The 72,089-nt window shown below is 39.3% G+C and overlaps 5 protein-coding genes across 5 annotated transcripts; 3 read left to right on the top strand and 2 right to left on the bottom strand.

Moving 5' to 3' along the window:
- Nucleotides 1-5,093: 5,093 nt before the first annotated feature.
- Nucleotides 5,094-10,704, top strand: LOC105041026 (uncharacterized). The gene is made up of 7 exons (XM_010917816.4): nucleotides 5,094-5,233; nucleotides 7,979-8,044; nucleotides 8,139-8,188; nucleotides 8,309-8,373; nucleotides 9,876-9,967; nucleotides 10,090-10,161; nucleotides 10,337-10,704. Exons 1-7 carry the CDS (start codon nucleotides 5,231-5,233, stop codon nucleotides 10,373-10,375), a joined length of 387 nt encoding a protein of 128 aa, XP_010916118.1. The 5' UTR covers nucleotides 5,094-5,230; the 3' UTR covers nucleotides 10,376-10,704.
- A 6,617-nt stretch (nucleotides 10,705-17,321) lies between these two features.
- LOC105041542 (mitogen-activated protein kinase kinase kinase 18) lies at nucleotides 17,322-18,948 on the bottom strand. Its single transcript, XM_010918493.4, has one exon. It carries the CDS (start codon nucleotides 18,861-18,863, stop codon nucleotides 17,337-17,339), a length of 1,527 nt encoding a protein of 508 aa, XP_010916795.3. The 5' UTR covers nucleotides 18,864-18,948; the 3' UTR covers nucleotides 17,322-17,336.
- Nucleotides 18,949-29,146: 10,198 nt separating this feature from the next.
- On the bottom strand, nucleotides 29,147-35,630 carry LOC105041025 (uncharacterized). The gene is made up of 2 exons (XM_019848923.3): nucleotides 35,110-35,630; nucleotides 29,147-29,814 (listed from the first exon to the last, which is right to left on the bottom strand). The coding sequence occupies exons 1-2, from the start codon at nucleotides 35,390-35,392 to the stop codon at nucleotides 29,432-29,434; spliced, it is 666 nt and encodes a 221-aa protein (XP_019704482.1). The 5' UTR covers nucleotides 35,393-35,630; the 3' UTR covers nucleotides 29,147-29,431.
- Nucleotides 35,631-38,453: 2,823 nt separating this feature from the next.
- On the top strand, nucleotides 38,454-39,616 carry LOC105041024 (membrane protein PM19L-like). The gene is made up of 4 exons (XM_010917814.3): nucleotides 38,454-38,636; nucleotides 38,756-38,975; nucleotides 39,064-39,109; nucleotides 39,247-39,616. Exons 1-4 carry the CDS (start codon nucleotides 38,510-38,512, stop codon nucleotides 39,349-39,351), a joined length of 498 nt encoding a protein of 165 aa, XP_010916116.1. The 5' UTR covers nucleotides 38,454-38,509; the 3' UTR covers nucleotides 39,352-39,616.
- An 18,382-nt stretch (nucleotides 39,617-57,998) lies between these two features.
- LOC105041023 (uncharacterized) lies at nucleotides 57,999-68,204 on the top strand. The gene is made up of 4 exons (XM_010917812.4): nucleotides 57,999-58,224; nucleotides 58,317-58,864; nucleotides 58,994-59,085; nucleotides 67,789-68,204. Exons 1-4 carry the CDS (start codon nucleotides 58,134-58,136, stop codon nucleotides 67,793-67,795), a joined length of 738 nt encoding a protein of 245 aa, XP_010916114.1. The 5' UTR covers nucleotides 57,999-58,133; the 3' UTR covers nucleotides 67,796-68,204.
- The last annotated feature ends 3,885 nt before the right edge of the window (nucleotides 68,205-72,089 follow it).

Here is a 72,089-nt window from a genome sequence, read left to right on the forward strand (position 1 = left end):
ATCAGATTGGCGGATCGGATCATATTTTGCCAGTCTTAAGCAGCAGACTGACTTGCTAGATGGAGTGAGCATAAATACATATCTCATGACAGCAATATTATAAATGATATGCTCAGATTGATTTTTTTGCATATTTTAAAAGGTCCTTATAAAATGTAATGGAATGCAACCTGAAGGCTAAGTTTTATACTTTCAAAAGAAAAAAGAAGAGACCAAAAATGAAACGAACCTCAAGGCCTCATTTTTATTTATTAGTGAAAAATCTGAAATTTTTTAGAAATTGCAACATGCATATTTTTCTTCATGTGGTTGACAACATCATCTGTTATAGATAACAGAACTTCATGCGCCCATTCAGTAAAACTGAGGATAAATCATGAAGATTGTAGAGTAAGCCTGTGCTTAAACACAAAGCAGCCATATACCTCAAATTGACATATAATTAAATTTCTATGCATAAAAATGCAAAAATTCTGTTCATGAAGTTTTTAAGAAAAAAAAATGGAGGATCTCACTTAACTGACATATATATTAGCATCACTATGTATATTCATAAACATAAGGGCCTCGCTTAACTGATAGAGGCAGCAAGGGATGCAGCAACACATATTGAAGGAGCCAGTAGGAAGGTTGCTAACTGTACATAGGAGGTAGAAAGAGACCTACTTGTAGAGAGATCGAGAGAGTATGAGGTGAGTGCAGTAGTGATCGACGGTTGTGGAATCAAATCGAATGAAGGACGACACTGGAGCAGCAGAGGGGATAGAGAGGAGGAGGGCTACGGATGATTTCGATCCACTAAGAAGACGAAAGGGTGCGAGCAGCAGCCACGACGTAAAGATGGAGTAAAAATAGTCGGGTTGGTAGGGTTTTACCCCCCTCCACCTTCTCCCTCTTTATTTTTCATAAATGACATGGCTATCTTGAGAACAAAAGACCATAGAATACCCAATTCCATCATCCACCATGGAATTCATATACGAGGGTTAAGGACTTATGATAAAACAGGGTGGCCCACCATCGGATTTTATAGTGTTTAGGGGAATAAGGTGGAATAAGTCCTTATTCCATCCAAAATTACATAACCAAACACCGCCTTAATCTCCGTGGAGTCTGGCTTACCAGTGGCTGCATGATTCGTGCTGCCCCTCTACCATCTAGCATACTTCGGGGTTATGATTCACCTTCATTAGTTCTTCGCTGGTGGGACCCCAGTTTGGCTGACTTTCAAATCACTAAGTCTATATGATTCATGTTACTGCAAGGCTCTGGAGGATAGATGTTGAGATCGATAATGAACCGAGTTAGAAAGTTGAGGGTTGAGCTAAGTTAATATAGACTACGAATAAACTTGCAAAAGAAATCCTAAAACTATGGGGTATCCTCCTATTTAGGATTCTCCAATGTTTAAGTCAGCTGGGGCCTTGAGAACAGGTAATAAAAATAGAGAAGTAGAAAGCAAAAAATATAAAGTTGAAAGTAGAAAGAACTCTAATTTTTTTCTATAGAAAATTTAGCAGAGTTTTGTCTCTGTGAGTTCTGACTTACCTCCAGGAGAGTACTCTATCCCCCTTTATATAGAGGGAGCTCACTTAGATCTTAAAAAAAAATTGTTAGACCGTTAAAGATCTACTAGATCGTTAGAGATCTATTAAGTTGTTAAACCGTTAGAGATCTGTTAGGTCGTTAGATTGTTATAACATAATAGCCAACTATGTAGAGATCGTGGGATGGGGTGATGATGTACCGTAATATAGCTGGAAGACAGTTACTGCTGAGCTGGTTGACAGCTGTCAGATAATTGTATGTATGACTGAAGGCACATTGGCAACAAATCGACATGGAACAATGATGTCGGTGACCATCTGGACATCGTGCCTTTAGTATTGATAACTATGTCGGTTGCACACCGAAGTAAGGCACTGCAGATCGGAAGCAAATCGAGATGATCGTTCTAACTGCTAGCAGTTCTGGATTGAGCCGACTAATGATAGTATTGAAGAGGCAGATCGATCATAAGCCGATGTAATTATGAGAGAGCTATCAACTCAGACAATAATTAGCTACCATGTGTCTAGGTGGCGATGAGGTTGGATAATATACACCAACAATTCACAATGTATGAGACCACTCAGTAAGCTATATTGTTAGCTCCATGTGGACATGAGCTAACCCTAAACAACTATCCTAAATGAACATGATATAAAAATAAACTTCCTTAAATTTTCCAAGATAGGAATTGAATCAATATCTACAGCATTAATTGACAACTAACTTCAAGCTTCTTTGGAGATTCATCATTTAAGTGCTAATTCATTCTAGTTGATTACATGCATTAGAGATGTTTGGATACCCTCCATTATTTTTTTGGTTGTAAAAGATGCAATGAAAAGTAGTAGAGAATAGCACATACATTATGACTCGATGTTCTATGGAAATGACCATGGATGGACCAATGGGTCATCCTTATCTCTTTTGAGGAAACAATATGCCATACACTCTTTAAGATAAAAAATGAAAATTTCTGCACGTTTAAGCGATTGGGTTATATAGCAATTCAACATTTCCACAATCTAAATTATCCTAAGTCCTATGCCCAATCGGACCGCTCATATGCTTCGTCTCTGCCACCAACACCGCCCCTCATCTCCCTTGACAGCCACGACCTCTTCGCAAGTCAAAGAAGACACCATCACTATCGTGGACACCGTGCGCTCCATGGAAGACGGCAACAGCTTGACAGGTGCCACATTCGATGTCGGGGTGACCATCGTCTGTGCCGACCCCGACACTGAATGTGGTGCCGGCGGCCTCTCCCTTGGGCTCTCCTTACTGTTCTCGATCGCAAAGGGTATGCCACAAACGTAGCCCATGGCTTCTACAAGGGGAGAGAGTGAGGGGATAACACCAACCCCCCAGCTTATTCATAGAAGAGGATGCAAATCCTCTACAGTACTCAAAAAATACCGCAGGATGCCATGCATGGTTGGGTGTCATCCATTTTAAGATGGATGGCCGCACGTGCTCACACGTGCATGTTAAAACAAACACTAAAAAGAAAGGAATGTATAAATCTTAGGGGTATTTGAATAGTTTGGACTATCTATTTTATGATGGACGGCATCTAACAATGTACAATACTCTACGGTACTTTTTAAGTACTGCAGAGAATCTCATTCTCATAGAAAAATGCCTCCATCCATCCCCTGCTCAGTGCCTATGTCACTACCTCCTCCTTCGTCGTGTCCATCCAACTTGCGGTGGAAACGGCACCAATAAGGACATGTCTTCGCCTCCTCCCCATAATCACCACCCGAGATAGGGGGATGGACGGCGGCTATGGAGGCGATATCAATGGTGAGGGTTAGGTCGTTGGTGGGCATGTTGACAAGGAGGAACCCGAGGATAGGCCCCCAGAGGATGTTGGTGGCGGCGTCGAGGGCGACGTGGTGAACGTTGGCAGGTAGCCGATGATGAGGAGAATGAGTGGGCAGCAGTCCTGATCGAGCAAACTCAGGTGGTGGTCGGGATTATAGGCCGATCCGAGGAGACGGTCGACGTCAGGGAGAACGGGTGGACGGTGAGGCGGTGGTGAAGGAGATAGAGGTAGTGGGACCAACACAGGAGGGATGAGAGGCGAGAGAGCATCGAAAAAATTAAAAAAAAAAAGAAGAGAGGAAGAAGAAGGAAGAAAGAAAAAGAAGGGAAAAAAAGAGAAAAGAGAAAGGAGAAAAAAAAAAGAAAAAAGATTTAAAGTTTATATTTTTTATTTTACTTAATTTAGATCTCTAAAATTTTAGTACCGTAAAAAAGAAAGAGAGATTTTTTCTCGATTTCTAAAGTTTAAATTTCTCACAAGCCATCAGTTGGAGGCACACTCGCATATATTTTCATCTCATCCCAAGTTCGAACACACTGTTGCCATTGATGGTAGTGATGGCTGATAGATACTATTGAAAGACTTGAGGGGTATGTGAGAAAATGATCAAAAGACGTTGGTAACATTGTCGGTTCTACTATTGAAAGAGTTGGGGATGTGTGAGGAGATAATCAAAGGAGAAGGAGATGGAGAGATGAAAATATTTAAAATGATTAAAGATAAAAATAATAAAAAATGATGGGTTCATGAAAGAATTTTGTGGAATCAAGATCGTCGATCTTCATAAGATTTATCTAATAATTCTTACTATGCATAAAATAAATTTTTTTATTATTTTAATTATTTTTTAAATATATATAGCATGAATATAATAGAATAGATAAATAAAATAAACAACAAAGCATGGGGTGAGCGAGAGTCTCCTCTTATTTGATGATCAGAAAAAATCAACTTGGAAGATGGCTTGGATTTTGTGTTGGGTATTTATCATGTATTTTTTTTAAATTTTTTTATTTTTTTTATTCTCAACACTTTCTATCGAATGGGAGGTTTAAATTTAAATTGCATCCTGTGCATCGTGCAGGTTATATACTAGTTCTTATTATGTTCCACACAAACAACAAGCACTCGAGGGGAATTCCTTTGCTATCATCCAGCGGCTTGAGTCTCTTTCCTACTGCAGGCCTACAGCTCACCCCTCATCTTTTGTTATTGGACCTGCTTTAATGGAAAAGGACGGTCAATCTTCAGACAGCAGACTGGGCTGCTGGTCAAGCACTACATCAATCTTTTCTGCTCCTCCGGCTTTGGGCCGCATTTTGTTATTATATAAAGAGCAATTCTTTGTGCACCGCATGCGGTGCAGAAAATTGCATATCGTGCGCGATGATTTGGTCACGCACGGATCTGAAGACATATGTTGGAAAGAATTTTTTTTTTTTATCAACTCCCTGCGAGAGCGAACCACCGCGTACGGTGTGTGATTTTCTGCACCGTATATTGGTACGCAAAGAATTTTGCTTATATAAAATATTAACTGTCTTGGGCCCAGCCCCTTATTGAGAGAAAAATTAAGCAAGTAAAATTTTGTGTGCACCGGGGACGGTGCAGAACGGATGCACCGTCCATGATTATTGGCTCATGCATGGGATTAGAGCGCAGCATGCACTATCCGCGGTGATTGGCTCGCGCGCGGGGCCGAAAGAAAAACCATGCGGTTAGGTATAAGAATGGGCCAGACAACGGTGATTTGTCGTTGTTTTGATCTGTGAAGCGGTGAAGGCAAATAAGGTCCGGAGGAGCACCGAAACCCTCTGGCGTCCGAAGAAGTCGAATCAGCGGCGGCAAGCCATGGTACTCTCTCTCTCTCTCTCGTCTCAACCCTTTCCACTCTTATCTCTTTCCTCTTCCTGCTGCTCTGCTACTCTACAGATGTCTATTTTCCCATTGTTGACTCTCGATGCCTCACAAGCTTACTTCTTTCGATCGATTAGGGTTTTTTTCAGGATAATTTTGTTATTTCTTGCTTAATAGGCGATCGAATTTGATTGGGTTAAAACCAAGAAGAACTCCTTTACCCTTTTGATTATCGTTGAATCTGTCTACTATATGCCAATCGTGGATTTGTTGGGCTTCCTGCTAATAAGCTATAAGGTCTATATTCTCCAGAATAATGGATCTGAGTGGTTGGAACGGACAATGGATTAAGAAAGAAAAGTAATAGAGACAATGTGCATAATTGGGACAAGGGTTAGCGCTTGTGGTTAGTACAAGATGAGGAATTTCGTGGTGCTTGAGTCTACTGAGGAACTGCATAGCATGGAGATGTTTCAGAATTTATGATACCAGATGCTTTTGGTGCCTCATTATGTTTGGTTTGTGAAATTGCAGCTTTATGCAAATAATTTGGTGGCAGTGTCTCCTGATGGTACTTTTGGACCACAATGCATAATTAGGCTAGAAAAGGATCTAGAGGAAGGGGTGAAACCCTGGCAAAGTTCTCATCATGTGAGACCTTGCAACATTTTATTATTTTTGGAAGTTATCTATCATTCTACCAGCTATATTTGTATCTGAGCGCTGGAAAGTGTAAAAAGGAATATGGTATCACTATGCTCATCTGAGAGAGATAAGGAAGATGCTATCCTCTCACATTTTAAGCTCAAAGCTCTAGAAAAAAATTCGATGATGCAATAGAAGAATATATTCTCTTGAAGCTTCTGGGCAACTGGAGAGCTGGTTGGCGGATGAGGGTTCGCATGAATTTGGTGTCCCCGGTTGGTAATTTTTGTAGCGGGATGGATTATAGGTAATTAAATTGTTAGCACTAGCCATCTATGTATAAAAGATTTTAATTTCAAAACCCCACACTCATAGATTTAATTAACAGAACCCAGTCCAGCTCTCTCAATATAAATAAATGTATCTTTGCATATGAAATGTTTAGGCAAAATTGATAAACAATATTCTTGCTTCTTTTGATAAGATGAGAAACTATGTATTGACGTAAGTCATGGTAATGAAATCACCATATAACTTTACAACATCTTGAAGGGTTTGAAAGATGGAAATACTTTTTATCATTTCTATTTTAATAAGCATCTCCATAGAACATGTTTAGCTAGCTAGCATTCGTGCAAGAAACACTAAGGTGAAATGCTCTGGGCATTCTTTATCTCATCCAAATTATATCATGTATGCTGTCCAGAAGTAGGCACTTTTAGCAACTTGTTTTTGGTAGGAAAATTCCATTCTTTATTCATGTACAATTATTTGTGAGCTCATTACCTGAGTCTTTGTGCCCATCATATTTTACATACCCATAGCAATTGAATATGCTTAAGCCAATAGTCCACCTAAGTTTTAGCTTCTCTCTTTTGGATAGTCATCTATTTGTGCATGTTGTCTTGCCCGCTTATGCATATTACTTTGTTTGATTTAGTCACTGCATGAAGCTTTAGCCAAGTGCCTTGATTTAACCTATTATTCCACATTGGATCTTAAGGAACACGTTTAAGGACAGGAAGATGGAGAGATGACAAGCAAAATATTAGTAAAGCTAAAGGACCTTTGAAGCTTTTCTAGTGATATTGCCCAATTCAAATCCATTTGCATGGAACACAGCATAGATGCTTTTAAAATCCTAGTTTAGTTTTTTTTCCCTACTCCTAAAAATTTTCTTTAGGTTTGTCATGCATACTCAATGGGAGGAATGTCATCATATAACTTATTTTTTTAAGGATTCATGTAAAATAAGGAAAGAGTGGTTCTGTAATGGAATGATGATTACCTTTTGCTAAGTGTGAAAACTATTGCAACATTCTTCAAAGCTGAGATCCATGAATAATTGAAAGGGGAGTTAAATTATCTGTGACCTGGGGATTACTGATTTGAAAATTAATTAGAAAGTTTCAAAAGAACTGACCAATTTAGGTCTTCTTGCATACATTGAACAATGCTCTTATTGACAAAATGTGGCATGCTGTTATTAAGGCAGACAATGTAAGGTTTCTTTACTCTGCCTGTGGCCTGGGAGGGGACTGATAACGACAGTGCTCCTATTGACTGAAGGCCCTGTGCTGCTTTCTGTGCTTGCCTCCAATGACAGTGTTGCTTAATGGAACAATACTTTGTTCTTACTGCTAAATCAATATTGAGTGGCCATTTTTCTGGTAGAGTGAAGGTTCAGTCTCCTGGTTAGGTATCAGGTATGCTTGAATACTTGTCCTGCACTCAGATGTTCCACTCATACTTCTAGTGATTAATGGTTCTTTTATTGTCATATTATCATTTTCAACTCTTTCCTTGTGTTTTAGATATGATTTTGGATAGGATTGCATGAGATATTGAAGGAAGCTCAACACATAATAATATAGTCAATGCAACAAGAAGTCAAAAAAATGGGTCAATGTAGTTATATTTGTTGAACTCTTTGCATTTGTTACTATCACTAGAATAGGATTTTATTATTGCTTTCTGAAGTTTTATCTGGATTTCAAACTTGTATTTACTGGGTGCAATGCTTAGAACATTTGTATGCATAGAATGTTTAGTTTGGAGTTCCTTCTAATTTTTAAATTGTATTGGGTATCTTTTTAGGATGACCCAGAGCTAGCAGCCATTCGGCAAAGAAGAATGCAGGAGTTAATGGCACAACATGGCATTGTAAGTCAGGCCATTGTCAGTGACTAAAATCTATTAGAACATTTCTTGTCCTCAAACTTTTGCTAATTTATGAGGTGTCCTATTTTTGAATCAGGGCAATCAACAGAATGCAGATCAGCAGAAAGCACAGGACGATGCCAAGAGGTAGCTTTGTGTCCTTAATTCTGTATGCTAATGGTCTCCAATGTAAAAGCTTTGCAACAGTTTGTTATCACTGTCAATGATTTCATTTTTAGAACTAAATGTGATAAATTGCTTATTTAGGGAAGCAGAGGAACGAAGGCAACTTATGCTTAGTCAGATTTTGTCTGCCCAAGCAAGAGAAAGACGTAAGTTCTTGAACCAGAAACGTATTCTCTTTGGGTATGGCCATTTACTATTCACAAAGAATTGCAATGTAGTCAGTAATTTTACTTTACATGTTCACTGAGCTCTACTTCTGTCATTATGGCATGATTTTTATTATTCTACTGGGTGATATATTCTCATGCATTCACTGTGCTGTTGGTGTGAAAAGCAGTTGGTTCAGAAAATAATTCTAACTTCTGGTAAGAAAAATGGATTATGAATAATGCTATGTGACAGCCCTAGTGACAGACGGCCCTTACAAGTCATAATTTATCCCTTTTGGGACACATTCCCGGTGGTCTTCCCCTATCAAAACACAATTCATGTACCCACTGAACTTTAGTTAGGATGGTACTATCCTTGTGGGCAAGGGGCAAGGTTCGATTCAGAAGGTCGTCGACCTTCCTTTTGGGATCCTGTTTCTCGGTACTCCGGTTTCACAAGCATTAGGCTTATTTTCCTGGGGACCTAGGGGACCTGGGTTTTGGCCTAGATGGAGGGAGAGTATGGGTATAGGGTAGGGTTTGGGGTTAGAGCCCCTCTCCGTTCTTACAAAACCTCAAAAGAAAGAAAGAAAGCAACAAAATTCATGTAATCTTTTGTCCCTGGATGGGGCCTTGTGAGAATAGTCTGTAACAGTTGCTGGTCTTCACAGCATTGCACATTAAGTAACATCATGCGTGCAGGGATGCATATTTAGCAGTGCAATGAAGGTGTTGAGTATTAAACAATCAAATAAAGCCGCATATATTACGCTATTATGCTTTTATGTAATCTTTCAGTTATGTATGAGAACATCAGTTTGGAGGAGCTTAACCGCAGGATGATGATAAACACTATCTAGGAGGAATAGAAAACAAATCCACCAGCAATGGGTTTTAGGGGAGAGAATGGACAGGATTAGGAAGATGATCCAAATTAACCTGTAATCCCAAAATTTTTGAATACCATCATCTCTTTATGAGGTGACTTCAGGTATTCTGAAAATCTCAGGACTGTGGGACTAGATTGCCCAAATTCCTGGCCAAGTTTTCCTTAGTAAGCTCAACTCTTCTCAGCCCTAGGCACCATGTAAGGAAAATAATACCAATGGGAAATTCAAGCTTCTAAATAGCTCATAACCGCTATCATGTATTTTGCTACATTGCCATTGTGATGGTGTTGCATGTCAGCAAGCTAAAATCAAGCTATTACTGTTATGGATTGAGGTGTCTGGGGCAATGAAACCAAATGCAAATGGTCCAATATGTACATACATGGTAATAAAAGAAGTCTCCTCCTAAAAGAGATCCCTTCCCTTTTTTTTTTTTTTGGGTATGTCTTTTTTGGCCCTATAACTCATTGTGGTAGATGTTGAACCATCCCATGAATTCTTTAGATGTTTCAATATATGCTCGCAATATATTTGACAGCTTGATCTTCAGCTAACTATATTGTTTAAGCTTTAAGGATGATGGTGATTGTGGTGATTTCATGTTAACAGTTGCTCGAATTGCTTTGGTTAAACCTGAGAAGGCAAGAGGTGTAGAGGATGTTCTTCTACGATCTGCTCAAATGGGACAGATAACTGAAAAGGTAAAGAAAAAACATAGGTACCATATCTAAGGGACTTGGAATGATACGGTTCAAACTAAGCCTGCAGTTTTAATATTTATTGGTTTGATATTGGAAAGACTCTTGGTTTATGTCATCCGCAGGTATCTGAGGAGAGGTTCATATCACTTCTTGAGCAGATCAACATCCAAACTAGCAAACAGACCAAAGTGACAGTACGTATCTTGCCTTTCTTTTAACATACACATCTTACTTCTCAAGCCTTTTATCTGACCGTTCAGTGTTAATATGAAATTCTCAGTTTAGATCTATAGCAAGCATTGACAGCAAAATTCATCCATGGGGTACGAGTCACATTTGTTGATTCTTAACTTTTATTTGGTTCTTCAGATTCAGAGGCGTCGCAGTGTTCTTGAAGATGATGACTAACGGGCATGGATGGTTTTTGTGCATCACAATAAACATATGTTTCTAAATCCTTGGATTGTTTATACTATATTTGATAGCTTAAGGAGTGATTGAATTATTTCATATAGGCAAACATTAAGAGTGTAAAATTATGTGGAGGATGGGATTTTTCTTCGGGTGTTATTAATGTGCTCTCCGTTTACTTGTCGTAGCACTACTTTCTGCTTGATCAGGGATGTACATTGGATTAGCTGTGAACTTGGATATCAGACTGCCATTGGTTACCAGCCTTCTCCACTCCATGAGTGGAGCTTTGGTCAACAAAGAATTCCTTTTAGCCATGTTGTTAATTGATTGCCTCATTATACAGCTTTGTAATTCAAGCTCTGCATTCCAACTCATATGATCTAATTGTTGATGTTGGACTTGCTGCAAATCAAGGTTGAACGATAATGTCAAGTCCGGTTCTACATGTTTCACTTTTCCTACTTTTTACCGTTCTAATTTGGTTAGCATGATTCTAGAAACAGTGTTCTTTTCCTATTTCACTTAATTTTCTTTCTTTCATTAAATGACGAGATCAACTGGAGCTACTAGAGTTCGTAAACACTGTTTAGGATGCTGATGATGTAAATGTTTGGCTTGCAAAGAATTTATCACTCACAATGTGGGAGCCGCGACTATCCACCGAGTTTTTCATGATATGAATAGTTTCATTCTATCCAACAGGTTAAGTCCGATGCTAAATGTTCACGGTCCGCAAATATCTGATGGGTGCAAATTCACTAATTTTTTATCACTCACAGATTCGCTACTAAAAACGCTCGTAACGGTTAGAAGTTGTGAAATGGATGGTTGGCAATGGGTTTTTGTGACAATGAAGCTCGGTGGAGTAAGGGTTTATGGGGGAGTTGTCCTTTGGTTGTGATGAGCTTGGCCACGGTCGCTTGGAGTGCACCTTCTCAGAGGGACGGACAGGAAAGGTCGTCACTAAGGACAACATGCTCACCAAAGCGCAGGCTCCGGGGACGGCTGGACAGAGCCAGCCATTCCTGATTGCAAACGGATGGTTGCGGTGCGCGGCAGCTTCCAAGTCAGAGACCGTGTCAACTTGGCTTAAGACCAAATCCTTTATTTGGGAGGAATTATTAGGTGGATCAGGTCCAACGTGAACTATGGATGCAGCCAAGTTGAGCCAAGTAGTTAGAGGCTCAAGATTCTATTCAGAATACTCACAATCGAAACTCAACTTGGGATTGATAAAGTCTCTTAATGTTCAAGTTCGAGCTCAACTTTGATAAAAAAAAAAAAAAAAGTAATACTCAAATTTAAAAAAAAAAAAAAGAGAACAATACTCGAGTTTTATTTGACTCGGCTTGAATATTAATTGAATTATACTCAAACTCAAGTTCGAGTTCAAATTCGAGCTTTGATTATAATTAAAACATAAAATAAAAATAAATTATAATATAATATCATAAATAAAAATATTAATATAATAATATATATTATAATTAAAATATATTATTATTATTATTATTATTATTATTATTATTATTATTATTATTATTATTATTATTATTATTATTATGTGTGTGTATGCGTACATTTGAGTAGGTTCATGAATTTTGGAGCGGAGTATTTTGCTATTTTAACCGATGTGAGCTTACACTCAAGTTGAGCTCGGGCAGTTTATGAGTTGCTCGGGTCATTTACATCTCTACCATAGATCTTGGGTGAAATTATTATTGATAAATTCATTTCACCTTAGGACAATATTATTGGGTTCGGATTGTATCTTTCGCATAAATGAATAATTGATCATTTAACATAATATTAACCACTGGATCATGTCTCATACAACTTTCAAACCACTCCAAACACTCTTTTTTATCTGTCTGCATAGATATTGTAATAGCTATTGCACGGTCCAAGAAAAAAAGATGAATCATTCTTTCATGGGAAAGATACAACCCAAACCCGACATTATTAGGTGGATTAATTTCAATTTAAGTCCATGGTGGACTTGGTCCCCCTAATAATTTCATGATCATCAAGTGTTTCTCGATTATCTAGCCATGGTTTTGTTATCATCAATAAATCTTCTATGCTTGCCTATATTATCTACAGAGAATGTATTTGGGTCATTCTTTTTTGCTGATTTTGTCCATGAGGGCACCTATGTATTAGCCAAGGCTATAAATTGGTTGAGTTGACCCATAACCCTATCTAACCTATTTTAAAGGATACATGGGACTAGATCGGATTTTAAAATCAGATCCATTCCATTTTCCAAATCAGGTTTGGAATTATTGAATTTAGACTTGACCCCATCTGATCTGAACTCATATACTATTAGGACCGAACCTATTTGAGCTTGTAAGTTGTAATTTAAAACTTATATTATCAATATTTTAACATAAAAATAGATTTAAAATTATTTTTATATCTTAATTTATTTTGAGAGTAATATTATTTATTATTTACTTTGTGTGGTTAATAATAATTAGTTATATGGTAAGTAAAATGTAGTTGGCTATATTTGATCTGGATTCAATCGAAATCCAAATTTTTCGAATTTGGGCCGAATTGTGCATGGATCTTAACCGAGCCAAGTGATCTACTAGGTTGAAAATTTTAACCGATTTCGATCTGACCCAATTTTCTATTGGGCTGGGTCTAGATCCAATATTAGGATCTAATCTAGAAACCAGATTAGATTGAGATCACTCATTTCCGATCCAACCCATTTACACCTCTTGTATTAACCTTAGCTATCTACTCCATCGGTTGTCGGTGTACCTATGGCTTTATGCTAAATAAATAAATATGGCCTTACATACCCCAAAAAAAAAAAAGTTGGGGTGGGGGGGGGGGGAGGGGGTGTGGGGAAATATCACCTGCAAGCCTTGTTTTGTAATCCATCTGATCGAATCTCACCCAACTAGCTTGTAGCTTACTTTTCATGACTTGATCTTGATCTGGCCTGACCCTACAATATGATTACCATACTGCAGGTTAGGTGGAATAAAAAAGAAAGAAATCTATGCTACTGATCTATTTTGTTTTCACTGAATCTGACCTATTCAGCCCTACATGACCTCTAGATACTTTACCCTCAAAAGTTTGGTTTGGGTCAAACCTCTCACTCATTCAAGAATGTTATAAGTCTAGATCAAAATATCTAATCCCAATCACTATGAACCCTGCACCCGAACTTCCCCTTGATCAGAGCCAGGTCATCCAGTTTTTGCCGCCTCTACAATCCCTTCTTCACATAGTAGTCTATGGCAGAATGTTTTAACCAGACATTAACGAACCTCATGGGAGAACCACTAACTAACCACAGTAGTAGATCCAGACTTCTTGTTTCGATTCTTCTAGAGCGATTTTTCTGAAAAGACTTTTAGAGAACATAAAAGATGAATCGTCGCAATTCCGGGTTCGTACATGAATTCAGACCACGTTTATTCTGATTGGGTTCATGTGGACTGAGATGTGCTACTTAGGATTCTCCCACGTGCTTTGCCTTGCCACTAGGATCCAACATGTTGCTGTCTCTGCCAACCAGAACCTCCGGGACGGGAAAGTTGAGACACATGTTATTCAATAAAAGAACACGCCACATTTATGAACTTCATGTGCGCCTAATCGTCGGCCATAGCAAATCGCATGGTTGATTGGAATGAGTTGGATTCTAGAATGGAAACAAAAATAGTAACTATCATTCCAATAATTGTTGGATGGAGTTATCCTATTTTCAAGACATAAAAATATTTAAATCCTCAAAAATCTAATTTTTATTTTGTTTACAATTTCAATTTTATTTTGATTTCGATGTTGGTTTCAGTCACGAACCAAACATGTTGAAAGATATGGCCATTCAGATTTCCATTCCATTCCGATCGTGATGCAAACCAAATGTATCCTCAAAGTACTGGACAAGCAAAGAAGTTATGGTAAATCTTCCAATAGAAAACTTCATCACCAAATGTATCCTCAAAGAACTAGACAAGCAAAGAAGTTGTGGTAAAACTTCCCATACAAAACTTGGGTGTCAACCAGCTAACTTATAAAAGTTCAGACTTCCACATCTATCCGTCCTGGCAGGCAGGCTATCTAGCGGACAGCCCATATGATGAACGTGCATGGCTTTCCTCATGGGGGAAGGAGAGATTGTTCATGAGGAAGCACCGACTTGTTGAGCTCGGAATAAACTTGAGGCTCATACTGTTTTGAAACACGTTGCCACCTCTACAACCAAGAAATCTTGCCCCGTCTATTCACACCCAACATTAAATTCCATGCTACCAGTTGGAAGCTTCTAATATTGTGAGACAGGTTGAGGCATGCATCGTTGGTGTGAACATCATCGATCGAACTTCACATTGAAAGTTTTTTTAACGGCCAGACTATTGACTTGAAGGCTTAGTCGCATTTCAAAAAGACTTGAAGCTTTTGTCCACATCGATTATTTAATTAAGAAATGCTTCCAAATCTCAAGTTGCACACACCTAAATGATATAATCTAAGAAAGATTCTAGGTCAAAGGGTTAGTGCATTAGTTGCTTGCTCTTAGTTGAGCTGGTGAGCCTATTTGCCTATGCCCAAATTAGGTGGTGCTTTTTGAACTGCTAGATCCGTATTTCAAGATACATGTGACGCCTCGCTTCGAATGATTCAAATATTATGCTATTTCCATTTGATTTGGCGAAAATTTACAAAGAAACTATAAGAATGGAATTTCTGGATTAGCTCAATTACTGAAGAGAAACTGAGATATCTAGTGATCACAGTCCTTTGTTTGGCAACTAAAATTTTGAGTCAAATTCAGACATAATGTTAGGCCAATACTAAAATATTACCTAACGTGGTCCCACATGGTGTTCCTGGAAATAAAAGAATCCAATGGAAATCTAGCCAATTTTCCATTAAATCTTCCATCCAAATCAGTGTTCTCTGAGTAGATTTATGAGCATAGACTCTTATATCCAGACCGTCTTCCTAAAAGGCGGCTTATCTGTTGGACCGTTCAAAGGAACGAACATGCCTTTCCTTCGAGTGGAGGAATGGATACAAGCAAAGGAAGGAACCATGTATCTTCCACGAACATGCAATTAGCTCATGTTTTAAGAATCTTTTTGACAGCTAAAACAACCAAGAGAAGTCCATGCCATTTGTTTCACACCAACATTGAAGTACTCTACAGTAGATGACCCAAATTCTTGATCTTACGTCTAATAGGAAGTCCTTGGGGACGTGCGAACTGACGTCACCATGCGAGATGGGACCTCGTTTTCTTCGTGCCACGAGGAAAGTCTTATAAGGGCCTTATAGTTGACTCGACGGCTTCGTCAGCTTTCATACGTTGGGAAGACTAACAAAAGTCAAATTGGTGGCATCTGGCTGGCTTGAGGAAAAATCAACTTCAAAGGCACGTGTAGTGGGCTGCTCAGCTGGTCTAGATGAGTTGGTGAACTCATGTCCTACATTTTAGGTGGCAAGGAATTAAGCACTATACATGGTTCAAGTAGGGTTTGACATTTAAGCATTATACTTGATCTCTCCTTCATTTGGTAACGTAGGCAAGGAAGCACTGGACTGGTAAAACCTCGTGCCAATTAGAAGGAAGACGAGTCTCACAGGACGGGGACATGGAATTCTGAATTCTGGGTTTGAATGCTATATTTGGACAAGCTTAAAACAAGGACATTTGAGATAATAGAAGTTCCATGAAGTCCATCTGTAAATAGGAATTAGGTAAATTTTGTTTACATACTAGTAAGTTCTAGGATCAACATTTGAATTGGCACTAATCCTATGAGTTGGTAGCAACTTGGGCTAGAGAGTAAAAGGGAGCCTGCATAAAATCCAGATGACCATTTAACGATTTACATACGGTACAGAATCGTGCAGCTGAACTTTATAACCCTTCAAAAATATAGGAAATCTCGTTCGCTGTTTGAATGATAAAAAGCTGGACCTGCAAAACGTTATGCTTTCATGCAAAGTCATGCTCTCTGAATGCTGTCGCTTTTGTCCATTACATGCCGTGCGGCAACAACCTAATGATCACTCCTTAAAAGTAATTTATGAGCCATGGAAGCAACCTTGCCTTTAGTAAACCAAATCCCTTATATTTGTCTAGGATACATAGGCCAAGGAAATAACATTCATATTCACGGATATTTAACTTTTCTTAGTCGCAAGATGACCACATATCTTCTAGGATTAACCTTACATTGTCATGATAAGTCGCTGAAAATAGTTTCTTTAGAACTCCAATGTCAACCCACATAATAGTGTTAAAACGAACTAGGGAATAGTCTCCAACCAAACCTTCTTTTGGCGGAAATAGTTAGGCTAAACCTAACCCATCCTTCAACCACCACTTCAATCTTATCAAGATTAACACAGCCAAGTCAATGCCACTAATTATGTGATGAGCTTTTAAAGAGATAATTAATTCCTCTTCCCTCATGAGTCACTCCCAAACGAGAGAAATTTAATCAATCCATGGAGCATGCACCAATTATTAAAGAGGAACTGAACTTGTACCCACTGAAGATAAGCCAACTAGCCAACCTGCCGCTTTGTAATACACCTCAATTGTCCAATGGTGTGAGCTCATCCAGGGATCTCCCAAGTCCCAACACTGGGGAAGTTCGGTACCACCTTGGCCAGACGTGCGATTTTTTTTTTTCCCTTTGGATCTAATGGGAGGGCTTGGCTGGAAAGGTAGGCGAAGGCCCACCTCCAGGGGCATTAAAAACCCCAACCAAAATTTTCCCCTCATCCAAGTATCTAACTCTTTTCCCTTCACATGATTAGCGTTCTAGCCCTGTGCCACCCTACCCCTATATTACTTTATTCCCCATCCCCAAGCCCCGATGCCTTATTACGGACAAGGCTGGCATTACGGTGGCAAAGCTTTTAAAAAATTTACCCTACCACTCCGGACTCTGCAGTCTGGATTAGATCATTAGATCCACCCCATCCTCGCGACTTCCGTCCATCTCCCAATCCTTCTACCAAAACTTCTCTTAAAGTGGAACAAAAAGTAAAAGACAAAAGCAAAGAGCCAACTGGATACAAAGGAAAGCACCAATTTAAAAACGCAAGCAGAATGTCCTGTTTCTGATTCACAATTACCATTACAGAAGATAGTAACATCTCTCGTACAGCCACGGAACAGCCTCTCATGTCCCTGCTCTGGCTCTACTATACTTGGACTATTACAATTATAATCGTTATAATAATTATGCGAATCGGAGAGGTAATCCTCCTCTCCACCCATGTGATTAGTGCTAAACATGAATTCTTCACTGCCGCTTCCACCGCTGCTGCTAGTCATGAGAACTTCGCTGATCCTGCCGACCGACAAATTCGTTGGTGAGCCACCACCGCCGATCATGAGCTCGTCCGCCGGAATCTGAACCTTATCTTCCTCTATCTGGGTAATGATCTCGTATTCCCTGCCGTCTGCTCTGATGGTCATCCAGCTGTCATCCCATGTCCAGTCGGGAACATCGACGCCGGCGGCGGCGGCGAGAAGCTGAATTCTCTGTGATGGATCGTTTGATGGGTTTTCAAGTTTGTCGAGCTCCTCTTCATCTTCTTCTTCTTCGTCTGATATTGATTCCCAGAAGGCCTGATCGAGAGTGCTCTTGGGAGAAATCCATTTCTCAGTCGAATTCGAGTTCGAGAGGCAATTCGCCGACGACGCCACGAATGGATGCTTGAGAAGCTGCTCCGCCGACCACCGCTCGTCGGGATCTCTTCTGAAGCATTTGTCCAAGAAGTCCTTCCCCTCGTCGGAGATCCAGCTGGGTAGCTCCGGCACGTCGGTGGAGAAGGCAATCCGGTGGAGAGCGGCGATCGGATCGGAGACTTCCGGCCATGGGGCGCGCCCGGTGGCCATCTCCACGACGGTGCACCCCAAAGCCCACACGTCGGCCGGCGTCCCCTGTTCCTCCCCTCTTGCTGCCTCTGGCGCCATGTACATCGGCGTCCCCCTCAATTGGAGGCAGTCTCTGCTATGATCATCAGCCATCCACCGTGCGCAGCCCAAGTCGGCGATCATCGCGCGGCCGTCGGACCCGATCAGGACGTTCTGGCCCTTGACGTCGCAATGGGCGATGCTGTTGGAGTGTAGGTAGGCCAGCCCGTGGAGAATTTGGCAGCTGTAGGACCGAATCGCCAGCTCGTCGAGCCGGCCGCCCTCCTTCTTGATCTCGTCGGAGAGCGAGCCCCTGGCGGCGTACTCCATGAAGAGATTGTAGTAGACACCGTTTGTTTCAGAGGTGATGTCGAAGCCAAGGTAGGAGACCACGTGAGGAGAACTCAGATTCGCCAGGATCCTCTGCTCCCTCTGAAGCAGCCCGGCGCGAGAAAGCTCAGCCGACTTGACCGCGAAGACCTCGCCGGAGGCGGAGGTGGTGGCGAGGGAGACGGTGGCGGAGGAGCCGCGGCCGATTGTCCGGCCTCTGTACCACTCGCCCATGTCCATTGGTAGGAGTAGAAAGGAAGGAAGAGAGGGGAAGAGGAGTCTTGAGTTCGTTGTGGTTTGTTTGGGATAATTGGACTTGGGGAGTCTCGGTATATATATATATATAAGGGGGTAGGGGGAAGGGAAGCTTGGAAGGGAGCTTTGGGCTTTGTTGATGTGAGTTTCTCTTGAGAATTTTGGCTGTCCGAATAAAATAAAAAATAAAGATGGGAAGAGTCCACGCTGAAGCAGGGCGGCGTCCACACCACGTCTCTCCACGTGTCAAATAAGAAGAGAATAGACTTCCCAATGCCCTGCGGAACCTTGGCCGCCTGGCCGAGCAAAGGATTACCTAACAACCTAATTCAACGTATTATAACGTCATGAGTTTTTTTTTTTTTTTGAAAAAAATAACACCATAGTCTCTTGAGACGGCATACAAAGTTCGGTTCAGCGCAGGCTTGTTGGATTTTTTTTTTCTTCCAATAAACATTTTAAATTGATAAACCTATGATGGGATAGAAGTATAATTTAATTTTTATTTATTATTTAGTAGAGGATATCGTATTATTGGATATTCCGGTATCGCCAGCAAATCCGTTGCCACAATGCATGGTACATAATTTTTTGCTGCTCTAGGCATGCGAGCTGTTTGCAGTCTAGATCTTCATCATTCGTGCTTGTAAATTTGTATCATAATTAATAATTTTTTTTATTTTCTCTCACTATCTTTTATCGTTATTGAGCTTTATCGGTAGTTTTCTCTCATACCGACGGACTTTGGTTACAAGTTGGCAGGAGAGGTTGGAACGGAACGGGATATACTTTATAGAAATAGATTCTACTTTAGCGTGGGGATTCTGCAAGGTGACACCGTAACGGTGAGAGCATTCCAGCCAAAAGGGATGATTTCTAAGCGAGGTGAAAGTGTTGCTTGGCTCTCCAGAGAGTCCAAGGGACTGGATTCCTGTCTACGTGGCCGCCCACAGACCTGGGAAAGTTTGGGAGTCGCATGGATACGAAAGAGAACAGAATATGGTAATTGATGGCAGTGCCAACGACCGGTCGTAGGCCACGTATTAAATTCACTAATGGTTGGGGAGGAGGAGAAGAGTTGGCGTTGCCGTTATACCAAATTAGCACCGTTGGGTTTGGTGGTACCTTGCTAGTACTGTTTATGACCACTCTAACCCCCTCCTCTATTGGTGAGCTAACAGAAACACACCTTTATTGCTTCACAATCTCTATTTTGAGATCGATCCAACTGTTAGCAAGTTTTAAAGCTTTTTAATTTGATGCATACGGGTTATATTGTTTCCACTAGAGATAAAGGCAAAAAGGGTCATGAGAGATCTACACACGGGGGGATGCAATGATGGGTGCGGTTGGCTGGAAGGTGGAGTTGGAAGATTGGAATTAGTTAGAGCGAAGCAAAGTTGAGGAGGGACGGGAAGGACAGTGGACAAGGACGTTATAACCAACCATCTATCGGGCTACAGATATTTTTTTGTGTGTTGTGAAATGGTATATTGAGTGCTTTAATTGATTACGAAAAGTGAGGGAGAAGAGGACAGGTGGAAATCGTGGAGAGAGAGAGAGAGAATGAGGGTTGCCAACTGGTAGCGGTCCATCGGGTTAAATGAGTCGTTGCAAGGTCTGCTTGTGTTTCCACCAAATCCAACTCACAACTCACAACTCACGTGCATTTCGCGCAAAAAACACGTGCTCGCAGCTCTCCACTATTTCAGCTGTCACTCCCTGGTACCGGTTCTAATTAATCTCTGTTGCATACATATAATACAAGAGATCCACATAGTGGCTTTGCAATTAGTCACTTTCACTCTAAATAGTAAACAAATTGTGAATTACAAAACGAAAAAAATGGAGGAATAAATGTGAAATATACTAATTGGGATGAAAAATGAATTTTTTTTTTCCCATAAAAAATACACATAAACCTAAGTTGAAAATGATATCCTTACTTTTTGATCTCTAGTCCAACTTTATAAGGTCACATGATAAAATTAATAAATAATTCAGCATGAATGATTTGTCGACAGGATCCCATGCAAGAGTATACTTTTTTTTTCTTGAATAAAACATGTTGCATTGCACGTGTCCAATTCTAGCGATTCAAAACATAATAAGACTAATTATGATTGACTTTGCAGCAACATGCCACCATATTGCTAAATTTATAACATATGGAATTAAGCACGTGCACGTGCATAATATGTGCACTAGAAAGGCTACATTATAACGAAAAAACAAACAAATGTATGTTGATATCAATAAACATAATGTACTCAACTGCAAGAAACATAGCATTGTATCATGATCCCAATCAAATACTTGTAAATCTTATCACATAAAAATGTCATCTTAGCTTGTTAATGAAACCTTCCAGTGGTTATATCTATATCTATATATATATAAAAGTGTGACAACCTATTTTTAGTATGAGGAATTCTTAAAACAATGATTTTAGAGTTCCCTTGTTTTCCAATGCGGGGGGCCAACCAGCTATTCAGACAGCAGGCCACATGGAGCAGCCGTCCCTTGCAAGCTAATCATCATCTCCTACCTTTGCCTTCTCTCTAGTCCCAAGTTACTCCCAACCAACTAAATAAGCCAGAAGAAAAAGAAAAATCCGATGCCCTAGATCACGGCTTCATTCTCACGCTACCACGGGGCCCTTTCTCCCACTTGTAGCCTCTAATTTCGTCGCCATCGCTCCTACAGTAATCGTCGGTGGCGTAACGTAGGACGGGGGCCTGCATCCGGCTTGGGCCCCAAATTGGTACCGGAATTGGCCGCGTTTAAATGAGCGAAACACGTTTTGGGCGTGTGGTGGTGGGAAGGATGGTAGGGCCCAACGCTTCCAACCCCGTGCGGTGGACGTTCGAAGTCATTCCTTTCAGGTTCGAAGCATCTGGCACTGATGGAGATGAGAGCAAGACGAAGAGATGTGGAAAAGTTACGATTTCTACACTAGACTACTGGAAGTGTAGACCTCGTAAGAGGAATTGGATTCGGAGTATTTTGGCTGGATCCTAGGTTGGGTTTCAGGCGGCTTCGACTTTGACCTCCTGCAAGCTAACAATTCTGGGTTCCATGAGGCTCTGGAATTTGACCCAAATAGACTTCAATTTTTCCAAATTAATACTTGGCATGGAAAAGAACCCTTTGATAGAGAATTTTTAACCAACATATGTTATTTATGTAATTTCCTAAGGGTCGCTGGCGCATTTATGAAGCTCCGAAATTCTGGTAGTCTCCACTGGGATGGGATTGGGGCCACCGAATGCGGAAGCCATCAGCGAGCAGCGCATGCTCGGCTTCATTAAGGCTTGCAGTGCTAGTTTTAAGTGCCGGGTGTGAGCTTTTCCTGGCTTTTTTGTCTTTAGCTGGACTAATCAAAAAATTCGAAGGAAAAAAAATAGCCTATATTATACAATTTATTTATAAATAAATAAATTTAAGTTTACAATATATATATATAAGTGAATAAAATTAAAATTTAATCATGAAAATTAGCTTCAAAAATATATGTGAAGGTCCCATAAATCTCAGATTCTCACAAACTCTTAGGACTTGTTTGGTTGACAAAAAATGAAAAGAAGAAGATGTATTTTCTGAGAAGTGGAGAGGAAGTCTTTTATTTCATTGGAGTTTTAAGAGGAGAGAGAGTGAAAATTTTTTTTTGAGATGATAAGTCATTTCTCATATTTCATGAGAAGTGAAAATCTATGGGGGAGATGAATTTTGGTACTTTCTATAGGATGGAAAGTAGCACTATTTTTTTTGTTTTCTAAATATCTTTTTAAATCAATAATTAAGATTTTGTAAAATATCAATGGATACTTAGAATAAAATATTGAATAGTGATATAATATTATATCAATATTATCTTAATATTTATATAAATATAAAATTAAATATTATAATATTATAATATTATAATATTATTTTAATATTTATAATAATATAATATTTTTATTAATATTAATATAATATTTATATTAGTATAATATTATATTTAATATTATACTTATATTTATATTAATAAATTTATTATATTAAAATATTAATATTATATTAATATATATTAGTATTCTATTAGCACAATAAATTATTAAAGACTAATATTATACTATAATATATTAATATTATATTAATATTAATATAAATATAATATTAATATTTATATAAAGTGTAGAAGCAACAAAAAAAGATATGATCTTATATCTACTAAAGATATAATAGATATTTTATATAATTTTTTTAAAAAATTAGTGTTCAACCAAATATAAGCTCACTGTGATAAATCATTTTTCAATGTTTAATTAAATATATCAAAATTTTATTTTACAAAAATAATTTTTAAAAAATAATTTTTTGAATTTTTTTTTTTCATGAATCAAACGAGTTCTTAGGAAAAATAGTTCGTGAACAATATGAAAGTCATCTAAAAAAAAAATGACTCACTTACGCTAGATTTCAATTACTAAGCCTCTACTTGTCGATATCATTAGATGAAAGTTTTTACAATGCAAAATTTTTTGTACACGACGAGTGGTGCAGAAATGTGCATGCCATTTATGGTGGTCGATTTTTGCATAAGGTCAATAATTTTTTTTTCATATATTATATTTTGATCTCATATTGTTGCGGCAAATCGTCTCGTCGTCCGATCGTCGGGAAGCGTGCACCTGCAAAATGAAGTCCTCACTGACCGGAGGCGGCTCCGGCGGGGACCCTCCGACGGTCAAGTCAGAGAGGTGACTGGGCAACAGTGAAATGTAGACAGAGAGCTCTTATCCAGAGAGAGAGAGGGAGAGGAGCGAGCCTGCGTTTTTGGGAGTCGAGAAGTGGGAGAGACGGAGCGGATCGATCCTTTGCACTGTTGCCTTCCCCGGTTTATATAGTGGAGCACGGTATGGCGCCGTCATTAATGGCGCGGACAAGTGAGGAGCTGTCAACTCACTGTGGACTGTCAGGGTCGCCGTAAAAATGTCATGTCGCCGTGTGGCTGTCAAATCACCAGGGTTGACAATGCCCTCGGCGGGATAATGCCCCTAGGTAACCGTGTCGCATGTCTGTGTCAGAGCTGACAAGGTCTGGCGGCTGTACGGCGGTTGGAGGAGCCGACCGACCCAAAGTCGGTGGCCAGCTGAATGGTGTCGGGCCCCTCCGTTGGTCGGCGAGCCTTTCGTGAGTCGGCCATCGGACCTCTGGGTTCAGTCGGTCGGGGAAAGGTGCGTCCGACGTATCCTCAGTCGGTCGTGAGCCGATAATTAGCCGGTGATGGCATCCGTCAGTCGGTCGCCCCGACCGACGATCGGTCGGTCCGGCCGTCGGTCGGTCGGTCGGAGTCGTCCGTCGGAGTCGTCAGTCGGTCGGTCGGACCGCCAGTCGGTCGGTCGGACCGTTAGTCGGTCGGTCGATGGATATCCCCCAACATATATATATATAAATTAATTATTATAAATAATATATACGATTTTGCACCATTCGTGGTGCACAAAAAATTCCTCTGCTATAATTGTCTACAGATTTCTTGGTTTCATGGCTGGGAATAATCAGTTTTGGGTCGCTCGTATAGTTTGCTGCCAAAATATTTGGCATAATCCTGGAGCCGTGCCGCAGTAGTTTGTCGTAGTGGATTGCCAGGAGCTGTATAAAAGTAGCATTGGCAAGAGCATTGTATCACGTGATTAATATCTGCCTCCAGGCCTATCAAAACAATCCTTCATGGGTCCATTGATGTTGGCTGCCACAAGCGAACCTGGACGTTTATCGAGAAAATGCGATGTCTCCGAGAAGCCATTTGGATTTGTGGCTACATGAGGATCCCTTTTCTGAAGTGTCCAAGGGTCGTAACAAAAGAATGTTTATCCACCGTATCAAAGAAAAGTGCGTTCCGTTTGAGTCGAGATATCTTGAATCGCTGAGGTCATACCTACCTCTCATGCTTCAAAGTAGAGAATCTCAGGTGGGATAAAATAAACAACTATAAATGATGCCGATATAAGATTGACAAAATATGTTTTGATCCACTGATTCATATTCGATTCTCATAAAAAAATTTAAATTTAAACTAAATAAATTTAAATTATAAATAAATCAATCTATTTAATTTATTTAATAATTAAATTGAATTTAAATTTTAGATATATGATTCATTTAATTTATTTAATATTCAAATCGAATTGAATCAGATAATCCAACCTGTTTAACCTATTTCTGACTCATTTAACCTGATCTGTTTAATCTATTTAATCCATTTAAGATTCATTTAATTTATTTGAAACCTGTTTAATTTGTTTCTGATCCATTTAATCTGATTGATTTAATCTGTTTAACTTATTTAACTTAACTTAATCTATTTAATAAATGAATTAAATGGATCGGATCTAATTATCTGTTTAATAAACATGTTGGGTTTAGATTTGAATTTTTGATCTGTTTAATAAACAGATCGGATTTGGATTGACGATTTTTTGATCCGATCTGTATTGATCTGATTCGTTTATGATCCGATCCGATCCGATTCGATTGCTACCCCTATGTCGATACCAATCTTTGCTTTGATAACTAACAAGTAGTACTTGTTAACATAATTGCACACCTTTTTGCCCTTTTTATCCAAAATTAAAAAAAAAAAAATAGCATCCAGTTATCAACATTTGCATCAATACCAAACACTACAATATTAAAAAAGTTTCATGAGCAATGACATTATTTTTTAATTTGTAAACTGATGATTAAATCAAATTATTGAAAAATGATCAGAGCATCAATTAGATAATTCATGTTCGATGTTACTGAATTTCCAAAGGGGAAAACAATTGGTTTACTAAGCACCATGGACTGAACTTTACTGTATGGACCATCAATCAAGCCGCTTACTAAGGTCAACCAATGTGTAAACTGAGGTCAACCGATGTGTACTGACTGAACTATGCAGCATCATTTTCTTCTCTTGAATAGTTATCATTTAGAAATCAAAATTTTTAAAATAGTTGGAAAAGATATGATGATTGTGTCGGTGGGCTGCATTAATTAGAGCGTCCAGCCTTTGGGTTTGTACAGATGTGGAGAGGAAGACCTAAACATGGACATTTTATAGCAATGCCAATTAACGTGGCCTATGGCACCTTTATCACATGGATAAGTTAGGAACTGCAATGTGACTAGTCATTCAGAGACCCAAATTTTTATTAGAGTCAGTTTTGCTAGTATAGTAGTATGTAATGATATAAGAACCACAATAACATAGTATACCCACATTCATATATATATATATATATATATATATATATGCACATATATAAAATATTAATTATTTAATATTTATTTCATCACTACGGCCATCATTCACAATTTTCACTTTCATTTGATCAAAATGTTTTTCCATCATTAATGATTTGGTATAATGCGAATAGTAATATGGTCAAGTAATATTGTTATTTTATACTATTTCTTGCTATAATGGCTCATAATAACCATTATAACTGTACGTGTGATTGTTGTTACTTGTTAATAAGGACAAAACATTTAGAATATATATATATATATATATATATATATATATATATATATATATATATATATATATATATATATATATATATATATATATATATATATATATATATATATATATATAGTTGTTTATTTGAATCCACACCTTTTGATTGATAGGCGAAGGGGCGTGATTGTTGGGGCAAGCCCTGGTACACAACAAATCCTCTACAAATTAAGTCACTGAAATTTAACAAGCGTGTCACATAGCCAATGTTAAAAGTCCAAAAGAATTCAGGGATGTTCGGTCTGCCAGTTCAATCCAACCAGTCGAAATGAATTGGCATAGTCAATGAAATCCCCAATGCAAGTGGCTGCAAGCTGTCTTTTTTTTTTTTGCTCTTTCTTCAAATAAGGCTTAACAGGTTCATGCTCGCCTAGACTTCAGGCATTTTGTTCTTTCTTTTTTAGTTTGTTTCTTTTTCATTTTTTACTTTTCTTTTTTCACTGGAAAGGGCATATTGTAGTTGACTCTAGTAGGTAACCATCTCTCACAGTCGACTCTAGATTCTAGAGCTGGCCTCTGGGGTCCTTGGCTTTCCGGAATGTGGTTTAAACGGTCGGACTTCCAAGCGTAGTCGTCTCCCGCTGGCGCCCGTCTTCCATGCCAGAAGCTAACCTCATCTCGATGGTCATACCTTGCCAACTTGCACGAGATTAAAGTAAACTAAAATAAATGCGATTGTTCATTTCCTGCACCAATTCCTGATTCCAAGCCAATCCCAATGGGCAGAGCATACTTGCCACCATTGGAAAGGGATTCGGGAAATAATACAACACAGGAAAGAATTTCTCAAAGCATGATTACGGGAAATAGGAAAAGTTATTAAAAACATATCAAAAAAGTTTATAGATATAGATGAATAATTAAGACCAATCATTAAAAGGTTAGTTTGTGAGTAAGTAATTTAGTGGAAGGACTCTGTCTCACACTTTCCTGCACCCTCCGCTTCCTTTCCATCCCACTCCATTTTTCTATTCTATCTGACCAATTTCATACATTAAAAAGCTCCTTCCTTATCTTCTTCCCATCTGATTTGATTTGGTTCCAATGAAAAGGAAATCTGATTAGGTTTGAAATCTATCTCCTTTTCTTTCCAATCTTATCTGATTTAGTTCTAATCAAAAGAAGTCGTTTACTGGAAAGTCCATTACCGGAAGGAGTCTCGAATTGCTGACGAAAATCTAACCACGTTGGCAAAAATAGCGAGTATGGTATTACTTTATCCAGAACGCGAGTCGTGTGCTCTCCTTAAATTGCTTCTCACTTGGTTTTCAATTCGCTTTCCCGAGGAAACCCCGTTGCGGTGGGATACGCATTTGTAATTTTTTTTTGTTGTTGGAAAGCGAAGCAAGAAGCTTCCCCCACGTATCTCCTCGTATCTCTTGTAACATAGAGATAAAAAGGTTCAGTGGTCGCTCGATCTACAAGCACTCATTAATTAATATTGGTACAGTCTGAAGATCCATGCGATTGTATAAATAGAGATAGGAGAAAAAAATTTAAAAGAAATAAGGATAAAAGCCTCTTCCCCCATCGCTTGCCAAGACGCACCATCATTTGTCGCGCACTATGCCCCCCTCACTCTTCGTTCCAATTCGTTGCCCATTTATGCGCTCCCAAGGCCTTCTTCCCATGTTCTACCACAATTTTTTTTTAGAAAAAAATATTTTTCATAGAACTAAATCAAAGGATGCAAAATTCTATACACCATCTATCAGAGGTACAAATGAATAACTCGCAAATTACTCAAGCTCTACTCAAATTTAAATTTAACTCAATTTAATTATTAGTTAATTTGAATCGAGATTAAATAGCTTGAACAATTTTTTAAATTAAGTTTGAGCAGCAAAATATTTTGCTTAAAAGCTCATGTATTTATTTCAATATATATATATATTTAATAATCTTATAGTTATCTATGATATAAATTATTTATTAAGATTTGAATTCGATTTTAAATATGACTTGATTAATATTCAAATTGAATTGATCTTGAATATATATATATTATCAAATCAAGTTTGAGGTAGGATGGTAAGATTTAATTCATCTTGGATCAAATTTGAAACTTGAATATCTTAAATTGAGTTGAGCATGGGCTTCTAACTACTAGGCTTGGCTCAATTGCACCGCCACTGTCCGCTCATAAGATGCAGAAAGATATGCATGCTTGTGTCATTGTGACATCTCTTCCATGCAGCTAAGAAATCTACTGATCACCACGACCAAAGAAATCTTTACATGACAGGGGAAAAAAAAAAGAAAAAAGAAGAAAAAGGGAAATAGTCAAGTCCATTAAATAATAGGATAAAGAGAACCTGAAACACAAATAATTGTGAATCACGTTTAAGAAATTTTGAAAATTATCTAGTAAGCTCCAGTAGGTACCACAAATCGCCAGCTATATACCAAGTGAACCTGCCAAGTAAGCAAATGAATATTTGTGCTTCTTAAACACAGCTATTGCAGCAGTTGAAAAAGCAGAGTCTGATAAGAGGAGCAACATAATATAGCAGATATTTTTCATAATTAGGACTCAATTTCGAAATAAATTTTGGCCCACATAAAAATTCTGATAGGTACTCAGAAATATAGAACAACACAAATTAGAATGCTCTCACCAAAAAAAAAAAAAAAAAAAAGGAAAACCACACACACACACACCGAATGCACTCTAAAGGAGGGCAGACTACTGTTTCCACACATTAGAACCTAGAAAACAGCACATCAATAGGTAATCCATTGAAAGCTAGTTCATAACTAGTTTTGAATAGAACCTTGCTGGACCCATTTTTGACATCCTACCCATACAGTTTGACTGCTTGATCATAACTACTGTGATGTTTATCTAAGAACAAACCGGACCATGGATTATTTTTCAGTGACTTCTTTTATGGCTCATCAAAGGACCAAAACATATCCAATCGAAAATGTAAATGGATGATTCTCTTGGACAAATCAAGTTTTTGACTCAACAGTGAAGCATTTCGCAATGGTCTCAAAGGTTCTTCTTGCTATCAGACTGTGATAGCCTCAGGTCAATAGACTGCAATTGGTTTCGAAGATTTTGGTTGTCCTCCAACAGGCGGTCATATTCAAGAAGAAACCCTTCGGATTGTTTTCTGAGTGCTGTTGCATTGGCTTCTGCTGCCTTAGCCTCCTTTGTACTTGACTCTAACTTCAGGTTCAGCTGTTTAATCTGTTCATTCAAATAGGTGATCTCTTTGTCTCGCAATTTTAGCTCATCTGAACCCCCACTTTTTGTTTCTTCTAAGGCCCTGTTTTGTTTCATCACAGCCTCCATGTTCTTTCTTAAGCCACGAAGCTCTCTGATATAATGGTGCAGTCGGTCAATTATCAGTGCAAGGAAAAGAGAATATCCTGCAAAATTTCAATTAAAGAATATTCAGATCAAGCAGACAAAGAAAAGAGCAGACACACAGAACGGAGAAACCTGTTGATTTTAAAAGTTGTGAATCGTCCCATAAAGTAGCACTAAATCATTATTCCCAAATTCACCTTTCTCTAGCTCAAAGGCCTATGTGTGACATAACCCTCTTTTACTGTCTCTGACCGTGCGTACGAGAGATACCTATGAAATATCTGAAGGTATTCAATTTTCAAATGGCTTTCAAGGCATATCGCATTTCCAACAGATTTACCTTTTTCATAAAATCCATGTCAACCTTTTGTGCTTTAGATTAAACAATTATAGGACACTTAATTCAACTTTAGCTTACAAAAGGTAAGAGATTGTCAAAAGTTATGATCACATTACTGAAGAATGATATGTGACTGCTCCAAATATTAGATTGTAGAAATCGGTGAATATCTGCATTCCATGCCCATGAAACTGCAAAGAACAAGCCATCGATACTGTAACAGCTTGAATTCTTGGCAAAGGAATAGTAGTAATCAATAAAAGGAGCGTTCATATTAGTTGGACTACATATTGAATGTTCATTGTTTAGTAAAGATTTTTAATGATTCATTTTGGAGATTCACACCATTGTCCATGTACCAAAATTGCCTAGGAATGCAAAATCAAATGCTTTGAGGTCCAAACACATAGGTCAGGTGGCTTTAATGACACGATCGGCATGATCTAACACCAAAACCTATTGAATTCCCATCCATACATGTCTTAAGATGCACAGATAATGATCAACAAAGATGATCTCAAATTTAAATTGCTCAAAAGGACCATGGCATCACACATACCAGCCCTATAAAGCTACTATGCTTATTACATGATAGCTTATCATGTATAGTTTACTCCGTGAGATGGATTCCCATCAGAATGTTTAATGTGAACAAGTAGACACCACAAATATAAGATACCGCAAAAGTCCTACCTACATTCATACATTTAATAGATTACATGCTAAAACATAGAGGTCTCAATTACTAACATCGGACATCCTTAAAACAATGGAAATAAGGGAATCAAAATACAAAAATCAATTTTTGGAGAATAAAGTCTGTCACACATGCACTGCACCTGTGTGTGTGTGTGTGTGACATCAGCCATTCTTGCTTCCATCATTCATCCTGCTCAGGAGTTCTGAAGACACGGCTCGATTAAAGGACTACCATTCCCCCCCAGGGGGAATGAATAGGACTGAAATGGAGGTTTCATCCATTGTTACACTTACCAAGTGGGTGTCAAAGTCATAGTTCCACAACAGCACCACACAAGCATGTGGTTCAGTTGAGGGATTTTATACATTGTCTAGAATTATTGATAAGTAATGGGACTTATTACTAGTAATAAATCAATTAATGACAACTGACAAAATCCCAATAAAATATGACATGAGTAGGCCCCAACTTGAGTGGCATTAAGTTTTCCAAAAGCCCCTAGAAAAATAACAAACAAAAAAAACACGAATTAAAACAAAATAGAAATAAATCCAATCATTTGAATGCTTATATTTCAACTTCATTAGCAAACCACAGTAAAGCTACACATAGCCCTCTGAAAAGTTCTAAGCAATAAAACAAACTCCAAAAAAGTTATGTTATACATTTTGACATGGCTAAAATCAAAATAAATAAACAAACATTTGAAGCTTCACCCTCCCTTTTAACAAATTTATTTACTTTTGCAGGCTTCTAGATCTACAGAGGATACTTTAAACATTAGATGTATAAGTTCCAAGCCTTGAAGGTTGATAATGAGAATATGAGCAATAATTATTTATGTAGTCTTTGTATTTCTTAACAAGTGTTACTTATTTTTCTCAAAAAACAAACTGATTTAAAAGAACATGTAGAAATTTCAGAACAAAACAAAACAAATATTTTTAAAAAAATTCCAATTCACCCTTTTTTTCTTATGCAATAATTGTAGACAACAAAGATATATGAATAAGAATCAATTTTTGGTGACTGATGCGGACCCAATCTATATATAAATACACAAAATGTAAACTAGTCACCTTACATGTCTATGAGGCTGTTTTATGAGATTTCATGAATAGAAGGATCAACTGTTCAAGGTTCCCAAGAGTTTGTGGAAGGTGTGTTATATTGCTTATTCAGGATACCAATTTTAAGCACCTATTCCACTTTATGATAACATGATTGTTAGAAAAATTAGGTTCTTACAGCCTCTGCAAAACAGTACCCAAACAATTCCTGCATTGGTGGCCATTAATCCTTCTCTAAGTAGCCAATTCTAACCTCACAATATACATAGGCAACGGGCCGGGCCGCCCATTACACGGTCCAGCACAAATTGGGCCGAGCCTGGCACGGCATTAAAAGGGGCTGGGCTGAGGGTTTGTGGCCCGCGGCCTAGGCCCGGCATGGCCCATAAGGGCCTGTGCTGGCACGGCCCATGCCAGGCCCGGCCCGACATGATCCTGGCCCGATTTAGGCATGGCACGGTCCAAGCATGGCTCCATCATCTCCCTATTCATTTCCTGTTACTAATCGTACCGAGACTCAAAATAAGAAAGAATCTACTTATTTCAATCTTCTAGTGATTGCATGCATCTATGCACTTGCAATTCTACACAAATCTGTCTGTATATTTTAGTTTTGAATGTTTTAATCATATTAACTGACCTATAGCTGTCGAAAACCAGGTTGATGGTTTGATATCACTGCTATTGATAAAAGTAGGTAACCCTTTGTGACCTCGTTATATGCCCTAATTGCATTATTGATATGTATGTTTCTCTGATGGTTGATATTATCAAATCGAGAGCAGGTCAAACAATATAATTAAACTTTATTGAGCATGTATCTAATTTTTTTACTTTAACAAGAGGATAAAGCATTTAGATAGTTTGTTGATAATTTAGCGCATCGTTATTGTGATCGGATCGATTTCACCAGCACACAAAGCTTTGTGTTTAATGCTTTTATCCAGCCTAGTTTTGGCTTTTGCGAAATGAAAAGAAAGCTCCGAAGCATACTTTAATCCAATTACGAGGATGCCCCTCCTTGCCCAACCCTACAAGGGATTTGTTTGCACAGTTCATTGAGCCTCAATCAACCAATACCTATGCACAATCCTAGGATTTTAACAACTTTAATTAGTACTAACCCCGATGATTTTTTGCCAGCCCATAAACCTTTTAAATTCATCTATTTGGTTATAGAAAATTTTGATGGTCTCAAGAAAATTAGCTACGATAAGTTAATCACACATTGAACTCAACTCAATTCATCTGTAACTATACTCGGCCTCTTTCAAGATGTTAGGCAGATCTAATAACATATAATTTTCTTTCCTTAACATACAATTTAAGCAATAAAAGAATTCATCAAACTCATAGGATAATTTATAAATGACACATGGGTAGATCTGCTCATTATTAGCCGTTGGAGCCGTTGCCGAATGTTTTAAGAATGCCTAACGGCTAGTTAGAATATAACAGCTGGTATGGAGTCCACACAATGATTTATATGCGCACGCTGGCGCACCTAAGAATAGAGGCTGACGCCAGTTTGAAGAGGCATTTCCATTTTTTTCTTTTAATATAAAAATAATGCTTGCTCTAAATTCATACAGCTCATTTACCAATGATACCTTACTATCTATCCATCTATCTGTCTATATATATATATATAAAGAGAGAGAGAGAGAAAGAGAAGAAATTAAGGACTTCTGGACCAAGAAAAACAAATAATGTAGAACTGTGGAATTCTAACATTTTTATTTTCTCAAATTATCCCTAAAACTAGCCATTTTATGGCTGTTAAGGGAGTTAAAATGATAAAAAACTAAAAACTAGCCGTTATCCAACGCAAAAAAATAAAAAAAAATTGAATAAGCCATTACAGGCCTAGGCACGGCTTGTTTGGGCTGCTTTTTTTAAAAAAGAAAAAAAAAGGACCACCCATCAGGCCCGCATGCCGCCCATCAGACCTGTGGGCCGTCAGGGCCACGGGTCGTGCCTGGCACGGCTCGCCAGACTCCGGGCCTAGGGCCGTGCCAAGTCGGGGTTCGGGGTAAATGGGCCATGCCTGGCATGGCCCGTTTGGACCCTGACCTGATGGGCTTGGGCCGGACGGTGCCAGGCACGGCCCAGTGCCCACCCCTACCTCACAGGTCTCTTAGATGGCCAATTAAACTAGAGCACTCCTAGTTTAACTCTTAAGACCTGGCCAAAATGATAGTTCTCATGCACAATACAAACATCTATATAAAGAATCTAATAAGAAATTGGATTGCATTTGTCTTATTTGTAATCATAAGTGACAATAACCATCCTGGAGATCCAAATCTTCAAAATTCCACCAGGAACCATTATTGATCCCCTTCATCATCATAAAGCATTGCATTAATAAAGAATCATGAAAGCTAAATTTCTTCTCCGTGGGTAACATGTGCTTGATTTGGAACAATGTTGGAAAGAGAAAAGAAATAAAGGTAAAAGAAATTTCTCTAATGCCTTCAGGGTCCAACTGCATATAACTCTATTCCTCAAAATAAAATAACCGTCACGAATATATTGAAGGGTTACATGATACCAAACATTGTGAAAAGCCTTAATTGGACAACCCAATCATTTGCCCATCGATGGGAAACACAGACGTTCACATCGTCCACCATGCATAAAAAATTTATTAAGAATGAGTTGCACAAATTAAAGATTTTCATACTATCATATAGTCAACGTTGGGTAATCCATAATGACTCAATCAACCAGCATCCGTGTATGAGGGGTTAATTCATAAATTCAGGTAGGGTCAGGGGAAAAAATGAAAGTAGAATTATGCTACTCGTCTACTCCTGACAGCTAGATTGCCAGTCAGATCAGGTTGATATAGCAGATTGATTCTAATAAATTGCTTTAGAATCAGAAACCAACAATACCTATGAATCCACAAGCTACCAGAAACCAAAAGGAATTAAAGATAAGGAGAGAAGATCAACTCGCATCGCCGTTTCCCTTTCTTTTCTCTTCTTTCTTTGAGAAAAGCATCAGTTTTTAAAGCAGTTTCACTAATCAAGCAACATTTCTCCAAACAATGCACGGGCAATTAAGTATATTGGAGAGTTTCAGCAACAAAAATGAAATGAATCAGCAACTATGATAGCACAAAAAGAATTTTTTCGATCAGATGAAAGCGAGATTATAGGAGAAGAAGAACAAGTTGCCAGATTTTAAAGGTAGCAAGAGGGAGATTAGATTAGATTAGATCGGATAGGGTGGGTACCCATGAGGGAAGCCTCGAGAAGGTGGCGGCTCATGAGGACCTGATCGGTGGGCGTAAGAGAGCCGATCTCGGTAGAGTGGCTGCGGATCTTGGCCATGCTGTAGACGCTGGAGGCGAGGACGATGAGGACGGTGCCGGCGACGGTCTTGACCATGACGGGGCCGCGCCCGCGCTTGAGGCGGTCCAGGCCCAGGATGGCCAGCTTCCGCAGCGGCGTCTTGAACAGCAGCACCACCACCACCCCCACCTCCGCTAACAGCAGCGTAAACAACAGCTGGATCATCTTTCTCTCCTCGAGAATATTAGATGGGAAGAAGGAGGGAGTCCTTCCTTGGGAAGAGCGTTGTTGATGAGAAACTAGGGGAGGGGAAGTCGGACAGCTACAGCGACGAATTTATATATGGGAGCCAGAGAGAAGGGCAGATGGAAGGCAGCAGATGAGGAAGAAAGTTGGAATAGGGATGGGAGAAGAGAAGATTAGCCGGAGACTCGTGGAGGAAAAAAACCAAGCAGAAATAACAGGGCAGGGATTGGGGGCGTGGATCGCCAAGCGTCCCCTTTTTTTTCCGCCCCTTTCTGCCGCTACTTTCGGGCTCCGCGGCCTACACCGGCAATTAATTAAGACAAAGAAAATGCTTCAACGAGGATTACAAAACCCAGGTCATCGGCACGTGTCACGAGGAACCCTCCGGTATAAGCTAACAGCTCCATTGTCCTGGTGACATATGGCATTGAGCGTGGTTTGTTCCATTTGTTGGGTCCCATTATATAAATGATTATTTTTTGGTAAAATATAATTCATTAATTAACGGTCGCCGGTAGGAGCGGGTATGAAATTTTTGACCAGAAAATCGGACACGATGCGTGCCTCGCGGTCGCGGGGCCCCAAGCTGCAGGCCTTTTGTGATGCCCATGCAGTGCCACAAGGATCGGTGATGCAAGTAGATATATTAAATTATTAATGGGGACTGTTTGGATGAGGTCGTCCTGTGGGTGCATAGGTCCCTACTGGGATTTTTTTTTTTTTTTTGATAAGATCAATTTATTGCCAAATCTTTTTATATGTCGATGGTTTTAAAAATATGTTAATATTTTCTCTTAAATAGGTGCACGTGCTTTGTGATTATCAGGTTAAAATTGACAAAGTAGATTTAGAAAGAAAAAAAAAACACACAAAGATGAAAATGAAAAAGGAAAAGGTCTAAGGGTTGGAAAGTAACGTGACATAATAGTGATTTGTCTGTCACGAAGAGGCACATGGCAAGAAATTTCACATGAATTTGAATTCCAAATGGTTAATAGAGACCTAGATAAAAAAGGTAAATTATAACAAATTTAGAAGCTTTTGCTAAGCAAAAAGAGTAGACAATCTCATAGAATCAAATCCGATTGTTCTCTATGAGGGCTAAAGACATCTAGCCTTCTCCCATTTCAAAAGAGTCTTTCTCTTTCCATTCAAGAACCCAAGAGCCATCGTCTCCTCTTGTCCCCTCTCTCGATTAATGTCTCTCCTTATGGGACTTCACTATATTTCTCACATCCTTTCTATTATTTAATGCATGCATGGACATCCATATCTTCAAAAGCTCTCCAAGGATCAATCATGAATGAGAAAATAAAGAGAGATATAGGTAAGTCTTCACGGAATTCAAAAGAGGAGCTTGTCCTCTTACCCCTCTTTACAATCCCTCATCAAATTTATCTTTCCTCCTTTTTACCAATACCATCATGCATGACCTCAAATTGCTATAGATCTATAATTTTAATGATCTAAATCCTCCAGATCTTTTCTTCTCTTCTCGTCCCCATCCAGAATCTTAGTCGCCTCTCGAGATTGATCCATTGAGGCTGCAGTCATCTATAATGCCCTTGCCACCATTAGGACATGATCGAAGTCGGATCAAGGTCTAGGTGAAAATTAGGTCAAGGCATAAGTGGAGGCTACGATCAAGGTGAGGAATCTGAGGTCCAACTCTCAAAGATCGAACTCCTAAAGGCTAAGCTCCCAAATGATGAGGTCTTAACATCGATCTAAGAAGATTGAGGAAAAAGTTAATCTGATCAGGCAGAGGTAAAGACAGATCAAAGCCAGATTGATCAAAACAAAGTAACATTCCTCGCTACTTTTATCTTCTATTATATTTTCTTTTTACTATCGTTGTTTCAAAATCCAACCTAACTTAGAGATTAGAGTATCCGATCGTAGCCAATCTGATGAGTTTTTCTTTTTTTCTTTTTTTTTTTTTGTGCGCAGATCTACAACTCTCCGTCCCTAGATCTTCAACAAGACCTACTATCATCAGGTCGGGCTTTGGCATCAATAGAGAGTTATGCAACAATTTGGTCAAAAATCTAATATAGATAAACTGTGTAGAACACATGTTAATGAATATTGAGTACATTTAAGAATTTGGTACCTACTTACTGATTTTGGATCCATCAGCTCACGGCAAAGCTCTTGACAGCTAGAAAGGGTCATGTTAAACAACGCAAATGAAATGAAAATAAAAAGCTAAAGATCATGGAAAATAGCCAGGCAGGGAGTGGATGGCTTATCTACTCATTTTCACATAGCATGAAACAGTGATAGGCACCATTTTCTTTTTCCAGGAACAAGTGCCTTGCACTGCAAAATTCTCATCAGCCTCGTTTAGACAAACAGGAGGAATGGAGCAGTGCACCACATTGTCAATGGTTTCCTAAGACTGCTGTTCTGTGTTTCAGATTTGATATCAAGAATTCTTGGCCTAGTTGGAAGTAAAAAATAAAATATTGATGAATTCAACTATTATTTCTCACATGCATGGCAAACTATGTTTCGCATCCCAATGTAAACATGGTTGCTTTTCCCCTAATGTTTGTAGATGATGTCCTTTGCAATTTCATCAAAAAAAAAAAAAAAAAAAAGACGTGCTTTGCGGTTAAAGATCCTGATCGTTTCAACTGCCTAAAAGCGCTCTTCTGCTTAACAGACACGCTTTAAAACATTGTCTGCCCAAGTCTTAAAGACAACCTAGCTACTCTTGATTTTTTACTAGGGGGCCTTTTATCTTTCCACAAACCATGGCCTAGAGAGGAATGCTGCTTGCCTCTAACGAAAGAAAACATACGAATAAAGTGTAGGTACCCGGTCTTTGGCAACCAGATACATGTACATAATGTGTTCAAACTGCAATGTCTCACAATTAAGGTCTTAGCTACTTTCCTTGAATTGGAAGGTTTGTACCCCTTTGCAGCCCCTACAAACAATGCTCCCGAATTTCAGCAAGAAAAGAACAAAACCATGGTCACAACTGCATGTATATAAGAAAGAAGTCTGTATTACCTTCTATCCACCTCATCTTCATTCCGGTTCAGCTGCCTCATTCTCAGAACCAGAACACAAATCTTAGCACTATCAATGGCTAATGAGATGTTAAGGCCCTTTGTTTCCCTTCTTGTATTCCTCAACTTCTGCATGTATGCCATTGTGGCATCGATAGGAGGCTGGGCCATCCACATAGCCATCGATCGAGGATTCATCATAGGTATGATACCAGTGTTATTTTGATCTGCATTTGGGTTATAACTTGCAAAGACCCTTAATAGAGATGGCTGTCCGGATGTTTGGTGTGTGCCGTGGAATAATATTGCTCATGTGTGGCAGGTCCAGAGCTAGTACTCCCAGCTCATTTCGCACCAATATTCTTTCCAATAGGAAATGCAGCCACTGGGTTCTTTGTAATGTTTGCATTGATAGCTGGGGTCGTGGGCGCTGCTTCTGCTCTTGCTGGCTTAAACCACATTCGCTTTTGGAATTATGACAGCTTGCAGCCTGCTGCATCATCTGGCATCATTGCATGGGCACTCACTCTCATTCCAATGGGGTAAGCCTATTACTGTTCCAAAGTTAATTATTTCAGTCGTAAATTTTTAAGTGCAAACCTTAACTATTTTATTCATTTGTAATGGTAGCTTGGCTTGCAAGGAGATTAATTTAGGGGGAAGGAATGCGCGCCTGGTAAGACAGAATATGTTCCTAGTTTAGCTTTACAGATCTACAGGAACTTTTATTTTCTTGTGGTTTATGTTCTTGAGAGAGGAGTATCGATCTCTTCTGGTCATAAACTCAAGACTTGGAACTCTGGGATTTTGCAGAGAACAATGGAGGCTTTCTTGATTATTCTCTCAGCTACGCAGCTTGTCTACGTTCTTGCCATTCGAGCGGCATCACCTGCGCATCCAGCAATGCCAAGGAGATGAGCTTGGAGGGCTGAAGAGTTTTCGAGGGGGAAAAAAAGGAAAAAGAAAGAAAAACTGAACTGGAGAATGAAGTGCAGTTTCAGTTGTTTGTTTGATGTTTCTTCTACCATGTTTATATTCCTGGAGTGAGATTGCGAGAATCAGGAGGGTTCATTGATGCGGTTTTATTGATGCAGTGTATTTAGTAAATCCAGAGATCTGAGATTGATTGAGATAAATGGATGTTAAACATCATCTCCTTTGAACAACTTAGATTAAATGTGTCAAAAAATTATTAAAAAATTGTAAATGCCAAAGCAAAAGTATTGTGAATATTCCTGTATCGAAACTGACCTTAGCTCAACCGGTTGGCGCTTCTCTCCACGTGGAAGAGGTCCAAGTTCCAAATAGAGGTGGAAGCATCTCAATGCGCTAGCTGCTTATTTCTATATAAAATAATGAACAAAACCCCTGCTGCAATAATATGACACTATAATCAAAGATCCTACCAACCCCAGAAAGAACCTTCAAAATGGCTGGCATAGAGGAGTTTGGATTCTCTTAAGTTTGGGGCACGAACTTGAGAATGAAGTTCTGCAATATTGGCCGTCCATGTTTCGAACGATGGCCGTGATGTAGTGGAGCCCATAATGAGGATGAAAGGACCGACCATGGGGTAATCGAGCACATCTCGATCTACACAACACACAAGCACACAAACACATCGAAAACAAGATCGTTTTGTAGAGAAAAGATAACTAGAACAAACGTAGAATGCAAAATAGGAGAGATAATCAAGCAATAAAAATAAGAGAAAAGAAAGCACATCAGATTTATGTGGTTCGGCCTGATTGTTGGCCTACATCCACGGACAAAATCTTCTCAATGTTCCTCTATTAATAATCCGCAGCACAATGAAATACAAAATTGGAGAAGAAAATAAAAAAGATTCACACGGACTCTTTTTACAAAAAAAAAAGAAAATTCTTATTTTCTCTTAAAAGAATCTCACGTCTCTCTTATTTTTTCTCTTCTTTTGGACATTCTTTTGTTTATTTTTACTACTTTCAGACTACAGAATCTCACCCAAGGTCTTCCCTTTAAAAAGAGCTCGTCACTAGGTGAAACCAGATCCAAACCGTATCAAAAATGGACTCCGATTCACTGTGGAATTGAAAAATCAAAATCCACTGTTGGATCTGCATCACATGGCTCAAAAAACATCATCTGAAACAGCCCAAAACAATCAAGAAAAACCCTTAGCTGTTGGATCAAAACTGGGAGAGATGGGAACCGTTCGATCCCACCTCGATCCATCAGAACTCATGTAGATCGCGAGAAACACTGAAAAAATGGGTGTCAGTCCACCGTAGACCGCGAGAAATGTCTTGAAAACAAGTGCTCAGTCCACGCACCCATCGTGGACCGCGAGATCGTGGTAGACCGCAATACACCGTGCCTGAGAGAAATCTAGGCCGGCTCGCACGTGCGCCCGTGCTGGGCCGTGCTCGCATGTGAGTCTGGGCCGGGCCTGGCCTGTCTGCTGGGTCCGAGTCAGGCTTCTCACATGGATTTCATCCTAACAGAGGATTCAAGCTTAGTGTGCAAATATCAACATCATGGACTACCATACATCTATGACCAAGTTATGAACAACATGGAATGGTTGTGTTACTTAAGCCGCACATGCCAAGCTCTGCATCAAGTAAGGATCGCAAGGCACCTGTTGCTGCTAGAAATTGATCGAGATCGAAGAGAGAGCGGCAGGGCCTCGCACAGGATTGTTGGTGCTAGAGTGATATGTAAAATAAGTTCAAACCAGATGTTGTAGCTCCGGTGAGGACCCTCTGACACTCAAGTCAGATTCAAAGAACAAAAAAGTAGTAACGAATCCTCTGAGAGAGATTGATTGGCTTACCTGATACCCGGGGCTCCGGTGGTTTATATAGAAGACTGTCAAATAGCTAATCGTACAGCTGTGAGATTGTGTGATCTCGAGATTACAAGATCGTTGGACATGCCATTGTGGGTGAGATAATCCAACCTTCAATTGCTCCCGCGAGCTTGGGAGAGTTAGTTACGCCTGAGTTGATCCACTCGGGGTGGACAGCTCAGCTTTGCATAACGATTGGTGGCTGTGGCGGCAGCTTGGCAACTTGAAGTAGCCTTCGATACCATGTCGATTCGAGCACTCATGGCAACCATCGATCCAAGGCTCTCACGGTAACCATGTAATACTATTCCTCTACTACTGAGTCTGAGGGTCAAACAAAAAGAGTATCCCAAAAGTACTTCAAATCGAGGGGCGTACGTGCCTTCGAATTGACACTTGTCTGCAGCATTTAAAACAAGTGACGTTAGCTTAGCGCAATTGATGCGGACGGCTATGAGTGATGGGACCATTCAAGTGATAATCTTTTTTTAGAGAATTTAATTATCCAGCAGCGGCTTTTCGTTTCCTTCCCCCTCTTTAAATTTGTGCTTCAAGAGCGTCGAAAGGTGATAGCAACTTTCGTCTGTTCTGTTGGTCTATTGCGATTCCTAAAGGCGAGATGGATCCCCAGCATGTGAAGAGGCTTGAATTGATATCAACCCACAGGAGGTAGGTCAGAGTTCTGTTTGTTGGCCCACCGGCTCCAGTAAGGGGTGACATCTAGGTTTCGATCGTCGTATCGAAACCTGAGGTTAAGAGAGATGAAAATCTCACTCCGATCATCGAGCCTGTGATTTCTTTACTGACGATCATGGTGGCCACACTCGAGGAGACCTCATCAGAGAAAATATTGATGGAGCAAGCATAAAAAGAGGATGCAAGCAATCATCCATCAGGAGCTTTGACGAAGGAGAGACAAGCGAAGGGCATGACCGATCTTCTCGAAGGGATATCGAAAGCGAGCATGAAGATTGACGAGTCCCAAGAGCTTGTGATGGCTGCCCAATGTACCCTTATGGCTATCCTCCACGAAGGTCCCTCACAATCGGTGTCTTTTGCTCCCTTAGTGATAGAGGATCTCCAAGTTAAGGCAAGAATTCTAAGGGATTTTCTTCCTCTGTTCGAAGGGCAACCTTTGGATGGGCAAGGAGCACAACAACAAATGTTGAGCACCTTCAGATTTCTCATTCAGGTAAAAGATCTCCAAACACTTATTTTTCAATTTTCTGCCACCTGCAATGCTTTTGACATTTGTTCATAAAATTTTGCACAGGTGGGACATTACCTCGCTAATTTTGCTGGCTCCACTCTTGATGATCCATCCTTGGAACTTACAATGGCGAAAGAGGAAGTTGACTTATTAAAATATCAACTGAAGTAGATGGAGAACAAGAATAGCGAGTTGGTGAAGGAGCTCGATTCTTCTGAAGAGGCCCTCCACGACGTTTGAGAGATGATTGACCGTCGAGATGAGGAATTGAGACAAGCTGAAAAGTGGATTGAGACTCTCGAGCGGTAGAGATCTAGAGCCGAAAGGAGGATCGAAGATCTCAAGAGACAGATTGAAAGTCTTGAGAGATAAAGGTTAGAGGCCTAGAGAGACTGTCATCGGACCGGTGATGATTTGGAGTAGCTGAGGAGGACACTTGAGGAAAGGAGAAGTCGAGATCTTTTCCTCCTCGAAACTCATTCTCGAAGAAGTCCCAGCAAGGGTCCGGCCAAGTGGGCCAGAACTTCAGAAGGGACGAGCTGTAGAGAAAGAATGCCTCGAAGAGATAGGCACTCTGCTTCTAAAGGGGTCCAGGCATCTCTAGACTATCTGTTGAAACTTGGGAGACCCTGTCAGAAGTTGAGAATTTGAAGAAGAAGATGGAGGAGAGGAAGGTAAATCACAAACTCCTCTGGGACAAATTTATAGAGCAAGGACTTTTACTGAAAAATACTGAAAATAGGACAAGTCGGTTGGCTAAGAATAGAGCCAAAATCATAATCGAAGCTTGCAAGACGGCGTTCTTCGTGGGCTTCGAGAAGTGTAGAACCATAGTTTGGGCATATTTTTCTTCAAACCCTATTGAGCCCCTGCAGATCGACTGTCTAGATAAGAGCTTGTTGGTTGTGGTGGTAGATAGTGCTGAGAGATTTGCAAGGACATTCCGCTTTCTTGCCGAGGCAAGTAACATCGACACAGCTGTTCAGATCGAGAGAGATGTCAACACTGAGGAAGATTGCTTCATAGATAGTTGTTTTAGTGATGCTTCCAAGTAGTGATTTACGTCTATTTTTTTTGTAATCTGGACCTTCCAGTCTTATAATAAAATTTATATAGAAATATATAAATGTATTTGATTTTGGTTCCATATATGGATGGATACAAATTATGCTCTGAGGTATATTGATCGAGTGTCAATATATATTAGGTATCTGGCTACAATTTGAAATCATAAAACTTAATTAGCATTATAATTTAAGCAAGTGCATAATCCAGGCCGTTTCGAACAAGGCATGGGCCGAGCCATAATCCAAGTTGAAATCCAAGCTAAATTAAATTTAGCTAAAATTAGAATCATAAAATAAAATATGAATTATAATTCAAATTTCAATCCAGGCCAGATGTCTCATACCTATCGTATAGCTTTCGAGAAGACTAGAATTCGAATCATTTTTGCATGAGGAGGTGTTGGCGCACATCTCTGTGCGTCCCTTTGAAAGTGACATAAAGCGTGATTTGCCTATCATTGACTTTAACTATCAGATCGATGGCAGAAATTATATTCGCCAGTAGTCGCCATGTGTCGTGTGCATGTTCGTCTTTCGCTGATTAACGTCTCCTACAATTAATGCGCTGATGGGAGATGGCCTTTGGAGATTCTGCTGATCTAGAAATTATTTAAAGCCCCAGACAAGACCATATGTAGGCTCCGCAAAGTTTCAGATTATTCTTCTCTTCTTTTGGTGTAGGCGCTTCTTTCTTCCACCATCCTCTATATTTTGAGAAAAATGACATCCAGAGATTCTGCCTTTGTATCATTAAGATTTTGATCTAAGCTATCTGAGAGGGACATAGTAGTGCTTCATGGACAATACCAGATCCCTTCAGAGTTCTAGTTAGGAGTTTCGGATCCGGATGATCGAATCTGCCAACCACCTCCGAGATGGATGAGCCTTTATGAGGACTGCTCCGAGCAGGGTTGCGGCTTCCTTTCCACCCCTTTTCTGTGGTGCTTCTCCAGTTCTTCGAGATATCGCCATGCATAATTATACCGAACTCATGATGGTATATCTGTGGCTTCGTCATAGTATGTGTCTTGACTGGGATCGATTCCAACGTTATATTCTTCCGCCTCCTTTTCAGCTTTAGACGGTATCCAGACTCGTGTGGATGGTTGTACGTGATGCCTCGAAAAAAAGAAAGATGACTTCCGTTTACATTTTTCGGGCGTGCCTTCTGTCGTCCATGGTTGGAAATCGTGATTCATCTTCATTTCTCACATGTCAGGTGAAGATTGAGACTTCGTCGTCTGGGGCGAACCTCAAGAGGCCGTGCTACAGGAACCCCCGATGAATGGTTGCTTGGAGTAGGATTTAGCAATTCTGCATGGCTTCAAGGTTCTAGATCTGAAGAAGCTGCTGTCGGCTCAAACACTATTTAATATTAGCATTAGTTAGGCCGCTCCCCAAGGTATATGATGGTCGGCTGCTTATGCCTTGATTTTTTTTTATTTTTGTTACTCCTACCCTAATAATCTGATTGTCTCGGTTGCCTGCGATAGCCGAAGTGACAAGCGAGCCACCATACACCCGCATGATTTCAAAGTCACTGACAAGAGGAGGTCTAGATTCTTTTGACTCTAGAGTTGGTTGCACAGGACTCCCAACTTTGATATGAGTACTCCGCCCATCCGTGGGCTCGACTATCCTTTTTTTATAAGGTCTTCTTTTTTTGTTACGGTGGTTACCGTGAGAGCCTTGGATTGACAGTTGCCATGAGTGCTCGGATAGGCGTGGTGTCGAAGGCTACTTCAAGTTGCCAAGCCATCACTACGTCCACCAACCGTTATGCAGAGCTGACCTGTCCATCTCGAGTGGATGAATTTAGGCGTATCCGACTCCCCCAATCTTGCGGGAGCGATTGAAGGCTGGATTATCTCGCCCATAATAATATGTTCAATGGTCCCGTAATCTCAGGGTCACACAATCTTACATCTGTATAACCAGCTGTTCGACGGTCTTCTATATAAATCAGTGAAACCTCGAGGATCAGGTAAGCCAATCAATTCCTCTCAGAAGACTCATTGCTGCTTTCTTGTTCTCTGAATATGATTTGAGCATCGGAGAGTTTTTGTGTTGAAAAATGTATCCCAAAATCAATTGTTAGACGATTGTGCTCATCTTGTAAACTATATATAAATTTTTATTAATAAAAATTATTTGATATTTTTATTACAAATTGATCATCTTTGAACTCCTATGTTGTAATGAAGTTCTTAGGACTATATATATTAATCGACAAAGAAAGATTTATCGTTAAGTCCTTAAAATTGTTCGTGACCAAATGATACGTTATTACTAGGACGATAGCGATATCAAGTGTAGATCGTTGTGTGTTACATGAGTTGGTTATCCTCTTAATCAAGGAGTGTGGAGACATTGTTATGGTATGCAGATGGAATATAGGAGTATATTCGCATCGAACGTGATCATATGTCGAGTACTCTGCTGTCAAGAGTAGCTTGTGAAGGGTATGGATATAAGTGTCCCTTCAATCTGAGACCACCACGGTGACTTATAAAGAACTCACTATACTTTAGTACCGGACTATCTGAATTTCTAACTTAGTGACGGAAGAATACTAGATGCAGTCAAGTACTTATCAAGTCGGTGTATGAGTCAAGATGGAATTGATCCCTCTGAATTGATAGGAGATATGAGTTAAGATGGAATTGATCTCTCTGAATTGGTAGGAGATATACATCAGTGTATTTTAATTTAGCAAAATTTTAACCAGAATAATCCATAAGATAGATTTGAAAGGTTAAAATATAATGTGGTCAACTTAATTAGGGTTGACAGTGAAACTCCAAGTCACCTTGAGCATTTGGATCAAAGAGATGAATTATATGGTAACCATACGTCAGTAGATTCTAGAAGATTGCTTTGCAACACTTCGACCCATCTGATCGTCAGATCATCATTACTAGATGGTTATATCGATTGGTATAGAAAGTTATTTCTATGCTACCGGCTTAGGTTCGAGCCTATAGGGTCACACGCATTAGAAGATTTGATCAGATCTGATGGCTGAAGAGTCTAATTGGATCATGACTCTGGTGAAGAGTCTTACTTGGACTAGGACTCTGTGGGAGAGTCTCACTGAAACTGGGACTCTACTATTTATGAAAAATTAATTAGTAATTAGATTATTAATTGACTCAATTTGATTGAGTAAAGAGCTTTGGAATAAGTCTAATTGAATTAGATTCAGTTCGACTCAGATTGTGATTGATATGATCAAATTCGATTACAAAAAAAATTTGATCCTGATTTGATCAGGGTTTAGACTCAGCTAATTTCTAATTGGGTTAGAAATTTGATGAGATATTTAGATTTCTAATTGGATTAGGTTCATTTCTATTAGTAGTTTCAATCTAAATTTGATTTGAATTAGAATTAAATTAGAAATGAAGAGTTCAAGTCAGACTAAGACTCTATCCTTATCTTTTGCACCATATCTGGATCCATATCAATTTTTTCAAGTCTAATTAGATTTGAGTTGTGATTTTTGATGTTACGAGAGAGGATCCAATAAGGGTGGTCGGCTATAGCTGATGAATCATAATATTATCTATTGCCTAATTCGAATGCAATTCGAATTAGAGATAAGATGCAGACTAGGAAAGAGATTTTTCGTATATAGTATATTATTGGAGCTATATTATTTTTTTCTTATTTTTCTTAAGAAGTTCTTTGGGATGTGAGACTTCAAATTTTTTCTCCACATCTTAATAATTTTTTTAAAATTTTTGGGGATGCCAAAAAGGAGTTTTGGCATTGATTCATGGCATCCTTTCTCGAAAAATCTTAATTCCTAGTCTATAAAAAGGAGACCCTTCTCTTGGACATCCCATGATCAATTTTCTTATAGATTTTTTATTTCTAGAGCCTCTTCTCCTCCTCCTCTCTTCCTCTTCCAGATCTCCTATCACTTTGGAGTGTCCAAAGTGTTTGTAGAAGAAGAAAGAGGTTAGCTGTCGAAGTTGTTCGCAGACTAGCATCTCTGAGCCCCTGATCTGCACCAGTCTTCGTATGGATTTTTTTATAGAGGCCAGATGACTTCATGTGGCTATGAGTGATCTGAGAAACACCCTCTCCAACTGTTGGATTAGAGGAGATCAAGATAAAAATTTATTTGGTAACAATCTCTAACTTATTTTGATTCCTATGGTAGATCTAATAGTTAGATCTAGAATTTCAGCACCGATGAGATCGATGTGATTTTTATTTTTAGATCTAAAGTATATATTTTTTATATCAAAGATTCTAATGTGGTAGTCTAAGATTAGATCTAATATATATGATTAGAATTAAATTATTTAATTTATTATTTTTACTATATAAAATTTTTTAATTGCATGTACTGTACTATCATAAATTTTCTTCAACTGGTATCAGAGCCAGATTATTTTGATATGAATTAATATAACTTTCAATCAGATATTTTATTATTAGATCTGATTATTTATGATTTAGATTAGATCTAAATTAGTTTATTTTCAGATCTGATTATTATTTATTTAGATTAGATATTCTGAATAGCAAAGTACTCAGATTGAGTAATCATCAGGCCGTCCGATCATCGAAGCAAGTAGGATTTTATGACCCTCTCCTCCCATTCAATGGGGTGCTCTTCATGGCATGTAGGGGTACCACTGTGAGGTCCCATGAAGAAGAAAGTGAAAAAAAAAATTTATTTCTTATAAAATCTTAGATCTTGAAATCCTAGGTGTTGTTGTATGTGATGCAAGTTGTGAAGATAGTTAGTTACATCTAATCTTGTTTAGTCAAAATTATTTTGATCTAAAATCATAAAAAAATTAGATTTGATCTAAAAGATTTTATGACTTGATGTAAAAAATTTACATGAAAAATTATTTTCAAAATCTTAACCATGTTGATGCAAATCTTAATTGAGAATTAAGTATTAAGCTGATTGGATCTAGAGTTGTGATTTAGATCTAATGACATTGCATAAAATATGGAGCATGGATTAGCTCAAATCAGGTCCTTCTCTTTAATTGGGTTAGACCTAAGGTTAGAATCAAAAAATTGATTGATCATGTAGAGAAATTGATTAAGTCTAACCAAATATTGAATTAGATTAATTAGAATTTTTTAGTACAATAGTTGTAGATAGTCAAGTCTATATCTTTGATTAGACCAAATGGACTTTGATTGTAGCTCAGTGGTTGAACCCGAATCATTAGGTTGGTCAAATCGAAACTAGTTAACCAATTGGTGTCTAAAGTAAGTTTGACATTTCGATCAGTGATTTTTAATTGGGAGCGGCTTACCTGACTATTTCGATGGTGTCTAAGACAAGCTTAGCAGACCCTCCTACCAATCTCACTTACTTGACCAATTTAGTGAACTAGATTTTGATTAGATTGCTAAGTGATTCGAGTTAGCCAATGTCATTAAGGTTGATCAGTATGACTGATCTAGGTGCCAGTTCAATAGTATGACCTAATCTGATTCAGTGAAGTCAGTGGGAGGATTATGATTCACTGATTGATCTTTTCTTCTCTTCTCTCTTTTCTAAATCAATTAAATGGTCTCCCATTAAGATGAGTGATAATGGGTCCATTATTTCTGATTGATATTGCAAGCACCATCCGTCTGATGTTCTCTCTGAATAATAAAATTATCATTCATCATATGACGACTCTGATGAACTATCTGATGATGGTTGGGTTGATTCAATCATCCTCGGATCTGATCACTCATTAGATAGAATCACTGAATAGGTTCATATTAATGGTTTGACCTAACCAAAACTTTCAGTGGAGGCCTATCACCTACTGAAATAAAATCTAGGGCTAAATTAAATACTAAAAGTTATTTGGAGAAATAATTGGTTGAGAACCTATCCATAGATGCATATAGGTTGACCGAGCCATCCTCGGACCTATATGTAGTCTGTGTGAATTCTAGTACTCGCTAAGGAATTAAGATAATTTCTCAAATTGGAGGTAGAGGCTACCAATTCGTATAAAATAATGGAAGGATCTTTAGACTAAAGTCCAAATCTTTAGGATTAATAAATTCATATACTAATTAGGCTTTGTTCTTTCTTTGTGTGTGCAGATATGGTCTCAAACTTGTCACTCCGATCACTGTTGGATAGTGAGAAGCTTATCGGATCAAATTTCAATAATTGATATTGAAAATTGAAGATTGTCCTGGAGTATGAGCGGATCCTTTATGTGATAATGGATCCGGCACTTGAAGAGCCTGCTCCTAACATCGAGGAGCAGTCTGAGATACTTATTTGAAGTGGCTCAATGATCGCATCACGGTTCGTTATATCATGCAGGCCTCCATGAACGACGAGTTCACCCGAAAGTTTGAAGAAGCTCAGCCAGAGAAAATGCTTCAAGTGTTGAGGGATTCCTTTGGTACTCCAGATGACATTGAGCGGTACAAGACTAGTTGCACCATTTTTAATGTCCGAATGAGGGAGGGTGCATCTGTTACCGATCATGTATTGTACATGATCGAGCAGATTGAAAAATTAAGCAAACTCGACTTCTCTTTGTATGAACAGCTAAAAAAGATACGATCTTGAACTCTCTTCCCAAGTCCTACCTGTCGTTCCTCAGTCATTTTAAAATGACGAAGCTTGTAGTCAACTACCACGGTCTATTGGAATTGCTACAGACTTTTGAGAAAGATCACTAGCTCTACAAGGAGATAGTGAATCTAGTGGGAGGATCTTCTTCAGGTAGTCATCGTCCCTTTAAGAAAAAAAAGAAGAAGAATAAGAAGGTGCCTGGTGCTGAGAGTCAGTCCCAAAAATTCAAGTTTAAGGCTAACCAAAGTCAGACAGAGTGCTTTTTTTGTAAGAAATAGGATCACTGAAAGAGGAGTTGTCCTCAGTATATCCCTTCCCTTGATCCGAACAGGTCAAAGAAGAAGAAGCAATCATTTACTGGACAAGGTACTTATGTGATAATACCTTATAACTTCTCTCTTATAGATACAATGACCTAGATATTGGATACTGAAAGTCCTATTCATATTTGCAATTCGTTGCAGGGTCTTCAGGTCACTAGGAGATTTGGAGAAGGCGAGAGATTCTTGAATATTAGAGATGAAAAATCAGTTCCAGTTCTAGCTTTAAGAATTATCAAGTTTGTATTCGAGTCTCAGTATATTGTTCTTAATGAGTGTCATTACTATCCCAGTTTTCTTTTAAATGTTATTTTTGTAGGCCTTTTGGCCAATTCAAATTATGAAATATCAATAAAGAAAAACTTTTGTGATATCATTTTGAATGGTGTTACAATTTTATGTGGACAGTTGAATAATGGTATCTATATTGTATCTAGACCTAATGTAATATACATTTCAAATAAATATCCTAGAATGGATGATGTCACAGATGCCTACTTTTGGTATTGTAGGCTAGATCATATCAACAAGAACAGGATGAACAAGTTGGCTCAAGAAAGAATTCTTGATAAACACGATTGTGAATCGTTACCTACCTGTGAGTCTTGTTTGCTTGGAAAGATGACCAAGTCACATTTTACTGGAAAAGGTGAATGAGCCAGTGATGTGCTGGGTCTGATATATACCGATGTATGTGGACCTATGAGCACATGTGCTTGAGGAGGGTATAGCTACTTCATCATATTCACAGATGACCTATCTAGGTATGGGTACGTCTACTTGATGAATACAAGTCCGAATCATTTGAAATGTTCAAACGGTTTCATTATGAAGTAGAGAAACAAACTGAAAAAAATATTAAAATTCTTTAATCTGACTGAGGAGGTTAATACCTTTCCAATAAAATTTTGATATATCTAGGAGAGAATGGGATTCTCTTCTAATGGATCCCTCCAGGGACACCACAGCATAATGATGTCTCAGAAAGGAGGAATCGAATCTTATTAGATATGGTTCGATCCATGATGGAATTTACAACTCTGCCGATCTCTTTTTGGAGATATGCACTTGAAACAATCTGTTTTGTGCTCAACAATGTTCCGAGCAAATCAGTTAGTAAGACACCATATGAGATATGGTCAGAACGTAGGTCGAACCTCTCTTACTTTAAGGTCTAGAGGTGTCCAGCTTATATTAAACGATTACAAATTGACAAGCTCAGTCTTAAGTCCGATAAGTGTAATTTTGTAAGGTACCCTAAGAAAATGAGAGGATATTACTTTTATCTGTCTGTTGAACAAAAAGTATTTGTCAGCAGTAAGACACATTTTTTGAAAAAAAAATTTTTTAGTGAAGGAATAAGTGCCTCTAAAATCGAGCTTGATGGAGTTCGACAGGTAGAAGAACCGACACCAATGATTGAATCTGAACCGGATTTGATGAGATCAAATATAAAGCCTAATGAACAAATATCCTTATGACGATCTGGTAGAGTACCGCATCAGTCGGACAGATACTTAGGTTTCTTGGTCCGAGATAGAGATTCTGTCGAACTCGATGAGAACGATGAGGATCTCATCACCTACATGGATGCAATGCAAAGATCCGACTCTGATAAATGGCTTGAAGCTATGAGATCCGAAATAAAATTCATGAAGGTCAACGATGTATGGACATTAGTTGACCCACCTGAAGGGATAAAGCCCATAGGGTGTAAGTGGGTCTTCAAGAGGAAGAGGGGCACAGATGGAAAGATGAAAACCTATAAAGTCTATTTGGTTGTCAAGGATTATCGTCAGCATTATGATATTGACTATGATGAGACATTTTCTTCTGTGGCAATACTCAAATCCATTCGGATCATACTTGCGATAGCAGCATATTTGGACTATGAAGTCTGGTAAATGGATGTGAAGACAGTTTTCCTAAATGAAGAGCTAAACAAAATGGTGTATATGATACAACTTGAAAGGTTCATATCCACAGATGAGTCCAATGTGTACAAGCTTTAGAGATCCATTTACGAATTGAAGCAAGTTTCTCAGAGTTGAAACATACATTTTGATAAGATGATCAGAACATATGGCTTCGTTAGGAATGGATAAGAACCCTGTATATATAAGTGGGTAAATAGTTTGATAATTATATTTTTTGTGTTGTATGTGGATGATATTCTTTTAATCTGGAATGATGTCCCTACATTACAGAGAATAAAAGTGTGGCTGTTGTCACAATTCTCCATGAAAGATCTGGAAGAAACAGCCTACATCCTAGGGATGAAGATCTATAGGGATAGATCTAAGAGGTTGCTCGGACTCTCCCAATCCACGTACATAGATCTATGCTGAAATGATTCAGTATGCAGAATTTTAAGAAAGGCTATCTTTCGATAGGCCAAGAAATTTTTCTTTCGAAAAGAGATTGTCTAACAACTCCTCAAGAGAGAGTGTATGAGTAAAATTTTATATACTTCGATAGTGGGTTCTATTATGTACGTCATGATATGTACGAGACCAGACGTGGCATACTCATTAGGGGTAGTGAGTAGATACCAATCTGATCCAGAAAAAAATCATTGAAAGGTTGTAAAGATCATTCTTAAGTATTTAAAAAATACTAAGGATCAGTGGTTTGTATATGGTGAAACTGACTTGAAACTTATGGGGTTCACCGACTCTAGCTTTCAGTCAGATCATGACGATAGTAAGAGTTTGTCGGATAATATTTTTATCCTAAATGGTAGAGCAATCTGCTGAAAAAATTTCAAGCAGAATACTGTGGCAGACTCTGTTTGCGAAGTAGAGTATATCGCGACATCCGATGCTGCAAAGAAAGCTGTATGGTTGTAGAAGTTCATCGGCGAGCTCGACGTGGCACCCTCCATTGATGATCCAGTCTTGTTATACTGCGATAATACTGGAGCCATTGCTCAAGCCAAGAAGTCGAGATCCCATCAGCATACCAAACATATTCTGTGCCGTTATCATTTTATCCGGAAGATCGTAGATCGAGATGATGTAGACCTTTTGAAGATCGATGGAAGGAAAAATCTGACCGACCCATTTACTAAACCTCTCAGAATTAAGGAGTTTGATGACCACAAATCGAAGATGAATATACATACTATATCGATTGGCTTTAGTCCAAGTGAAAGCTGTTGAAAAGTATGTCCCAAAGCCAATCGTTAGACGATTGTGTTTATCTTGTAAATTGTATATGAATTTTTATTAATAAAAGTTATATGGTATTTTTTTTACAATTTGACCATCTTTGAACTCCTGTGTTGTAATGAAATTCTTAGGACTATATATATTAATTGATAAAGGAGGATTTGTTATTAAGTTCTTAAAATTATTTACGACCAAATGATACGCTATTACTAGGACGATAGCGATATCAAGTGTAGGTCGTTGTGTGCTATATGAGTTGGTTGTCCTCTTAACCAAGAAGTATGGAGATATTGTTAGGCATGCAAATGAAATCAGGAGTATATTCGCATCGAATGTGACCATGTGCCGAGCACTCTGCTGTCAAGAGTAGCTTGTGAAGGGTATGGGTATAAGTGTCCCTCCGACTTGAGACCACCATGATGACTTATGAGCAACTCACTGTACTTAGTACCAAACTATCTGAGTTTCTAATTTAGTGACTAAAAGATACTAGGTGCAGTCAAGTACTTATCAAGTCGGTGTGTGAGTCAAGATGGAATTGACCCCTCTGAATTGGTAGGAGATATGCATCAATGTATTTCAATTTAGCAAAACCTTAGCCAGGATAATTCATGAGATGGATTTGAAAGGTTGAAATATAATGTGATCAACTTAATTAGGGTTGACAGTAAAACTCTAAGTCACCTTGAGCATTTGGGTCAAATGGATGAATTATACGGTAACTATACGTCAGTAGGTTCTAGAAGGTTGCTTTGCAATACTTCGATCCATTCGGTCATCAGGTCATCATTGCTAGATGGTTACATTGATTGGTATAGAAAGTTGTTTCTATGCTACTAACTTAGGTTCAAACCTGTGGATCACACACATTAGAAGATTTGGTTAGATCTGATGGCTGAAAAGTCCAATTGGATTGTGGCTCTGGTGAAGAGTCTTACTTGGACTAGGACTCTGTGGGAGAGTCCTACTGGGACTCTACCATTTATGAAGAATTAATTAGTAATTAGATTAGTAATTGACTCAATTTGATTAAGTAAAGAGCTTTGGAACAAGTCTAATTGAATTAGACTCAGTTCGACTCAGATGGGGATTGATATGATCAAACCTGATTACAAAAAAAATTTGATCCTGATTCGATCAGGGTTTGGACTCGACTAATTCCTAATTGAGTTAGGAATTTGATGAGATATTTTGATTTCTAATTGGATTAGGTTCATTTCTATCAGTGGTTTCAATCCAGATTTGATTTGGATTAGAATTGAATTAGAAATGAAGAGTCTAAGTCAGATTAGCACTCTGTCTTTATCTTTTGCGCCACATCTAGATCCATGCCAATTTCTCCACGTCTAATTGGATTTGGGTTGTGATTTTTGGCGTCATGAGAGAGGATCCAATAAGGGTGGTCGGCTATAGCTGATGAGTCATAATATTATCTCTTGCCTAATTCGAATGTTATCCAAATTAGAGATAAGATGCAGACTAGGAAAGAGATTTTTTGTATATAGTATATTATTGAAGTCATATTATTTTTTTTCTTATTTTTTTTAAGGAATCCTTTAGCATGTGAGACTCCAAATTTTTTCTCCACGTCCTAATGATTTTTTTGAAATTTTTGGGGATGCCAAAAAGGGGTTTTGGCATTGATTCATGACATCATTTCTTAGAAAGTCCTAATTCCTAGTCTATAAAAAGGGGACCTCTCTCTTGGATGTCCTATGATCAATTTTCTTATAGATTTTTTGTTTTCAGAGCCTCTTCTCCTTTTCTCTTCCTCCTCTAGATCTCTTATCACTTTGGAGTGTCCAAGGTGCTTGTAGAAGAAGGAAGAGGTTAGTTGTCAAAGTTGTTCGCAGATTAGCATCTCCAAGCTCCTGATCTGTGCCAGTCTTCGTATGGATTTTTCTAAAGAGACCAGACGACTTCGTGTAGCTGTGAGCGACCTGAGGAACACCCTCTCCAATCATTGGATCAAAAGAGATCAAGATCAAAATTTGTTTGGTAACGATCTCTAACTTATTTTGATTTCTATGGTAGATTTAATAGTTAGATCTAGAATTTCAGCATCGATGAGATCGATATGATTTTTATTTTTAGATTTAAAGATCATATTTTTCATATCAAAGATCCTAATGTAGTATTCTAAGATTAGATCTTATACATGTGATTGGGATTAAATTGTTTAATCTGTTGTTTCCACTGCACAAAATTTTTTAATTGCATGTACTGCACTACCATAAATTTCTTTCATTTCAGTGGAGCCACAACCTCCGATTTGAATTTGTTTTGTAGGTCATTCTAGCGTCAGCAACCCTACATGAGATCCAGCCATTCTTTCTCTGACCTTGATCGATTTTTAGCAGCAACAGCACCATTCTTTGAACTTGATGTAGCAGCCTCATACAGAGTCAGCACACATAAGGAAAGGCATTAAAAAGAGCTAGGTATCAGGAAAGTACGCTAAGGCAAGCATAGAACGGGGACAACCATTGCTTAAATCTGTAGCTGGATCCTCGGTGAATAGTGACCAATGGGATCAAGGTTCCAACTCACCAAGAAGCTTTTACCAAAGCATGATATGCGCAAAGCTATTTTATGACAACATTTTGGCGAGACGTGTCCTTTCCAAGCTCCACATGGAAGGAAATGATACGTTCCTGGCAAGCGAAAGCTTTGAGCACATGATGTTTCCTAGCAAACGGACATTATTGGGGACATGTTTTCTTTTCCTTTTTTTTCTGAAAAAAAATGGTTTTTTCCTTTAAACAAAAGCACACAAACGGGGACAGGGCACCACATTCAAACAAGCTCCGTGGACTACATTTAAAACGTACGAAAGCCAGAATCTAAGAGTTGAACAATGACGAAAGCTAACAGGGAAAGTGAATATCTTCGGGAAAACTTAATATGGTACCATGACCAAAATATGTACTAATTCATGAGTAATTAGAATAAATCTGGAGGATATTGATTTATCGATTTTAATTTAGCAAAAACTTAAGGTTTCTAGTACTCGAGTAGAGCAGGTTATACAAATTTATACAATATTCCATTGGACAATATTATTCAATTAAAGCAGCCAAAAAAACATATTCAGATTAATTCATTGTTTAATAACCATTTCTGCCACCAAATTAATGTTAATATTCAAATATTTCAAGAAACTTAAGTCGAGACCCAATAGGAGCTGCAAGGTTTGCTTGCACCACGAGGAGTTTGCTGGCTCGTACATAGCACAAATGTTCAACACATACTGGCCCACCTCGTCTAAAAATAAGTACTTATATGAATCACCTTTCTTAACATCGCCTAGTTTTCCGTTATGACGGTTGAAGATTGGTGCGGTACATGGATTGGGTCCAGCAGGGTCTCGTCTACCGCTCAGTCAATCAGATTTTTATATTAAAATGGCGCACTAAATTATGATTTGGTAGGACATCTCCAGCTTTTACCTAACAATATAGATTATATTATTGGTTTGGACAATTCTGACCAAGCTGCACTACTTTTGCAAGCTCCATCAAAAGGTAGGTTCTAAGTTTTTGATACATGCAAATAGATCTTTTGAAAAAAATTTGCGCTCATGTAACCGCTGATGCCTTGAGCACGGACACGGACACGGACACGGACACCGGTATGAAGTCCAATAATTGAAGCACGACTAACGTAAAGAAATAATAAAAAAATGTTTCAATCGGGCCTCGAGGCACCTCACATGTACTTATTCCTGTTTATGACCCTTTGAATCTGGCAATAGGCGACCGGGGTGCTCCGGAGCGTTCCAGGCCACCAAATGAAAGGCCACGTTGGTGCCTGTAAACAATATTTTATCATGACATTTGCTGACCGCTGCTCCTCTCAACGGATGTGCGAAGCATAGAAAACCAACGCCGTTGGTAACCTGTCAACTTATACAGTGGATCTCAAAATCCACGGGACGACTACTTCTAACTAACTGATTGGTGATTGTCGGCATCCACAGATCCACCACTCAATGACATTGAAACGTAGGTGAGCCTGCGCGCCGGCGATCTGCCGTCCGCCACTCCCGACTCAAACCATTCATGACCAGGACCGTGGGAAAGAAGGACACCAGAGACAAATCCTCATCTAGGAGGCACATAAAGGTCAAGGACATAAAAACCAAGCGCCTCCCCCTTGCCCCCCACCGTCTCGAGCCCTTCTATCTTCCCTCCCCCACCTTCCCTTCCCCCAGTCTCCTCAAATAACTCCTCTGAAAGACCGGCCGACATGAAAGGCAAAATAAAATAAAATAAAAGAAAGTAAAATAAATTCACAGTATCTTTCCCATTCCATCTCTTTCATTCCGGAAACCTCCCCTTCCTAGCGACTGTTGCTTTTATCTTCTCGTTCGCTACGCAACCAAATCCTATCTTTTAGACTGCTTTCGTGATTGGCCGGAAATAAAGCTTGCCGTGGCCCCATCAAAATTAGCAGCCCCCCCATAAGCGTTGTCTTCTCCCCCTCTCCTTCGCTGGCACGTTCTCGCCAGCTATCAATCCAATCATCCCATCATGCCGTCAGGTGCGAAGAAGAGGAAAGCTGCTCGGCGAAAGAAGGAGATGGGCATCCACCCACCCGATTCCCCTACCAACCCTTCTCCTGGTCGCCCTCACCCCCTACTTTTTCTCTCATTGAATCTACTTTGCGGGTGAAATAAGAACCTCTCTCTTTCTTGCGTTTTTCACTTGAGCCAGGCAACGGCGAGAGCCACGACTCCAAGGGCGATACCAGCGACGAAGGCGACGAGAGGAAGGGGGAATCTCCAAGATCGGAATCCGTCGCCGTTGCCGCGATGGATAGCTCGGAGAACGGCAAGGAGAAGCCCGGTGAGGAGATCGCCAAGGTGACGGAGAATCCTACAAAGGAGGAAAAGGAAAAGGAAAAAGAAAAGGTGGTCGAGGAGGAGACGATGGCGATACCTGTTTCCAGGGAGGCCGAGGATGTGAGTGTCGAGCTGGTCCAGTCCGAGAAGGAGGAGGCGGGCCTCGGCGGCGGCGGCTCCACTGAGGTTGCGGAAGAGAAGTCGGCGGCGGTGGCGTCGGTCGTTCCTGTTCATGAACCCGTTTTTGTAACCGAGGAGGTAATAGAAGCTACCGAAACTGCGGCAGTGACTTCGGAGGCTCTAGCGCAGGAGAGTGAAGCCAAGTCGGTGCCTATTTTCGACACTCCGCTGGCTCCGGTTGTCGAACAGTCTCAGCCTCGCGAGAGTGGTGAACTCTGCCACGAGAGTGAGAGATCTGAGGTAACTATCGAGAAGTTGAAGCAAGTGTGTCGGATTGACTGTTTCTGTTGTGCCTGCTTTATGCTCCATGATGGATTGGCTGACAAGAATATGCTGATTTTTTTGGGGATTGATTTGAAATTCCCTTAGGCTGCTCCAGCCCCATTGGTGGAGCATCGCGCAACATGGTGGAACTGCTGTGGATTGTTTGATGTTTTTACAAGCTCCAGAGATGCTTCCAGGTTCGACAAAATGATAGAAACTCGTTATTTCTTATCCTTTATTGGAAGTAATCAGTCTTTTATATGTGAACTTCACAGCGCCTTGTTGTCATTTTCTTCAAAAGTTAATTTAGATGTCTGCAGAGTTTATTGATCACTAGTTATATGCATAGTTTGGTAAGTTTATCAATGAACTTCAGAGCGCCTTGTTGTCCTTTTCTTCAAAAGTTAATTTGGATGTCTGCAGAGTTTATTCATCACTAGTTATATGCATAGTTTGGTAAGTATATCAATGAATTTGTTTATCTTTGGTTTTCCTTTTCAAATTGATGATATTAATGAGAGAACACTGCCATTGATGAAATAAAAGCTAAACATGGAAGGACAAAACTTGTACAGGCAAATGCGTGAAATAACAATGAAGGATAAAATTACAACAGGATACATCAAAATAAGTTTGAGTAGCACCAGTAGATTATTTGATGCCTTATAAGGTCTTTGGAGTGTTTAGTGTGGACCAGAGATGGCACCAGTAAAGAGGGTGTCACAGATATAGGAGTCTCATGGCTGAGTAGATCAAACAATGCTATGGTGTGAGGCTGGGTGAAGTGTTGATTTTTTTTTTTTTTGTTTTTTTAAAGATATTTTATATTTGAGTTGAGCTATTTTGCATGGGAACCAATAAGTGAGAAGAATTTTCAAAGCAAATCTATAGAAAAAGCTTTTGAAATCTACGTTCACCGTTTGGTGTCAATAAATTGATTTTATTTGTTGAAATGGGTTTGGCACACTCATCTCTGCCCTTGACCATACACCTGATTTCTTTTAACGTACAAATTAAAAAGGATAGTATTATGACAATGCTAATTATGTGCTGTTATATTACATATTTTCTATTGTATCATGATAACACTCGGATAAAATTGATATGAGAAGCAAAAGCCTCTGTTAAAAGATCCACAATTGGCATGCTACAATATACTAGCAAAACCTGCTACAATTCTTTTGCCTTTAGAATACTGTAGTTGCTTTCTTTAAGGATGTACAATGTTTTACATCTTAAAACATACATACGTACATACATTTATATGTGTGTGTGTGTGTGTGACCTTCAAGATAAACATAGCAATTTATGCTATGCTACAACATGTGACCTTCTAAAAATATTACTACTATCAAATATAAGGACCACAAAAACTTAAGAAGTTTAGCACAGACTAATATGGAAGTTTGATGCAAAGCATGGGGCACCTTGTAAGTATTAAATTAGTAACATTCAGTAAGAAGGGGAAATAAGAGGGGGGTAATCTAATGTTTAAATGACACAATTGATGGACTTGCTATACAGAAAAGTTGAGCACAACAGCATGTGGATATGCTGCAATAAGTCCCATACACATTGTCATGCAGCAAATTTATGCAACTTGTGCACAGCCTCCTAATGATATTCATCTTTTCCTTTTTCTTTGGAGGTTAGTTGGAAAAAAAATCTTGTTAGCACCTATTGGAATGTCTCATGTGAAGCAGAGACTACCTGCTTTTTGGCCTAACCTGCAACTTAGCCTTTTTGGATTAGGTTGACTTAGAGGCATAGACTTTCCTTTATATGAATGGGCACTGGATGTGGTTTCCATTACAAGAAGCAAACCCTGCAACAAAGATTCATTTGTTTGAATGATTTGTCCTGTTACTTCAGGGTGCAGTGCTTGCTAACGAGGGGGTTTTTCTCTTTCTTTGAATTAGGAGATCGGTAAGTGCATGGGCTATTAGACCAAACCAATTTTTTGATTCTAATGAATATTTCATGTCGTATTCTACTTGTGCCCCAATTTATTAGCTTTTAGCACAACCTGATGTGCAGTGCCCATGATGTATTTAGCATTGTTGGCACAGTGGCATGCATTGAAATGGAAAGACATGCGATAGTGCATACTCTGAGGAGAAGAATTGGATATGATCACACTCTTGATTCTTGGAAGCCCTTAATCTTCATCAATGAAATCAGGTTTCCAACATTACTGACTGAGTAACTAAAAGTACCCTCTACTTCATGGTCTACCAGTAATAGTTTGTCACATGAAGAATATGGTTGAAAACCTCATTGGTTGAGACCCATTTGTGATGATTCCATGCCTATTAGCAACAATTATATAGAACTAGTGTTTAGCACATGCTATGCGTGTGGCTTGAGAAAAATGAACCATGTGAGAAGGAAGAAAAAGGCAGATAAATAGAATGAATGAAAAAAGTTGGCTGAGATAAATTTGGAATTTGAAAGATCATGTTCAGATATGCGGACCTGAAGTACTTTTTTACTTTCTAGAATAGGACTCTACAGATTTTCTATATTTTTTTAGAACTTTAAATGCTTTAAAATAATTTCCCTTTCTGATTGTATTGGAACTCTAAGAAGTGCAACTTAGTCATCAAATAGTCCTACTAAATAGAGGTATTTGGTCACAAAGAAAAGTATGCTCACAAAACCTTCTCTCTTTATAATAGTAGAGATGATACTTATACTAACTGAATGTTACCATATCAAAATATTCCAACATTTCCCCTCTGTTGAAAAATTGATGTCAGAGCATCCAAGTTTGAAAATGAACTTATTGTTAATTGTGATTCTATGCTTTTGCAAGCATGTCTGTCATATGTTTCTTTAAAATTAACTTTTTCGGATTAAGCAACTTTGTTGGTTCTTGCATTTCAGATAAAAAGTTATATTCAAAAATATTGCTACTGAAAAACTTCAATGATGTTACTGCTTTAGTTACTCATGAAAAACATAATATGCAGAAATTTCACTGGTACTTGTGATATCACAATGTAACTTTCTAGTCTTTGACTTGGCACTTCATTTTAGCAAAAATGACTTCAACCACTAGATCTCACATGTTGTATAAGACATTAGGTAGTGAGAATCTTTCACTAGGTTTCCTTGCATAGATGTTAAAAGCTCTTTACAACCTCACATTCATAAATCATCCTGATAAATCAAAACATAATATTGCTAGCTCTTAGAAATAGAACAAAATACTATTTCATTGTTGGATGTCGACATCACATGGCAACATGTATGCATGCAGAAATTTTAAAAAAATTTATACAGAATTTGCAGCGGAATAGAAATTTCAGATCTGAATTTTTAACATCATTTTAGGACAATCATTCAGTATAACGTTTAACCGTTATATCTGGGCAACCTTATGTCAGAACGGTTTCAAAATTGCAAATCAATAATTAGATCTAATCTAGCTAGCATGCATAAAAAGATCAAATCTCAAAATAAAATCAGACATCATTATTAATAACAAGATTAAAGATCTAAAAGAGGGATTTGAATTTTATACCTTTACATGGGTAGGTCTTCACCACTATCCGATGGTCCGTGGATGTCTTCGAGGTCTCGTCATAGCCGCACAAGTATCCGGCCTCTAGAGGTATCCATCGAGACTGATTTGATCAGGAGATCTCGATCTCACCAGGATGCTAGCTTCCTTGCAGAGATCGCTCTCTGGATTGTCGAATCGATTTGATCTTTTGATTCTCTTCTCCAGAAAATCAAAACGATCTGTAGGAGGAATATGAAATCAGATCAAATCTGATTTTTTTTTTTCATTTTTTTCTTCTCAAGAGAAAAAATCAAGTTATACAGAAGAAGATAAGAGATCTAATCTTTTTTTTTTTATCCAACTCTTGGACTAGATCTGGGAAAGGTAGAGGAGAACCGTCCATCTCATAGATAAAAAAATCAATCAGATCAAATCTGATTTTAATGTCCAACTCTTGGACATCTTTGGGAGAGAAGAAGAGAGAGATATGTCCAACTCTTGGACAAGGGAGAGAGGGAAGAAGTTACCCCTAAACAACCAACTCTTGGTTGTAAGAAAGAAGGAATCTAGAGAAGGGGAATCCATCTTTTTTTTCTTCACATAAAAATTCTCCTCCATGCCAATCCTCCCTTGATTTCACATGCCCACAATATTTGATCTTATCAACTAGGAGGAGGCACCCCATATCCCTCTATTTAAACTCAAAAGGTGGTTAGGGTTTGTTAGGACAGGATGGAGATAGATATGGATTCAAACTCCCTTACCTTGTGTCGCCCACCCCCTTCCTTATTTTTCTCCACGCCATAATTCCTTCCCAACGTGAAAAATATGGAGCATGGAACCATTGGGGCGTGGGGTTTCTATGGCTTGATCTCCTCCTTGTTTGATTTGGTCAAGGTTAAGTCTAAATCTAAGTAGAAGTTGGAGTCCAATTTAGATTTGATTTCATCATAAATTAAGTCCAATCCTAGTAGACTAATAAAACCCAATCCAAATCAAATTAAAACCACATCTAATCAAATTAAATTTGTTTTAATTTGGCTAGGATCCAATCCAAATCAAATATTGCTAAAGATTAGGTCAAGTCTAATCTAGATAGGTTTGGGTCTAATATCTATTAAAACTAATCCCATTAGATTAATGAAATCTAGTTTGAGTCAAACTCAAACCAAAACTAATCAAATTAAATCTAATTTAATTTGATTAGGATCCAATCTCAATATTTGATCAAATCAAATATTATGCAACAATTACAATTAAGTCCTCCTGTAACTTACTAACTCTTAGTAAGTCCTCAATGTAACTTTTATGTTTTAGTCTAATTATCAATCAAATTGATAATTAAGATCACTTGCGATTTACAATTCGAAATTATGATTCGACAATCCAATCAGTCAAGATTTTTTTTGTGTGATCCCATAGGTTCTATTCTATTTGGTAGTGAAAAATATTTTGATCTATCAAAATATCATTGAAACTTCTTTCAATAGATTGGAACAATTTCAACTTATCAATCGAAAATTATTGACCATTAAAATAATTCTCATTGATCTCACAATCCATCAATGACGTCTAGCAGCATGTAGTGGCAATCTAGTAGAACAGAAGAATGGACCTCTACGTGTAGTTACCGTGTGATTCAATTCTTCTATCGTTAAATCTGAAAAGATGGAGGTTATGAAAAACTCGTCAAATTCCATCGTCTGTTATATGTAAGATTTATTTGACTTGAGTTCATTCGTGAAACCTGATGGAAACTTCTTTCCATCATTCACATTGCCCTGACCAAGGTCTTTTGAATTCAATCTGATAAATCATATAGGACTACTCCTTAACCACTAAGGTCGATAGATCTCATCTTGGTGCACATCCTATTCCTACAATGAATCTACTGCAACTAACATACATATCAAGACTTCATATAGTTAGGAGATCGAGTTATAGTGCAGTCAAACTACAGCAACCTCATTATGAACAGTCGAGGCATCGTAGGTCTAAAAATTAGTCACATCACTACAGCATTGAGAATGTCACTGACGAGAGTAGACATCCAAATGACTTCTCATGTTGATCACGTTTGATACCGTTGTTCTTTAACGACCACCTGCACTCTTGCTCCAGTATCCCCACATTGTATACTCGAGAATCGTTGATCCTAAGGGAGGCGATCTGTGCACCAATCTTATCAGATCAGTCACCGTCCTCGTGATGATCTTTTGATCGGAAGCAATTTGAGAATTAACCATCAATGACACATGCCTCAAATTCTCAACTCTTGAGAATATGTATCATCATCTTATTAATTCTCTAGACGATTCATGGACACATACACTACATGAATGGAATTAACTATCCTAATTAATTTGATCAAGTACAAAATTATGTCCTAGAAAGAATTAATGTGTTGGTCTGATTGGCTTCTAGGACATACATCTAACATATATCATAATTTATCTATTATATCTACCATTCCAGTAGGCTATCAACATGGTGTCAAGTTCATATCTGTAAAGCCAATACATGGTGGCGTGGTCATGAACCATGCTGCTCATTTCAAACCCATAATCAACATCCTGAAGAATCTTGTTTCTGTATTTTTCTTTGACCTTCTCTTTTGAAAAATTCGAGGCTTTTTTTATATACCAGATATAGTGACCATGCAGCATCATCAGTCTTTATTGGACCAAAGAACAGACATCAAGATAACCCATTCTTAGAATTATCTTTCTGGATTCAATTTAAAAACTCAAGTTTACATTATGTTAGTTTCCTTAATATCCAGTCAAATTGCAATAATAGAAGATAGTGCATAAGTATAAGAATATAAGAGGCATCACGTCTCTCTGGTGTATCTTAACGATGACCAGATGGTTTAGATAAGGATTAGATTCATTGATTATGATAGATCAAGGGGAGTTCTTCAATGTCTCTATCCTCATGACAACATGGGTTTCAATTTGCAGCTTTGATACTTAATTCCATGTGGTTTATTGTCATATGTATTTGATATGAAATGTTTAACATCATAACAAGTACATATATGACTAATAGTTTCACGGGTAGATAGTTTATTGCTAGGGAATGCCAAGTATATATACATAAATGGGAGATTGTGAACATGTAGTTTGATTGTCTCACTCCTAAATTAGCATATGAAGAGTCCTCATCATCTATATATGTTGCAAGAATAATAAAGGAAATCCAAATCAGAGGGATTTGCTTTCTAATTATAGAGAATATCGTAATTGAAAGCTGAAGATGCATGGTTGTTAATAGAGAATACAAATCTACAATAGATACACCCTTGCACCACCATGGACTTATCAACATATCTGGGTAGGTAGACTCTAGATTTGAGTGCATCTCAAGTGCATAAGGTGTGCACCCTTACACCACCATGGACTTATCCACACATCTGACTAGGTAGACTCTAGATTTGACTACATCACATGCATAAGGTGGAGAACTGTTGGGAAATATTTGGGAAACCAAGATCATGCACTATGGGATTGATGTGATGTTTCCTTGCGCAAGTAAACAGCCATGTATTTTTGTTTTTCTTACTATTGTTGTTCTTTGTTTATTCTAGGCAGCTAAATCCTCTTTATTGAGGCTTTCTTTCTTCATTCCAATATCTGTGATGCCTATATGGTGAGGAGTGATGACTCTCTTTCTATTCTCACTTGAGAGTGACAAATTCAGACATCTTTTACAGTATTGCATCATATCTGTAAATATTGTATAAGAATGAGCAACAGAGGTCCGTTAAGTAGGTTTTACCTGTCAATGATAATGCACAGACTTGATTTACATTTCAAGAATAAGAATATCGCCATGAAAAGTCCACGATGCATGACTACATACATGGGAAAGCAAGTGTCATCCCATCGATTTTGTCGTTTTTTGAACAGAATCCTGTGTCCAGGGTATGGACTATCCACCTTGTGCATCTGAGATCATGGGGATCTTGATTCTCTCAAGTTGGGTGTGTCGATTTATCAATGGACTCGCATATCTTAACTTTTACAATTCATACTAAATCCTGCTCCTGCCATTACCCCTTCCATACCAGCATCATGCAGGAGGTGTCATGATAGCTATTTTAGCAGTAGTGTTTAACGTTCACTCTTGACAAATGGTGTTATAGCGCACATGGAATACATGACATGCAACCTAGATGTGATTATATAGTACATGATATTCCCTGTTGCCAGCATTTCATGTACAAAAGGTAAAGTGGTGAAATACTGTGGTGATTAGATAGCTTGTTCGGACCTATGCACACTAATTGCTTGATTAAAAGTTGAAGTGGTGGTTGGGTTTGGCCATCTTTCTGACCAACAGCTTGCTTATATGAGTACTAAAAGAGGGGGAATGGTGGGAGGCAGATACAATCATACAAACATGGAAACACCTGAACCTTACATGTGGGACCAATTAAAAACTTAGAGAAGAGGCATGAATTGTCATGAAAATGCCACAGAACTTTCTTCTCTTCAAAATTTAAGTATCTATTCATCATTTGATGCTTTTGACGAACAAATATCAGATTGTATGATGAGTGCCCGTTGGGAATTTCCATTTAATACAATATCCTGTCTTCTTTAGGTTGAATATCATAACATTTAACTATTTTCTGTTGCTTATGTTAATACGGCTGCTTTTCCAAAATACACGAGTTCTCTAAGTTTGCTTGTGTGGCTTATGTGTTGGAGTCTAAACCATGTTACTTTGAGATGCATTTCCTACTCAGATTTCTTGGTAGATGGAATTTAAGAAATGGACACAACTTGGCTTCTCTAGAACAGAGAGCTTTGGGGGAATGCAGTGGGAACTCTATTATTCCCATAGAAAACTGCAAACTATTTCTTAGTGGCCTTTTGTACTTATGATGATTTCCATGCATTTCTCACATGTTAACACCCTTTCTTCCATTTCCAGCTGTGGAATTCTTTTGTCTTTATGCTTGTTGCTTATGTATTGCTTCGAACATCTGTTGTCTATTTTGGCAACTATGGTTTAAACAGCTTACATAAAATAATTATCCCATTCTGTCTTAACTATTTGTATTTTAACCAGCCTAAATAACTTCTACTTGCATTTGAATCTGTATTTGAAATCTAAATTAATTTTCATAATAATTAGAAGTTGTTCCTTGAACTGCTAATGTGAGAAAAAGAAAAATATTTGTGTTTATGGCATTATGCCACCACAAATACATATAATGGCTATCTGGCCATTGATGTTGTGACCTCATGATTCTGCTTTCTTAATTTTTCTGTCTGCTTCAAGTTCTGCTATATGTCATTGCTTAGATGTATTTCTCTCTATACTTTTCTTTATTCACTTTTATGCCCATGATAACATGTTTTTTAACATGTCATCCAAGCAGAAATTGAAGCTGCATCAAGAAAGAGCAATTCATGAAGATCTCTACATCAAAGCTGGGGATCTTTTTTTAGGTGGGTTATGAAAGTAGATGACCAAGGTAATTGGAGGTCATCTGACGTGTGCTCTTATTGTTCCTGGTTATTAGGACGCCAACATCATTGGCTCATTAACTATTTCTGGTTTCTTGGTGTTGATGTCTGTATAATTTTTGATTGGTTTTCTTTTTTCCTTTTTGGTGAATCGGGAAGCATTTTGATTGGTTTTCTGATGTATAGTCTTGTGCCATGCCAAAGTATGTCCATGTCTTCATTGCCAGAAAAACTATCTGCTGCAAGGTGTGGATTTTGATTGATTGCTCTTGTTGGCTTGATATGCTTGTGAATGTGTACAATATCCATAAAACATATTCTTTCAGCATCTCTTGTTCAATTTTATCAGTTTGTCCCAGGAGAGACATCTTTTGTTTGTTTCATGAGTGGTTTTTATGTGAAAGTGTGATCGTGTGACATCTGATTCTGGAATGACGAGAGGCCACGGTAACCCCATTTTCAGTTAGATCACTTCATTTACTGGAATTCTGGAAAGCAACTCGTGAAGCATGAAAGTACATTTCTTCTAGCCCAGTTGACATGGGAAAGCTGACGACTGCAGAAAACAAGATGCTGCTTTCTGCTGCAATCCACCTTACACTACTCTTTTTACTTTGAGACGCAATTCAAGATTAGATTGCTTTCCTTACCAGTAAGGGGAAAGTCTTCGTACACTGTATCCGATGTAAAAAAAAAAATATTATCTCATATAACTAAACTATATAGCTATTATTTTTTAATATATATTTGATGATCATAGTTTCATTTTTTTATTTGAAATTTTGAATGATAAAATATATATTTTTTTTAATTATGACATCTCGTGTCTATATTATAACGTCTTTCGCTTAAATTATGATTTTTTACGTAGAATGTTATAATTTTTTTTAAAAAAATAATAAAGAAGAAAAGATATTTTTATCATTAAAAATTTATAAAATTTTTAAATAATAAAAATGCTCCTCTCTTTTTTATGATGATATATAAAAAATTATAACATTTTGTACAGGGAGTCATAATTTGAATGCTACATGTCATAACGTCATAATTTTTAAGAAAAAGAAGAATATTTTCATCATTCAAAATTTTAAATAAAAAAAATAAAATTATAGGCATTAAATACATGTTGGCAAATGATGGTGTATTTTTTCTACGGTGTATAAAGAATTTCTCTAATGCCACTGATTTTATTACATGCAGAAGCTCTTCAGGGAAGCATTCAAGCCATCTTTACATAAATTGCATGAAGCGTGTTGCGGCCAATCCCCTCGTCGTCTGGTCGTCGGGAACGTGCGCCTGCAAAAGAAATCCGCACTGACCGGAGGTGGCTCCAAGGGGGACCTTTCGACGGTCAAGTCAGAGAGGAGACTAGGCAACAGCGAAAAGGAAAGAGGAAGCTCAACGAGGGAGAGAGAGAGGGAGAGGGAGAGCTTGAGAGTTTTCGAAAAGATCTCTTTAGCACTATTGCCTTCCCCGATTTATAGTAGGAGGTGGTATGGCCCCACCGTCGGTGATGTAGACAACTGGAGAGTTATCAAATCGTCGGAGGTTGTCACGTCGTTGACAAAGCTGACAGGTCTTAGGAATTAATTCGCGTCCTTGGCAGGACAGCGCCCCAGGCTTCCTGGCAGGACAATGCCCCCTGGTGCTGGTATGGCATTTGCTTGATAGGACTGCGGCCCATGCCGCTCATTCGGCGTCTAGAAGGACCTGTAGAGGCGGGACGTCAGGCATCCAAACCGACGGTGAGTCGGTGGTGTCCCACCCGATAGGAAGTCGGTCACAGAGGATCGGATCCCAGGTGATCAGAGGCGACGGGCGACGTTGGCCCGTTAGGCCGATCCACCCCGATCGGACATGATCGGTAGTCACCGTCAGTGTTGCCCACCGTCGGTCGGGTGAAGTCGGTCGGACGAAGTCGGTCGGGCGATTCTCACGGATGGTCGGGATCGAGACCCGTAGTTGAATCGATGTCGAGGATGGATCGGTGATGGTGAGTCGGCAATAGGGTCGGTCGGCATATCCCAACAGTTGCCCCCCCCACTCCTAAGCCTGATGTCACGTTGGCTCGCATCTCCACGCGGGTGGGGCGTTGGGCGAAAGGAGTGGATTCTTCATTGCGTCCTGGCTTGATTTTGCCGATCTCACCGACGGACGATCTGGACAAATCGATGTCAGGTGTCCCGTCATTCAATGACGCGACGTCCGACAATCCGATGTCAGGTGATCAGGTGTCAGACGATCCGGTGTCAGACGATCGAGTGTCGGACGATCCGGTGTCAGACGGTCAGGCATCGGACGATCCGGTGTCAGACGACCGAGTATCCGGCGCCTTCTGGGGAACGCAAACCGCCATCCGGCGTCGGCCTTGGGAGCGCGGGCCGCTGTCAGGCGTCCCATCGGGGACGTGAACCGCCGTAGGCGATTTAATTCTGGAGCGCGGCATTCTGCCACGCGTCAGGAGGTTGTTGGGCCAGCGTCATTCGCATTAATGAAGGCGACGTGGCCCCTCCGGGACGGGTGCGCCGAACCACCGGACCGAAAGAGGGCCCGGATGCTGTCACGTGTCGCCCATCCGAGAAGTCTCGATCGGCGCGGCGACATCCCGACCGTCGGACAGCCCTATATATATGGGGCCACTTGTACTCGAAGCTTCATTTCTGACGGTTTTGCTGCGGAGACTCTGCCCAAACAGTCTCTCCGTCGTCGCCGGCAGCTGCCTCCAGCCCCATTCTCGCAAAGGTTCATCCGGGGTTCGTGCCCCCTGGCGCTTTGCTTTCGCTTTCTTTGAAACCTTTTCTTTTCCTTCTCCTTCTTCTTCTTCTTTGGTCCTGCCTTCTTCTTGGTTCCGGTGTCATGGCCAGAACCTCGCCTCAGGAGGCTCGGTTGGAAAACCCAACCGATAACCTTCGGTCGACTCCGGAAGTTGAGGTTTCCTCGCTTTCGGGGCCGAATGTCGATTGGCTTCCGGATCAGTATCGTATCCCGGAGCAGTTCCGACTTTTCGCCCCTGGGGCTGGGGGTCGGGTTAACAACCCGCCCGCAGGCCAGGTGGCTTTGTACGTCGAGGACCTCCGGGCTGGTCTTCGGCTTTCGATTCCGGAGTTAGTTCGGAATCTGCTAGATTATTACGGACTTTGTCCGGCGTAATTGGCGCCGAACTCAGTTCGGCTAATAATCAGCTTTGCCCTGTTGTGTCAGCTCCTGCCGACCAACCCTCGGATCTCTCTCTTCCGGATATTTTTTGTCCTCCGACCCCACCCTAAGGCCCGAGGGTGGTGGCTCTTCAACCCCCGAAAGGGTCTTTCCTTCATCATTGGCCTTCCATCGTCCATTCATGGGTGGAAGAACCAGTTTTTCTTTGTTTCTTCTTCTTCTCCCTGGGGCTTCCCTTCTCACTGGGGCGTGCCTTGAACCGAGGCAAACGAGAACAGCCGAGTGGAGGCGGACGATCGGGAGGACTTCCATCGACTCAAGGATATGTCGGTCTCGAAGCAGAGGGAGCTTGTTACCGAACAAGCCCTCTATGATGCTGGCCTGAGCCTGGTCCCCCGTCTAGGTACCGCCTGATCCCTCAGTTGTTTTTCCCTTTTCACATTTGCCCCGAACATACACTGATTCTCTCGACGTAACCACAGGGACGCCGCCGAGGATGAGGCCGACTGACGTCGAAATCAGACAATATGCGGCGAAAAAGAGGCCGGCATCCGGGGCTGGACCATCACGTCCGCCGAAGAAACCCTTGACAGCGGCGCCGACCGTCGCCGCGTCGGCGGCCGACCAGTTGGAGCCGGTGATTGCACTTTCGGCTCCGACAGTGCAACTGGAGGAGCAACCGACGGAGGAAGCGGCTGAAGGAACGTCGGCGGCTTCACTGATGGGAGAGGCGTCGGATGCCGTTCGGGAACCCGTTCCCGAACGGCATCCGTCGGCGCCTGTTGCTGCAACGGGGGTTGCTCAGTCAAGCTCGAGCATCCCCTCTTTACCCGATCTACGGGCCTGGGCGGCTGATCGGGGAAAAGCCCCGATGGCCCCCGCTGACGACCCAAGGTCGGGGAGTCGCGCCGTGTCACCCGGCATTCAGGCCCCCGAAGGAGCGTCGGCTCTGGCCGACCACAACCTGGCCAGGAGGTTATGCCAGGGAATCCTCCTCCCAGCCGATGTGGAGGTCCTGAAAGCTCGGCAGGTGATCGAGATGCTGTCTTCGTTCTAC

The sequence above is a fragment of the Elaeis guineensis genome, chromosome 3, assembly GCF_000442705.2.
Source record: "Elaeis guineensis isolate ETL-2024a chromosome 3, EG11, whole genome shotgun sequence".
NCBI lineage: Eukaryota > Viridiplantae > Streptophyta > Magnoliopsida > Arecales > Arecaceae > Elaeis > Elaeis guineensis.

What these genes read in the sequence shown, in the direction of transcription:
- LOC105041026 (XM_010917816.4), top strand. An exon ending in TAATGGCACAACATGGCATT is followed by an intron (nt 8,045 to 8,138) that starts GTAAGTCAGGCC and finishes TTTTTGAATCAG; the next exon opens with GGCAATCAACAGAATGCAGA. An exon ending in GCACAGGACGATGCCAAGAG is followed by an intron (nt 8,189 to 8,308) that starts GTAGCTTTGTGT and finishes TTGCTTATTTAG; the next exon opens with GGAAGCAGAGGAACGAAGGC.
- LOC105041542 (XM_010918493.4), bottom strand. Translation starts at nt 18,863, where the DNA reads ATGGACATGGGCGAGTGGTACAGAGGCCGGACAATCGGCCGCGGCTCC.
- LOC105041025 (XM_019848923.3), bottom strand. Translation starts at nt 35,392, where the DNA reads ATGATCCAGCTGTTGTTTACGCTGCTGTTAGCGGAGGTGGGGGTGGTG. An exon ending in TCTCGAGGCTTCCCTCATGG is followed by an intron (nt 29,815 to 35,109) that starts GTACCCACCCTA and finishes GAAATTTTGCAG; the next exon opens with GATATTCTCTTTTCCTTGCA.
- LOC105041024 (XM_010917814.3), top strand. Translation starts at nt 38,510, where the DNA reads ATGGCTAATGAGATGTTAAGGCCCTTTGTTTCCCTTCTTGTATTCCTC. An exon ending in CGATCGAGGATTCATCATAG is followed by an intron (nt 38,637 to 38,755) that starts GTATGATACCAG and finishes CATGTGTGGCAG; the next exon opens with GTCCAGAGCTAGTACTCCCA. An exon ending in GGGGAAGGAATGCGCGCCTG is followed by an intron (nt 39,110 to 39,246) that starts GTAAGACAGAAT and finishes GGGATTTTGCAG; the next exon opens with AGAACAATGGAGGCTTTCTT.
- LOC105041023 (XM_010917812.4), top strand. Translation starts at nt 58,134, where the DNA reads ATGCCGTCAGGTGCGAAGAAGAGGAAAGCTGCTCGGCGAAAGAAGGAG. An exon ending in CCCTACCAACCCTTCTCCTG is followed by an intron (nt 58,225 to 58,316) that starts GTCGCCCTCACC and finishes CACTTGAGCCAG; the next exon opens with GCAACGGCGAGAGCCACGAC. An exon ending in ACGAGAGTGAGAGATCTGAG is followed by an intron (nt 58,865 to 58,993) that starts GTAACTATCGAG and finishes AAATTCCCTTAG; the next exon opens with GCTGCTCCAGCCCCATTGGT.